The sequence below is a fragment of the Leptonychotes weddellii genome, chromosome 5, assembly GCF_054177405.1.
Source record: "Leptonychotes weddellii isolate Sample4059 chromosome 5, ASM5417740v2, whole genome shotgun sequence".
Classification (NCBI taxonomy): domain Eukaryota; kingdom Metazoa; phylum Chordata; class Mammalia; order Carnivora; family Phocidae; genus Leptonychotes; species Leptonychotes weddellii.
Window position 1 is genome coordinate 151,593,426 of NC_138373.1, and position 65,881 is coordinate 151,659,306.

General features: G+C 52.6%; 2 protein-coding genes, 2 long non-coding RNA genes and 1 pseudogene across 6 annotated transcripts in view; 3 read left to right on the plus strand and 2 right to left on the minus strand.

The window, feature by feature from the left end:
* SYNGR1 (synaptogyrin 1) overlaps positions 1 to 4,000 on the plus strand; it is a 27,306-nt gene extending 23,306 nt beyond the window's left edge. Inside the window, exon 4 of one of the 2 annotated variants that reach the window (XM_081822511.1) lies at positions 132 to 4,000. In XM_081822511.1, the coding sequence (XP_081678637.1) occupies positions 132 to 353 (222 nt within the window). In that variant the 3' untranslated portion in view covers positions 354 to 4,000. The remainder of the gene's footprint in view (positions 1 to 131) is intronic. The other variant, XM_081822512.1, reaches the window with a different exon arrangement.
* A 2,946-nt stretch (positions 4,001 to 6,946) lies between these two features.
* LOC115936812 (U1 spliceosomal RNA) lies at positions 6,947 to 7,087 on the plus strand (annotated as a pseudogene).
* A 14,381-nt stretch (positions 7,088 to 21,468) lies between these two features.
* Positions 21,469 to 28,382, minus strand: LOC145721915 (uncharacterized). 2 transcript variants are annotated; one of them, XR_014145939.1, is made up of 3 exons: positions 28,005 to 28,382; positions 25,604 to 26,311; positions 21,469 to 22,570 (listed from the first exon to the last, which is right to left on the minus strand). It is a non-coding gene; the product is annotated as an uncharacterized LOC145721915 (long non-coding RNA). The 2 variants fall into 2 exon arrangements; XR_014145938.1 differs by lacking the exon at positions 28,005 to 28,382 and adding an exon at positions 27,691 to 27,950.
* TAB1 (TGF-beta activated kinase 1 (MAP3K7) binding protein 1) lies at positions 27,867 to 59,962 on the plus strand. The gene is made up of 11 exons (XM_081822510.1): positions 27,867 to 27,991; positions 41,859 to 41,995; positions 42,363 to 42,516; positions 48,922 to 49,008; positions 49,532 to 49,670; positions 50,841 to 50,954; positions 51,538 to 51,649; positions 53,590 to 53,734; positions 55,294 to 55,516; positions 56,584 to 56,746; positions 58,280 to 59,962. The coding sequence occupies exons 1-11, from the start codon at positions 27,959 to 27,961 to the stop codon at positions 58,485 to 58,487; spliced, it is 1,515 nt and encodes a 504-aa protein (XP_081678636.1). The 5' UTR covers positions 27,867 to 27,958; the 3' UTR covers positions 58,488 to 59,962.
* LOC145721916 (uncharacterized) lies at positions 55,036 to 58,281 on the minus strand. The gene is made up of 2 exons (XR_014145940.1): positions 56,808 to 58,281; positions 55,036 to 55,902 (listed from the first exon to the last, which is right to left on the minus strand). It is a non-coding gene; the product is annotated as an uncharacterized LOC145721916 (long non-coding RNA).
* Positions 59,963 to 65,881: the final 5,919 nt, after the last annotated feature.

Below are 65,881 nucleotides of genomic sequence, written 5' to 3' on the forward strand. Positions count from 1 at the left end.
CTTTGAGGATATTTAACCCCTACTGCCTGTGTCCTGTGAACTAACTGCCACTAACCCACTGTTCTTGTCTGTCTCTCTCCTCTAACCATCCCCTCCCGCCTGTCCTTGTCCCCGCCGGCGCCCGTCCCCAGGCGGGCCAGGCCGTGCTGGCCTTCCAGCGGTACCAGATTGGCGCCGACTCGGCTCTCTTCTCCCAGGACTACATGGACCCCAGCCAGGACTCCAGCATGCCTTATGCCCCCTACGTGGAGCCCAGTGCCGGGCCAGACCCCGCCGGCCTGGGCGGTACCTACCAGCAGCCGGCCAACGCCTTTGACACCGAGCCCCAGGGCTACCAGTCTCAGGGCTACTGAGCTGCAGTGACCACCTGCCCCTCGCCTGTCCCCTGCCCCAGTCCCAGCTGCCCCCCCCTGCCCTTTGCCCTCCTGCCCACTCCCAGACCCCTGCTCCCTCCCAGGCTGCCCTGCCCAGCACCTCAGCAGACTCTGGGTTGTTCCCCTGAGGCCCAGGGCAGCTCAGGGTGGGATGGGGCGGTAGGGTGTTGGGTGGGGGCGCATCTCCACATGTGTGCAAGTCTGTCCAGCAGGGGCTGGGGGCGTTTGCATTCATGCATGGTGTCACTGAGCATTCATGGAGTGCCTACTGCATGTCTTGACACCGGTGGTGAGAGACCAGGGGTCCCGGGAAGGGCGAAGATGAGGGACAGAGGAGCCCCATTGGTCCCGGAGGTGGAAATCGGTGTGAAAGATAGACCTGGGTGATGCTGGGAAGGTTTGGCTCCAGGGTGGGTGGGAACACCTGCAGGACATCAGGGGCTGTCACCCAGCCCTACTACGAGCATGGGGGCTGTCTCCATTTTATGTTGAGGACACTGAGGCCTGGAGAGGTCAAGGTCCCTTGCCCAGGGTCACTCAGGCAGCCAGTGATAGAGTTGGGGCCAAGCCCCGGCCACCTGACCGGAGAGCCCCTGCTGTCCCCTGTCCTCCCTGCCTTCCCCGTCCCTGAGCCTGGGGCTCCACCGCTCAGTGCTGCCGTCACTCTGGGAGGCCTTGGGGACATCAGCCCATGATATAACCCTGATTCTGCTGCAAGCCAGGGGCCCGTTCTGCCTCCAGGCCCCTCTCCCCACATCCCCACCGGCCCCTCCCCCAGCCTCCAGTCAGGGTGGGAGGGCTAAGGGGGCTCGCCTCACTCGCTTGTTTCCCCATGTACTGCTCCATGCTGTGCGTGCCCCACCGGGAGCTCCAACACCCTCTTTGTGGCCTCCCAAAGGACTGACCATTGTCCCTGCCCAGGGCTGGGTGGACGAGGAGGCCCAGAACGGGGAGCGACCGGCCCAAGGTCACACTGAATAAGTGGCAGAGCTGGGCTTGCTGCCTGGGTTTCTTGGCCCCAGCCACCCAGCAGGTGCCCCGATTCCCTGCCCTGCCCTTGTGACCTCCCAGGAAACAGAACTGATCTGGGACACTGTGTCATCTTTCCCTCAGCCAGGGTTAGCCAGGGTCTCAGGGGCTGGAACAGCCAAGGGCATGGAGAGTCCTTCCACTGGCCTTCCAGAAGGTCTGATGAGAGGACAGTCTCTGTGGGAGTCAGAGGAGAGAGAGCAGGGGCTCTGGAGCCAGCAAGGCCAGCCTTCGAGCTGCTGCCATGGGACACACTGCTCCCAAGGTGAACGCTGAGGGCCCCTGGTGCGCGGTGGGCTGGGGGAGGCGGTGGGCCGTAGCAGAGACTGTAGCAGGTGTCTCCAAAGGCACAAGGAGGGTTGGGGGCAGGGAGGGACTCTTGCACAGGTGGACTCTTCACTGAACCTTAAAGGACGGGGAGGTCTTAAAGGAGAGAGAGAGAGGTGTGGGGAGACATGGGGCTCCGCGTCCACTGGCCAGTGACCTGGGGAGCAGGGCCAGGGGATCGTGGCTTGGCACCGTGCTGGATGTTCCCACCACCAGCACCCCATGCCCCCACAAGAACCCTCAGAGGCAGGTGATACTCACTTGCCCTTGGACTCAGCAGCTATCCTGTGCCAGAAGGCATGCAAGCTGGCCGTCCAGAGATGAGCACCAAGCCAACCTCTGTACCCAGGGTCCACCACCTCTGGCGGACTTGCCAAGGGATGCGGCGCCCCTAGGAGGGGCCAGGAGGACGGTCAGCAGTTAGCACGGCGGTGAGGGAAGGAGGAGTTTCCTAGGTTGAGAAGCAGCGTTGTTGTCCCCACTTAACAGAAGGGGAAACTGAGGCTCAGAGAGTGTAAACGACTTAGCAGTGGAGCATGGATCTGAACTTAAGCCTGTTCAAGTCCTCATAAGGGGCAGCAGAGACAGGAAAGAACCCCAGACAGCTGAGCAACAACTGGTCTTTGTGGACTTCAATTTTCCACATCTGGGGAAGGGGCTCTGTCTCTGGTACCCCCGCCCCCCCCCCCCAGTGGCTCAAGTGGGGATGGGATGGGGTTGTGGCATCTACCAGGCCAAGCAGCAGAGCCTGTACCAGACCAGGTTGGCAAAGCAGGTAAGGGTGTGGGTGATTGTGGGTGCGCTTCTGGCAAAGTGAAGCTCTGTGCCCATGCAGGAGGCTGAGAGAGGTCCTCCCCGCTCCCACTCCCCACCAAACACCTCCCCTGCCGATGGACACCAGGAGACCCCAGGGTCGCTGCCCATCCCTTCTCCCTGGGCACCGACCAGCTGCTTGTGATACTGAGCTGGAGGGCAGGCTACCACTTAAGCTTCGCCGATCCCCTGGATGTTTCTTATAGACGCTCCCTGCCACCCCAGACCAGGAAAGTTTACAGGACCCCTGCCAGGAGGGAGGGGCGCAGAATCTTCTCACTTTGCATTGCTCACTCGGCCTGGGGTACAGCCCAGACATGATCCCACCAACAGGCTGGGTGTTGGCAGGGCCCGCCAATGGTGGAGGTGAGAAACGGGAGGGGGAGAGGGCGGGATTCGGCTGGGACCCAGGGCTCCTGACTCCCCCTCTGGGAGGTTGGTAGGGATTCCCTGCTTCTTCCCACTGGCTGAGGACGGCGCCCTGGAGGCCCCAAACTTAGAGCCTGTACTCCTGGGCCAATGGTATCCTCTTTTCCCTCCCTGCTCCCTCCCTCTGCCTCTCCCTTGCTTCCAACCCTTTCTATGGAGAAGGCTGCCCCCTGCAGCCTGACCCTGCTGAGTTTGAGCTCCCTCCTTCCACCAAGCACAAGAGAGGGCCCAGGAAAACTGGGTGCCACCCAAGTTTAGAGCTGCAAGGACCCTTCGAGATGGTAGAGTCAGCCGGGAAGACAGTCACTTGTCCAAAGTTACGCACAGAGTCAGAGGTTGAGGACCTAGGTCTCCTGCTTCTGAGTTAACCCTCATCCTGCACAGTCATGGGCCGTCTGCCTGGGTCTGGCTTCTGGTACCTGGGAGTGTGACAGTCGAGGGACTAATTCCACGGGGACTGGCATCCGCTCCCCTACTCCAACCTCCCCTGTGATTTTTGATCTTCAAAGACTCTTGGGGGTCCCAGGCTTCCCCCATGTAAACAAGAGCCCCCACTTGTTACCCCTTGAGGGCCCCCCAACCTTGGCCCAAGACCCCTTTGATTCTCTAAGGAGGAGGAAGGGGGAGCACCCCTCCCAAGAGTTTGTGGGAGGATGGGCTGGTCCAGCCATCTCCCAGCGCTGCCCTTTGATGTGACACTCCCCATCCCCTGGTGCCCACAGCCCTTGTCTGGGTGTCCCGGCCCTCCCGCAGCGTAACTGCCTGTGTATAGTATAAATATATATATTTTCTATATATAAGATGTATAATATAAGGCTCCACAAATATATCTGTGTGTGTGCGTGCGTGCAGTGAATGGCGGTCCCCATCCTGGGCCCCCACTCTGGACTCCCCCACCACCTGGTTAAGTCTCAAGAGTGAATCCAGTGGCCCCGTGGCACCCTCCGTTATGACATCTGTCCATTTGTGGTGAACCAAGTGAAGGTGGTGACTTCTGGTGACATAGTAATAAAGTGAAGACAAACCCACCAGCTGACTGCGGCGTGTCACAATCTTTTTGTTCTTCCTGAGTGTGGCTTGGGATCACCCATTCCCTCTCTCCCCTGACCTGGCACGTACTTTATTTGTTCTTACTGTTCAATACAAGTCAGATCATTACAGTTGAAACCAGTGCCCCCCAGCTTTACATATGCAATTGCAGGCACACAGGCATACACACACACACACACACACACACACGCACGTCATTGTTCCCTATCCTGATTCCTTTCCCAATCTCCAGAGGCACCCAAGCCTCCATCCAGATCTACACATAGGCTTGCAGGTCACTATTTAAAGTTAATGGCCCTGAGCTGGCACAATATTTATCCAGACACTGAGCCGGGCCCTGGGAGTCCACACTGAGCAGGGTAGACAGCCCTTGTCCCCGCAGACGTAGTCTTCCAGCAGGAGGCATGGATGTGAAACCAACATGCAAACAAAAATGTAAGTTGTGACAAGTGCTGAGAGAATGTCAGAAGATGCCGTTTAGACCTGGGCTCAGATACAGGCCCTCTGAGCAGGTGACCCTTGGCCGGAGCTCACTCCGATGAGCAGGTGTTCAGTGGCAAGGGGGTGGGCTGCTGAGTGACCTGAAGAGAGGAACTGAAACGCGGAGGTCCCTGGCCCGGCAAGAGCTTGGGAGCGGCGGAAGGCGGGCGAGGCGGACACACGGGGGAGAGGAGGAGGAGGGACAGGCCACAGGGTACTCAGGGGTCCCACCGCCGAGGGCCTCCAGGCTTCCGTAGGAGGTCTGGTTCCTGCTGAGCGATGTGGAACCCACTGACGGGCGGATGACCTGTGGTCACCAGTCCTGTGGTCGGATGCCAGCCAAGAGGTTGCTGCCCGGCGTTCAGACTGGAAGGTCACCATGGACAAGGGGAGAATAGAGGAAATCTAGAAATATTTGAGGAAAGAGCAGATCGGTAAGTGACGGCTTAAGTAAGGAGGGCTGAGGTGGGTGTAAGAACCGCTCTCCCGCAAAAGCCGGAGCTCAGCTGATCCAGGGCTCCGGCCTCTGTATCAGCCTGTCAGTCACAGTGCTGGCCACGCCCACACCATGGCCGTCCACAAGTCCCGCCTTTGTCCCACCGCGGGGCCTCTGACTGGACAGAGGTGAGCACCTGATCCACGGAATGCCCCTTCATAGGCTGATGAGTCTCAGGGCCTAGGTGCCAAGGCAGCACTATAAAGCACCGCCCCCCCTCCATGACTAAGCCAATCAGACTGCTTCCCTCCACGATGGGGCGGGAGGATTGGTCAATCGGGAGTGGGAGGAGGCTGGAGGAGACCCCGGAAGAGGCACAGTTCCGAGAGGAAGTGCAGAGCGCGAGTTTCAGTGCTCCTGGGTTCAACCTCCTTCCTCTTGGTTTCAGGAGGCCTGAGGGCTGCAGCTGTTTGCAATCACAAGAGCTTGACTACCCCAGGAAGGCTGCCTCGCCTGTAACAACCCTTCCCTGCCAGGCATCAAGAAGACTAATGGAATTGTGAACCAACCAGACAGCAGACCGCATATGCGGAGTCACTGTTAACAAGACTTATAACATCATTATTATTATTACTTAATAGTCACGCCGCCCTCCATTTGCATTTTCTGTTTTTGTCATTATTATTCACCTATTTCCTCCACTCCGGAGTTACCAAAATACATGTCACATACCTTACCTAACAAAGGACTTCAAAACTTAAAATCTGAATCCAAAGAACTCGGATCTGCGGGGGGAGTGGGGTTTGGGGAGGGGTAACTACTCAGAAGAATGATCCTTGGCTGGAAAAGATGGCTCCCAGTTTGGGATGAGGAGGACATCACAGTGGTCATCTCTGATTCAAAGATAACCAGTCCTCCATGCTGTGATGTGGGTTTTAAAACGTGATAACAGGGGGCGCCTGGGTAGCTCAGTCGTTAAGCGTCTGCCTTCGGCTCAGGTCATGATCCCAGGGTCCTGGGATCAAGCCCCACATCGGGCTCCCTGCTCCGCGGGAAGTCTGCTTCTCCCTCTCCCACTCCCCCTGCTTGTGTTCCCTCTCTCGCTGTGTCTCTCTCTGTCAAATAAATAAATAAAATCTTAAAAAAAAAAACCAAAACGTGATAACATGATGGCCATTCCTCGGACTTGACAGAAATCAGTAAAAGCCTGAAAGGGCTTTAACAGAGTCAGAATAATTTGGGGAAATATGAAAATCCTCTCAAAGAAATACTAGTTTTTAAAATCAGAGCCCCTACATAATTTTGGGGGCCTGTTATTCAAAAACCAATAAAAAGGAGTGCGGGTGTGGCTCAGTTGGTTAAGCATCCAACTCTTGATCTCAATTCAGATCTTGATCTCAGGGTCTTTAGTTCAAGCCCGAGTTGGACTCCATGGTGGGTGTGGAGCCTACTTACACAGACACACACAGACGTAAAAAAAAAAAAAAAAAAAAAGTGCAGTTAAAGGTACTAAAATAAAAAATTTTTTCCTTTCGAAATATTTGATTACTTATAAAATGAAATAGGGGTTACACGAGTGACATCATAAACTTAAAATTGCAAAAAAAATTGTTATAATCCGTACAGAGTTGATTAATCTTGTGGAACAATTTGTCAAAATATTTAAGTCTTTGAAAAATCAATTTCACATATGCCTGAATTTAATTTTTTTTTTAAGATTTTATTTATTTATTTGAGACAGAGAGAATGAGAGAGAGAGAGAGAGAGCACATGAGAGGGGGGAGGGTCAGAGGGAGAAGCAGACTCCCTGCCGAGCAGGGAGCCCCATGCGGGACTCGATCCTGGGACTCCAGGATCATGACCTGAGCCGAAGGCAGCCGCTTAACCAACTGAGCCACCCAGGCGCCCATGCCTGAATTTAATTTTATATGTAAGTTTATACAGTGACATTTTAATATTTCTTCTAACATTTTCTGTACCTTGTGAAGTTGTACAAAAACTAAGAGTGATACTTACCTGGCAGGGGAGATACTAAGTGATCACCAAAGTAGTTCTTGCAGAGTGAGGCTCTTACATTGCACTTAGGAAATGTGAGAAACTCAACTGTGTAATTTCTAATAGTAGGGGCCTGCATTCATGTTCTCTTCTGGGGGAAAAAAAAACAAACTGAAAGCGACTTCATAATTTGTCTATAATTTTAATAAACTGTTTATGCACCTGATTGCCATATCCTTGATTACAAGAAAAATTAATTTTAAAATTGTCTTTCTCATTAATAATGAAACTTCACATGAAAATAGAATTATTTTCTATAAAATGTGACCTTTAAATTTGAGTTCTAGTCCTAAGCCTCTGAATAATTGCTTTGCAATGTTGCGGTGGTTTTCAAAATTTGCAGATTCCAAACTCTGAAGAATTGGCAACTCCCTGATATGCTTTATTGCAATGTCCATGTGTATGCTTTGGTTATGTAATAATTTACCGACAGTTTACTGCCCGAGTGCTGACAGTTCCTGTCCCAGCCTTAGGCTGCAGAGTTCCCGTTTGTGTAAATCTACTGGATGGGCTCTTCCATGGGGGGTCCCCTCTCTCACCCTGGCTTTGGTGGACTGTAGCCATATTCTGCTGCTGCCAATCCGGGCACAGATCCCAGACTGCCCAGCCATGTGGGTGCACACTGGGTGGCCAAGCCAACTGCTCAGCCCCCATACTGCCCACCACCCGCCATATTTACTGGCCAGGGCCAGCTCCCCACCACCTGGTGTATCTTTACATCATACTTCACTGTCCCATTGGACTTCCTTTATGAAACACAGGTTCAAGGAGAAAATTATTACGAATTTCAAGATGGTGAGAGCAGAGCATTAAGCGAAGAACTGGGTCCATTTTGAGCTGGGAGGCCTCTATAACTGCACAGGTCACCCGCCTATGAGTTGAGCCTTGCCCAGAATACCGATTTCAGCCCCCTCTCCACTGCTCCTTCATTCTATTCTGTTTGTTTGTTTTTTTAAGATTTTATTTATTTGGGGCGCCTGAGTGGCTCAGTTGGTTGAGCGACTGCCTTCGGCTCGGGTTATGATCCCGGGGTCCTGGGATCGAGTCCCGCATCGGGCTCCCTGCTCTGCGGGGAGCCTGCTTCTCCCTCTCCCACTCCCCCTGCTTGTGTTCCCTCTCTCATTGTGTCTCTCTCTGTCAAATAAATAAATAAAATCTTTGAAAAAAAAAAAGGATTTTATTTATTTATTTGAGAGAGAGAGCGCATGAACGGGATGGGGGGGAGGAGAAGCAGGCTCCCCACTGAGCAGGGAGCCCGACGTGGGACTCGATTCCAGAATCCTGGGATCAAGACCTCAGCCAAAGGTAGACTCTTAACCAACTGAGCCACTCAGGTGCCCCTCCTTCATCCTATTCTGAATTGGTTTTTTCTCCTTTTAGTCTCCTTGTCAATTAGATAGCAACACTTAATTGTGCGCCTGTCATATTGGCTATAATTATAATAAATTTGATCACCCAGTTCTAGTTCCTGACACAGAGCTGCTAAAATCCTTGGAATTTCTGAATGATAGGGTTAAGAGGTTCACCTTTTGTTGTTTATAACAAGCCCCTTACCGTCACACCTGCGCGCATATTAATGCGGTAACTTTTGGAAAACCCCTAAGGGGGTTTGCCAGAGAAACCAGCCCTGGGATTGAAGGGTTGGAAATTTCAGCCCCACCCCCTGACCTTTGGGTAGAGGAGAGGGGCTGGAGATTGAGTTCAATCACCAATAGCCAATGATTGGATCAAGCATGCCTCCATGATGGAGCCTCCAGAAAGATCATAACCAAAGGGATTCCAAGAGCTTCTAGATTGGTGAACACATCAAGGTGCTGGGAGGGTGATGCACCCAGAGAAGCTCTGAACCCACCCCCGCCCCCAGGTACTTTGCTCTATTCATCTCTTTCATCTGGCTGTTCCTGAGTTGTATCCTTTTATAAGAAATAGGTAATAGAAAGCAAAGCATTTTCCTGAGTTCTGTGAGCCATCCTAGCAAATTATTAACTTATTCAGGAGGGAGTCATGGGAACCCCTGATTTTTATAGCCAGCAGATCAGAAGTAGAGGAGGCTGGGACCTTCCATTAATATCTAAAGTGAAGGCAGTTTGGCGACTGAGCCCTTAACTTGTGGGATCTGACACTAACTCTAGGTAGAGAATGTCAGAACTGAACTGAACTACAGGACACCCAGCTGGTGTCAGAGAGTGGGTCAATGTGAGAAAAAACCCACACATTTGGTGTCAGAAGTGTTGGTGCTAGTGGTAGTAGAGAAGCAAAAAGTGTGTGTGTGTGTGTGTGTGTGTGTTGAGGGTCAGAGCTATGTTAAGCGCTTTGTTAGCATATCTATTTCACTTCTTTCAATGCCTGTGTTAGAGACAAGCTGAGCCCATTCTACAGATGAGGATCTGGGCCAGAGAAGTGGCACAGCCTAGGGTCTCACTGGGCAGAGCCTGAAGAACCATAGTTCATCCACCTTTGAAATCCATGCTCTTGGGGCGCCTGGGTGGCTCAGTCAGTTAAACATCCGACTCTTGATTTCGGCTCAGGTCATGATCTCAGGGTCGTGGGATTGAGCCCTACATCAGGCTCCGTACTTAGTGGGGGGAGGGGTCTGCTTGAGATTCTCTCTCTCTCTCTTTCTCTCTCCCTCTCCCTGTGCCTCCCCTCCACCCCTGCTCACTCTCTCTCTCTCAAATAAATAAATAAATCGTTCTTAAAAAAATCCATGTTCTTAGCCACTGCCTTTTGTTAAATTATTTTTATACCAGTATATGGTCATATTGGTAATTCACATATCCTTAAAGCCAGTTTTACACAAAAATTGCCCCCGCTCAGAATGTTTCTGGATCAGCAAAGACTTCGACTTTGGTCACCCATCCAGCCTCCTCTGTGCTTACCCATCTCTGGTGTCTTCCCAAGCCTGTCCTCATGATGTGTCCTAGAAATGCTATTTCAAACATTTGAGAGATCTCCGACAAAACCGAGAATCTTTTCCTCAAGCTTTTTCAAAACTCTGCAGGCTTTTCACAAATTACATCAGCTGGGTGGTGGCATCGGCCAAGCCCTTGCTGTGCACATGGCAGACTCCCAGGCTCACCCTTGGCTCTCTTCTCCATCCACACTCACTTCCTTGGTAAAACCATCTGGGCTTTCAAACCCACGGCTCAAAATATCCACTGTATACTGATCACTCCCAAGCATACACCCCCAGCTTGGGCCACTTGTATATCCAACTGCCTGCCTTTACACTGAGACATCCAGTCGACGTCTCCTGTTTATCATGCTCAAGGCCAGATTCCTGATGTTGCTCCCCATCTCCGTAAATGGCAACATCAGCTTCCATGTGCTCAGGGCAAAAATCCTTGGAGCCATCGTGGTTCCCCTTTCTCTCATATTTCATGTCTGATCCACAGGCAGATGCTATCAGCTCTTCCTCATTCTGACCACTTCTCTCCACTTCCACCATAACCATTCTGGTCCAAGCCATCCTCACCATTCTCCTGGGCCCCTGGACCACTGCAGAAGCTGCCCAGATGGTGTCCCTGCTTCCACCCTGGCCCCCTCCATTCTGTTCTCAAACCAGCAGCCTTGATGATAATTATCATAATTGCTGCTCCCAGTCTAAAGTGCTTAGAATGTGCCGGACACTGTTCGGAGTGCTTTCTTTATATTAACTTTATTTAATCCTCGCAATAACCATACAAAGTGATTACTGGTATTATCCCCATTTTACAGATTATGAAACTGAGGCGCAGAGAAATTAAATAACTTGTCCAAGGTCACCCAGCTAGAAAGTGGTGGAATTGGGATCTAAGGACCAAGGAATACTTATTCACTAAGCCTCTAAAATACAAGCCATTCAGGGTCCTCTTCTGCTCAAAACTCTCCAGAGAGCCTTCCTGGCTTTCTTAGCATAAAAGCCAGAGTCTTTACAATGGCCTACAAGGCCCCACATGATCTGCCTCTGCTACCCCTCCCATCCAATCAGCTGTCACTCCTCCCCTTGCTCTACCACATTGTTCCTCCTTGCTCCACCACACTGGCCTCCCCACTGTTCCTAGGATATATCTAGCATGTTCCTGCCTCAGGGCCTTTGCACGTGCTGTTTTCCTCTGCTTGGAATGCTCTTCCCCCTCCGAGTCTCTGCCTACATGACACCTTGTCAATGGGACCATCCTTGGTCAGGTCTTTAAAAAATTGCAGACCAGGGCGCCTGGGTGGCTCAGTTGGTTAAGCGACTGCCTTCGGCTCAGGTCATGATCCTGGAGTCCCAGGATCGAGTCCTGCATCGGGCTCCCTGCTCGGCAGGGAGTCTGCTTCTCCCTCTGACCCTCCTCCCTCTCATGCTCTCTGTCTCTCATTCTCTCTGTCTCAAATAAATAAATAAAATCTTTAAAAAAAAAAAAAAATTGCAGACCAGGGGCGCCTGGCCGGCTCAGTTGGTAGAGTGTGTGAGTCTTGATCTCAGTGTCATGAATTCCAGCCCCACGTTGGGTGTAGAGCTTACTTAAAAATAAAACAAAAATAAAAATTGCAGACCCCACCCCCGCTTTCTTTTCCTCCATAACACTTTTTACAACTTGACATATGTTTGTTTGTTTGTTTGTTTATTGTCTAGCTCTCACTGAATTTAAGTCTCAGGAGAGCAGAGATTTTGTCATTGCTCTATCCTAAATACAAGGTGCCTGGCATATAGTAGGTGCTTAATTGAGAGTTGTTGCCTAAATGAATTAATCTTCCCACCAAACCTCCTTCTTTTCCTGTGCTCACCATCCCATAGACAGGCACCTTCAGCCTCTGGTTCCCCTCCCTGGAGATAATATCTGAGCTTTGTCCCTCCCTTAAAAAATCAAAGCATCTGCCAGATCCTGTTGACTCAACTTCCTAAATATTTTTCAAACCATCCACTTCCCACCATCCCTTCTGCCACCTGCTGGGTTCTGCCCTTCCGTAACAGATGCCTGGAATGCATACAAGAATACACTGAGTTTTGCAGATTTTGAATTTTTCCGTGTCCTCTCCACCCCCACCCCTTTCAATTGATCCCCTTGTCCTCCCCAACCCAGGCCCAAATGTGCTCCTTTTCTAGTGTTCCTGTCTCAGTGAATCCTCCACCATCAACACAGCTGTCCATGCCTGGAACCTGGGGGTCCTCCTTAACACCCCTCTCTTCCACCTCCAACCCACTGCCAGTCTTTCTCTTTTTATCTAATTAGATGTTTTTGAAAACTGCCCATTTCCTTTCATCCTTGAGGCTACCACCCTACTGCTGGCCACCACCCCATCTCATCTGCGTTATCTCAGCAGCCCCCTAGTGCTGGACTCCCTGCCTGCCATCTGGCCTGGGCTAATCTTCCTAAAATACAAGTGTGATCACGGGACTCTCCCACTTAAACGAATCCCTACCCTTTCCCGTGCACAGACCCCCCTCCTTGACTTGTCCCAGCCTCCTGCCACTCTTGACTTCTGCCATTGCTCCCTCTCACTCTTGCTTTGATCACGCTATTCCTTTGGCCTAGGATGCCCTTTCTCCCTTCTCTGCCTGCCCAGGTCCTCTCCCCTCCTGGGCCCAGCTCCAAAGTCACCTCCCCTGACTCCACCCACCCCACCTCCACCACGTCCTACGCACTGGGTAACTACCATCTTCCCTTGGCGGCTCACGACCAGCCCTCCTGAGCAAGGTCACCTTGGCTGAGGGGATAACAGGCCAAAAAGAAGTTTGGGGGCCAAACAGTGAGGCCTGAGTAAGCACCTTCTGTGTGGTTGGAACCATTCCCAGAATCCCAAGGTCAAACAGCAGAAGCATATGGCATGAGGAGGGAGTAATGGTCTGGAGAAGAAGGGCAGAGAACCAGCATGCTTGGAGAGGATTCTGTGTTCCCATGCTAAAGGCTTTGAAAATGTTACTTCATTTAATCGTTGTCACATCTCTGGACGGTAGGGATTTCAAAAACAAAGAAACTGGTGCATAAGGTTTACAAAACTAATAAAGGCAGCATTCCAAAGCAGTGGGGGAAAGGAGATTAATCAATGAAAGGCTTTCATAGGAAATTGGCCATGTGTATGGAAACAACCAGATTGGATCCCTTCCACTGCATGGAACCCCAAATGGAATAAACATGACCGTAGTTAAGCGAATATTTACTTCAGTTTGGGGTCAGGTAGGTCTTTCTCAGCATAACACGGAAGACAGAGACCATAAAGGAAAATACTGAGAGATTTCATTAGTCAAAATGTAAATGTTTAGTATGTCAAAAAATAGAGTTAAAATGAAAATAGAAAACTGGGAAAACTATTTCCAACATGTTAAAAGAAATAGGTTCATGATCTAAACAGACAATTCACATAATAAGAAATAAAGTGTGCCAATACACATATCCAGAAAAGTTCCATTTGCTGAGTAATCATAGAAACACAAATTAAGTCGAATTGAGGTACCATTCGTAATCTACCAAATTATCAAATACTCGTTTGTTTTTTTTTTAAGATTTTTATTTATTTATTTATTTGAGAGAGAGGATGAGAGGAGAGAGAGAGCACATGAGAGGGGGGAGGGCCAGAGGGAGAAGCAGACTCCCCGCCGAGCAGGGAGCCCGATGCGGGACTCGATCCAGGGACTCCAGGATCATGACCTGAGCCGAAGGCAGTCGCCCAACCAACTGAGCCACCCAGGCGCCCCAAATACTCGTTTTAATAAGGTTATTCTGTCACGGGGTGCCACGGGAGAATGCATCTTAAAACTGCGGATCTAGTGATGTGAGAAACAAAGGCAGAAGGAAACGTAGATAAAATTAAATGTCTTTACAACCTGCAGCCCATTGACAGATACTTGAGATAGGCAGATTATAACATTCCTCCAGAAGCCTGCGTCTTCTTTAGCATATGAAAGTCCTCTTGGAACTTCCCTTATCTTTACTTCCCCCAGCCCCAAGGCGTATAACCAGACGCAGCTCACAATCCCGGGGCAACAAGGAGCAGCAGGCCGCAGACTACAGCTCTTTCTGCCCCCGGGTCCTGTCCCCGTGCTTTCATAAAACCACCTTTTTGCACGAAAGACATCTCAAGAGTTCCTTCTTGGCCTTCAGCTCCTGACCCCACCAACCTCACCAACACAACAATATTAAAAACAACTACATCACTAGAACCTGCCATTTTCAAGGTTATAGGGGCGCCTGGGTGGCTCAGTTGGTTAAATGTCCAGCTCTTCATTTTGGCTCAGGTTGTGATCCATCTCAGGGTCATGGGATCAAGCCCTGCGGGGAAGGATCTGTCCTCGGCAGGGAGTCTGCTTGGGATTCTTTCCCTCTGCCCCTCCCCGCCAAATAAATCAATACATCTTTAAAAATAAATAAAGGTTATAAACAGGGGGCCTGGCTGACTCAGTCAGCCGAGCATGGAACTCTTGATCTCAGGGTCGTGAGTTCGAGCCCCATGTTGGGTGTAGAGATGACTTAAGTAAACTTTAAAAAAAAGATATAAACAGATTTTGCGTTCTAAGGCAGGAGAGAGAGAATTTGTTTGCAGAGAAGACCTTCCCTTTGTTCTAGATTGTTCTGGAAAGATCACCTCCATGGACCCTCTTGGTCAGGCAGCTGTGAGGTAAGAGCGGCTGTCGCTCTTGGGGAACCCCCGAGTCAGCTTCTTTAGACTAAGACATTAAGGATTCTGTTGAGTTACGTAAACTGGGTCTGTTAGTTAAAGGACTTTTTTTTTTTAATCTGGATTTTCCACTCTATGCCGGGAAAATCATGTGTGTGCGCACGCGCACAGTCCCACCACCTGCAAACAGGAGGATGGATGAGCAAGGCAGGCCTAACCTTTCCTGAACCACTGGTCTGGGCTGTCGGTCTGCAGGCGGTGCGGCCAGCCTGACCTGGGGATATGCAGTCATATGTTGTGATGGTCTGGCCTGACCAGGCGCCATGACGAGGGTGGGGGTTGCCTCCGAAGAAAATGAGTATCCCCACCATGGAAGATTCGGGAGCAGAAGCTGAAGCAGGATGTCTCCTCCCCCTGGAGTGGGAGGCTGTGGAGGTCTATGCTCCGGGCAGTAGAGACTCAGTCAAGGGCTTCCACGCTTGTGGAGTCCCTGCACTGAGGGAGAAGAAAAGAGATACACCAGGGTGGCCCCAGGGGAGACTCGGGGACTGCAGACTTTGGCGGCAGTGACCTCTAGTTTAAATCGGCCTTCTGTTCCCAAACCTACTGGAAAGGGTCGTCAGGCTGGTGGCCGCTGTGTTTTAAGGAATTCTGGGACGGTACAGAGCCCAGGGAAGCCATCCTGGGAGCTGAAGCCTGGAGAGGGACCCAGATGGCAGGAGGTGACCCATTTCTGGGGAGTAGGGCAGTGATCCAGAGGAAGGGAGGTGGCTGAGGTGACAAGCCAGGTCAGAGGAGGGAGAGGAAGTGTTGCTTGGAAGTCGCTGGGCAGTCAAACCTGTGAAAGCTCAGTCTCTAGAACAGCCGCTCAAGGCCATTTCCACTGGAGTGTTAAAGAGCAGAGTGGCCCCAGCGGATGAAGAATTTGAGGACCCCTAGCTGCAGGTAGGAGGCAGGAGAACAGGCCCTTTTCATGCTGGGCGACTGGAAATTGCCTCTCCAACCGCCAGCCAAAGCTTACCAGTTTACAGACTCTGACCCAACGAAACCGCGTCTACGACTTTACCCTCAGGTCAAAGGAAGCTGACTGTACAACAGGAATCCGGGAGGCTGGCAGGGAGCAAAAACACTGCACCTGTATTTTCAGAGACTGATGGATGAGATTGAGCACTTCCGAACGCGGGCAGCCACCTGTGGCCGAATCCGCAGTACCCAGGGCTTTGACCATAGAGTCACAGAGCCATGGAGCTCTTGAAGGCTCATTGCCAGTTCAAGGTTAGGCAGTCTTGCTACTAATTGCATTAATAAGAAGCAGCATATCTATAATTATAGCCATTTTTTTGGCACTTCATAATAGGCTTTATTTTTTAGAGCAGGTTTAGGTTTACATAAAAATGGAGCAAGAACTAGGGTTCGCATATACTTCCTGTCTCCAGGCCCCCAGAGTTTACCCTATTATTAACACCCTGCCTTAATAGTTTACCATTGATGAAGCAATAACGACCCGTTATTGTTGACTAAAGGCCGCCATAATGATGTAGGAAAGATGTTGGGGTTTGGAGCCTATGGACCAGAGAGAATTCTTGAGACGTCTTTGGTGCAAAAAGGTGGTTTTATTCTGCCCACAGGAATAGGACCCGTGGGCAGAAAGAGCTGTACCGGGGTCCTGAGGAGTAGCCGATTATTTGCTTTCAAGTTGGGAGGAGGCTAGGGATAGCCTAAGTCTCCAAGGAATTTGGAAGCAAGGTTTCCAGGACCCTGAGGGAGCTAGCTATTATTAGGGAAAGGTCATTTATTACCGTCTAATAAAACCTTAGTCATGAGACCCTTCAGATGTATATCGGTGGGCCATAGGCTTGCAAAACGATTGCCAACATGTATCTTGGGGGGTTTAGAGATAAAGGAAGTTTCCAAAGGAATTTTTATATGTTAAAGTAGGCTTACAGGATCCTGGGGGTCGGGCTAAGATTGCCTTTTGCCCTTAGCAAAGTATTAACGTTGGGGCAGCTGAGTTCCTAGAGGAAGGTCACTCTGCCTGTTTGAAGGGCTTGTCAGTGGGCTGTAGGGAGTCAGGAAATTTAATTTTTCTTTTGCCTTTTTTCCCCACATCAGTTAACATCAGACTTCGCTCTTTATGTTGCACACTGTATGGGTTTTGACCAAGGCACAATGTGGTACATCCACCATTCCAGTATCATACAGAAAATGTACTCTGCCCTACACATCCCCTCCCCTTCACCTGTTCATCCCTCCCTTTGTCTTCCTGAACCCCTGAAACCACTGATTTGTTTCACTCTCTCTAGTTTTGCCTTTTCCAGAATGTCGTATAGTTGAAATCGTACAGTATGCAGTCTTGTCTCCTGACTTCCGTACTTAGCAGTAATGCATGTACATTTCCTCCATGTCTTTTCGTGGCTTGATAGCTCGTTTCCTTGTATCTATGATAATATCCCATTGTGTGGGCATGTACCAGAGTTGCCTACTTACCTGTCGGAGGACATCTTGGTTGCTTCAGTTTGGGCAATTATAAATAGAGCTTCCATAAATGCCTGTGTGCAGGTTTTTGTGTGGATGTCATTTTCAACTCATTTGGATAAATACTAAGGTGAGCAACTGCTGGGCCATACGGTAAGACTATGTTTAGCTTTGTAAGAAGCCACCAAACTTCGGTGTCTGTACTAATTTGCATTCCCAGCAGCAATGAAGGAAAATTCCTGTTGCTCAACATCCTCATGGGGTATTTGGTGTTGTCAGTGTTTTTAGCTCTTCTAATAAGTGCATAGTAGTATCTCATTGTTTTTCAATTTGCCATTCCATAATGACACAGGATGCAGAGCGTCTTTTCATATGCTTATTTGCCATTTCTGCTCCAGGTTTAACTATAAGCTTAGGTGATGCTTTCTGCGGGAAGGCTACTTTCCCCCATTGTATCAGATAGCCTTGCTGTGTAAGGCGTGATTTCAAAACTCAGTAGGTTAAAACAATGTCCACACATCTGTCAGTATTCTGGGGTTTAGCTGATTGCAGTGTGGTGGGACTGGGGCTGTTCTGCGTCTCACTGTGGGCAACCAGCTCTGCTGGGATGGCTCTGCTCCACATGCCTCACACCTTTGGATCACTGTAGCACAAATTAAAAAATATATTTTGATAAATATGTTTCCATATAATTGGTTTCCTTTGTAAACATTGGTATATTATTCTATGCATTTTTTAAACAGATTATTTATTTGAGAGCGAGCATGAGTCGGTGGGGGGGGGGCAGGGGCAGAGGGAGAGGGAGAAGCAGACTCCTTGCTGAGCAGGGAACCCTACCCAGGGCTCCATCCTAGGACCCTGAAGTCATGACCCAAGCCAAAGGCAGACGCTTAACCAACCCAGGTGCCTCTCTCTGCATTTTTAAATATTATTTTGAGAGGGGGCTTCTCCAGGTGGTCAGAGGCATTCTTAAAACAGAAGGTTAAGAAATTCTGGTCTAAGGCGCACTACGCAACCTTGAGTATACTGAGAAAGGGGAAGGAACAGACAGAGGCATCACACAAGGGGAACTGGTTAATTAAACTTGGTTGTATCTTTACAAAAGGATATCATGAGGGAAAGAAAAACTTTATTGTAGAAGAATAATAAAATAAAACATTCAAAGTATAATATTCAGTGGAAAAAGGAGGTTATAAAATATGTACAGTGATACCTAATTTTTGTAATAAGAAAAGCATGAAATATACATGTGTTAATATATACATATGAAAGTCTCAGAGGATATTTACCTAGCTGTTCTTTGTTTTTTTTAAGATTTATTTGTCAGAGAGAGAGAGAGTGAGCACAAGCAGGGGGAGCTGCAGAGGCAGAGGGAGAAGCAGCCGCCCCGCTGAGCAGGGAGCCCCAGTGCAGGGCTCGATCCCAGGACCCTGGCATCATGACCTGAGCTAAAGGCAGACGCTTAACTGACGGGAGGCACCCAGGCGTCCCACCAAATTGTTAATAGTAGTTATATCTAAGTGGTCTTGGGATAATGGTGATTTAATATTTTTTCTCTGCTCTTGTTTTTTCATTTTCTGCATTAAATATGATTATTTTTATTTTTTAAGGACTTTATTTATTTGAGAGAGAGAGAGCGAGAGTGCACAAGTAGGGGGAGGGGCAGAGGGAAAAGCAGGCTCCCCACTGAGCAGGGGGCCCCCAACGCGGGGGGCTTGATCCCAGGACCCATCCCAGGACCCAATGCAGGGCTCGATCCCAGGACCCTGGGATCATGAACTGATCCAAAGGCAGAGGCTGAACCGACTGAGCCAGCCAGGTGCCCCTAAATTTGTATTATTTTTATAAGATATAAACCACATTAAAAAGCTCTTTTTAATTTTCTTAATCAGTCTTCTTGAAGTATAATTTACACACAATAAAACTCACTACTTTTAGGTGTACAATTCGGTAAGTTTTGACAAAAATATACAGTCGTGTAACCACGGCTGTCACCAAGTCATAGGACACTCCCAACACCAAAAAAATGAATAAATAAAATAAATAAAATGAAGGAGAAGGAGAAGAAGAAGAAGAAGAGGAAGAATAATTCCCTTGGGCCTTTTACCTCTTCCCACCTCTAGGAACCACTGATCTCCTTTTGGTCACTATAGTTTTGCCTAAGAGTTACTTATTAAAGAAAATAAACAATTGATCAGATGCTTAGAGAAGTTAGATAAGTTGCCCAATGTTGTTGCCTCCTCCAAGAGGCCTTCTTTTTTTTAAATTTATTTATTTATTTATTTGAGAGAGAGAATGAGCGAGAGAGCACGAGAGCGGGGAGGGTAGAGGGAGAAGCTGACTCCCTGCTGAGCAGGGAGCCCGATGCGGGACTCGATCCAGGACCCGGGACTCCAGGATCATGACCTGAGCTGAAGGCAGTCGCTTAACCAACTGAGCCACCCAGGCGCCCCTCTAAGAAGCCTTCTTGGATTTCTGCCTCTCTATCCTCTTTCCTCCCCACCCCTCCCCACCTCACCCAGTGTGTCAGTCCTTGTATGCTGAACCTATGATGTGTTCAATAATCACTGATTCACACTTGTCTTCCGTAAGTGTACAAATGCTTCTTAAGGGCAGGGACTCCACCCTACTCACCTCTCAGACTTGTACAACAGCAATAAGGCCAAGGAGCCCTCACTGGGTGCTGGGTGTATGCTAAACCCTTTACTTACAGCAATTCTATCTTCCTAGCAATCCTGCAGCAGTGGGTTAAGTGTCTGCCATCGGCTTGGATCATGTTCCTGGGGGGCTGGGATCCAGCCCCCAGTCAGGCTCCCTGCTCAGTGGGGAGTCTGCTTCTCCCTCCCCTCTGCCCCTCCCCACCACTTCTGTGCTCTCTGTCTTTCTCTCAAATAAATAAATAAAATCTTTTAAAAAAAAATCCCGTGAAAGTGATGGTAAAATTCTTTCATTTAACCGATGAAGCAAAGGAAGCTCAGAGAGGTTAAGCAACTCATCTAAGGCCACACAGTAAGTGGCAGAGCTGGAACCTGAACCAGGTCCCTGTGTGTCCAGAATTTGTGCACTCAATCACACTGCATATACTACCGTCTATAATGGTCAGACCCACAGGAGGTAGGAGGTAAGAAGTATCCGTTGAATGAATGGCTGAATGGGGTGACATACAGTTATAGCAGGGCTCCAGCAGAGATTCAGACACTGATCTTTTTTCCACAGCCCTCTGGGTGCTCAGGAAAGACACCTTTTGCCTTCTTTGTCAGCTCTTGACCATCTTCCAGCAAACTCCCCCTTCTCTGGGCTCCTGAAGCCTCGGGTAGGCAGCGGGGGCCTAGAGGAACCAGTAAAGGGGAGCTATGCAGGCCAGTTCCCACGGGGCACAGCACTCCCTTTAACCAGTGACTTTAGCTGGACCACTTTCCAGCTGCCCAGCTGACCCTTTCCTGGGACCATACTATCTGCTGTCTGAGAATCTTCTCACCCAACCCTCCCCCAAGAGTCAGGCCTGCCTTCCCTGGCTCCCCCTCCTTTTCCCCTCAAATCCTATCTTGCTGTCTGCTTCTCAGAGGACCCGAACTAACCGGGGGTAACGGTGACACATCCCAGGAGCGTGGTCATGAAGGCCCTGCACACAAAGGAATATGTATAAGTGCTGAGAGGAGCGCCTGGCACTTGGTAATTGCTCAGTGGAAGTTCACTCATTCACAGGCATTTACTCATGCCTGCTGTGTGCCCTGACGGCTGGGGTTGCGGAGATGAGTAAGACCTAGCCTCTGCTTTCAAAGAGGTCACAGCCTCTTGGAAGAGGTAAGCCGAAAACAGCCAAGAAATCAAGCGCACAATGTAGGGGTGGGGGGTGAGCATTCTGGAAATGATCTCAGGGGAGTAACTCAGGAGAAGCAAAAAGCTGCAAGCATGAGGATGCTCCGGTCTCTTTCCACCACGCACGATCTGTCCTGCATCCGGGAGTCACGGGAGTCCCTCAAATCCCAATGTGACTGCACCCTCCCCCAGCTGTCTGGCACCTGGAGGCCACCCGGACTCCTACTGAGGTTCACGCCCCGCCGCTGGGCCGGCCCCTGCCCCCTGCCCCAGTTTTGGCTCACCCTCACCAACACTCGGGCCAGATGGACCATCGCACCAGGCTTTATCTGGGCCACCTTCTTTCTCTACCGGCTCTTTGCTCCTGACAGGACCCCTGCCTGGAACACCCTTCCCTTCAGTGTCATGTGACCACCTCCTCCACATCTTTCAGGCATCAGGGGTCACTTCTTCCAGGAAGCCCTCCCTGATTTCCTAAGTCTGAGGTAAGTGGCCCTCGTCTGGGTCCCCTAGTCCCATCCTGGCACTTGTCACACTGCTCTGCTAGATCCTGGTTTCTCATCTGTTTCATCTGACTGTGAGCTGAGGACAGGGACCATGTTTGCACTTTTAAATTTTTTATTATGAAAGATCTCAAACATATACAGAAAAAGGACACAGCAGCACCAAGAAACCCTGTAAGCCCATCAGCCCAGGTTACACAGATTTTGTCCCACTGGCCCCAGCTCTCCCGTTTTCTTTTTTCTATTTGCTAAAATAAAGCAAATAATTCCCCTCCCCCTCTATACTTCATTGTGCTTCTCTAAGAAATTCAATAAATAGTTTTTAAACCCATAAATGACTGTTTGTTGCAGAGCTATCTGTAACAGCCCCCCAGTGGAAACAAGCTTATTAGCGAACATCTGGAAACGAGAGTGTATCCAGTCAAAGGACTAGGACACCTCCATTAAGATGATCAATATGAAGACCACGCAGCCACATGGCAAAACACTTGCACCAGGAAAAATCCAGAAAGGCAAAGAGCCGGGTGCCAGGTGGTTTCTGCGCTCTCCTTTGGCAGCCAGGGTTCACCGGCCTGGGGTCCCAGCCAGAACGGAGAAGGTGAAAAGGAAGGTGGGCGTGCAGATGGTGGGATACCCTTCAAAACACTCTTCAGCGTCCTTAGCGTCATCTTTCCAAGCTGCGATCTGCGAACCAGGGTCCCGGCAGCCACCGAGAAGCCGCACGAGGGACCGATGGAGCTGCCTGGAGCGCAAAAAGAGAAAGCCTCGCTGCAGACCCTATGACACGGGGCCTCTGCGACCTTCCGTGCCCAGCCCTCTCGGCCTCCGTGCTGCGCGGCTGGGTTTTCCTCTGCATTCTGGGGTTTGGAAGAGTCATGGTGCAGGGGCACTGAATGATCTGATGTTCTGGGCCATGTATACACTGCACAGCGCACTGGGACCCTGGTCCCTGCAGGTCAGCCCTTCCACCTGGGCTCTGGTGAGAGGGCCTGGAGCTCTCTCTGGCTGTTTAAGTGGTTATCAAGGTCAGTAGCTGTGGTATCTTTGCTCCTCCTCTGGCTTGTCGGATTGACTGCAAAGCCCCAGTGTGAACCACAAGGCTGTCCTGCGGAAAGCAGGATCCACGTCACAACCTGGTGCCCCGGCACTCTGTCCCCAGAGGAGAAGGGGAACTGTCCATAGCAGATTTCCCTGTCTCACTGATGTGGAGAACAAAGGCAAAAGGAATATAGAAAAAATTAAATTTCCTTTGCAGCCCATTGACAAGTACTTGGGACAGACAGAGTGACCTTCTTGAGCTGCCTCCCTGTAAATACTTTGCTGGAGGCAAAAGGCCACCTTAGCTGGACATTAGCCCAATCTCCAGGATCCTGTAAAAATCCCTTTGGAAACTTCCTTTCTTTCAACAACCCCCCCGCCCCAAGATAGACATTACCAATCATCCTCCAAGCATATGGCTCCCTGATATACATCTGAAGGGTCTCATGACTAAGGTTTTACTAGACGGTAGTAAATGACCTTTTTTAAACAACGGCTAGCCCCTCAAGGTCCTGAAAACCTTGCTTCCAAATTCCTTAGAGATTTACGCTATCCCTAACCCCCTCCTCCCAACTTGAAAGTCTATAATGGGCCACTCCTCATGACCCCAGTGCGGCTCTTTCTGCCCCCAGGTCCTGTCCCCAGGCTTTCATAAAACCACGTTTTTTGCACCAAAGATGTCTCAAGAATTCTTTCTTGGCCATCGGCTCCAGACCCCTCCAATACAGCAACATTCCAAAACTACATCACCTGGAAAACCAGACCAGAGGAATTTTGGAAGGAGGACCCACCACAGTGGATTATTTAGGTGGTCAGGTGTGGAAAGAGGAGTTGGGGTGGGGAGCGGAAGCCCCAAGTCATAGTCCCAGCTCCCCTCTAGTCACTTGGGGACCTGGGGACAGATGGCCTGTCCCCCAGCTGCCTCGTCTACCAACGTTCTACCAACGTATCTATTCAGCTCTGCCTCTTCAACCAATTAGGTGCCACACACATTTGCTGAGCTGTTTCTCTGGAGCCTGTGAGGAGACCAAGAGCTGAACTGCCACAGTTCCTACCCTCAGGAAGGCCTCTGCAAACAACAAATATAACTTTATTTATTTAGATTAAGATTTTATTTATTTATTTGACGGAGAGAGAGACAGCGAGAGAGGGAACACAAGCAGGGGGAGTGGGAGAGGGAGAAGCAGGCTCTCTGCTGAGCAGGGAGCCCGACGTGGAACTCGATCCCAGGACCCTGGGATCATGACCCGAGCCGAAGGCAGACGCTTAACGACTGAGCCCCCCAGGCGCCCCTTTTTAAATTTTTAAAAAAGGTTTTATTTATTTATTTGAGAGAGAGGGAGAAAGCACAAGCAGGGGGAGGGGCGGAGGGAGAGGGAGAAGCAGGCTGGGCGATGTAGGGCTCAATCCCAGGACCCTGGGATCATGACCTGAGCTGAAGGCAGATGCTTAATGACTGAGCCACCCAGGTGCCCCTATAAGTGTGATTTTATTTTTTTATTTATTTTATTTTATTTATTTATTTTTTTATACGTGTGATTTTAAACTGACTGAGGGAGCAATTCTTGGGATGTGAATAAAAAAAAAAAACAAAACACACAAAAAAACAGTTTCCGGGAAGGACTTTGATTTGATAGGAATCATGAAGAGTTCACCAGGTAGTCAAGTGGGAAAGGAGCTGCAAAGATGGGGGAAGGGAACCACGAGGTTGTCTGGGGGCCTTCAAGCAGTTAGCCCAGGCTGGGCAGTGAAGGGTGTTGGAGGGTCTGCTGACCTCGCAGGGCTGCCAGCAAAGGCCTTGGAGTCTATCACCAGGGTGTTTTTATCTACAAGAGCGGAAGACTTGTGACCACAAATGCGTGTGCATGGCGGGCAGCTCTTCCATTCTCCGTGGATAGCAACGGGGTGCCCTGTAATTCACTCCATTCTAACGGCACCCGGAGGTAGCACCAGACCCCCCAGGTTAAGGGCTGAATCCCATGAGACTGCTCCCTATTTCGGAAGTCTGTCGTATGTGGTGGGTCCCCAGGCCACCCCCACTTCTGTCTGATTTGACTACAAATCAGGGATCCTCATGACGCCCTCCTCAGGGTCCATGATTTTTTTGTATAAACAGCTCACAGAACTCAGGGAAAGAGTTACTTTGCTGATTTATTTAAAAAGGCTATTATAAAAGATACAAATGAACTGCCAGATGAATAGGTACATAGGGGGAAATCTGGAAGGGTCCACAGAGCGCAGGAGCTTCTGGGCCCATGGAGTTTGGGGTGTGCCACCATCCCAGCCTGTGGATGCATTCAGCACCCCAGAAGCTCTCCAAACCCCTTTGTTCAGGGTTTTGTGGAGGTTCCGTTACACAGGCATGATAGATTAAATCATTGGCAATTGGTGATTGACTCAATCCGACACCCCCTCCTCTCCGCCCCGCCAAGAAAGTGGGGGCGGGAGTGGCTGAAAGTTCTAACCCTCTAATCCCATGACTGGATCCTCTGGCAACCCGTCCCACCTGAAGTTACCTAGGGCCTTCCAGCCACCAGTCATCTCATAAACTCCAGGATGGCTGAAGGGGCTTTCGGTGAATAACAAAAGATGCCCCTATCACTTCCATAACTCGGAAAATTCCAAAGCCCTGCCAGAAGCTATGAGGATGACCAAATATTATATCAAAGGATGCTGGTGGAACCCCTATCATTCAAGGATTTGGAAGCCAAGGACCAGAGATGAAGACCAGATGTATATTTCTCATCATATCACAACATCACAGAGTCACTGGACCTGGATTCGAATCCAAACATCTACCTGTTGGGTGACTCGCTGAACTGGAGTTTCCTGTTTTATAAAATTAAGGATGATTGTAATACCAGGTTGGAGTGAGAAATACTATGATGAAAAAGCATCTGGCAAGTGTCTGGCATACAGAGGCACTCAGGGTACGTTTATTATCTTTAAAAAAAAATGAAACTGTGGGGCACCTGGGTGGCTCAGTCGTTAAGTGTCTGCCTTCGGCTCAGGTCATGATCCCGGGGTCCTGGGATCGAGCCCCGCATCGGGCTCCCTGCTCCATGGGAAGCCTGCTTCTCCCTCTCCCACTCCCCCTGCTTGTGTTCCCTCTCTCACCATGTCTCTGTCAAATAAATAAAATCTTTTTAAAAAAATGAAATTGTAATTTGAATGTAACAAACATCAGCACTTACCACAGGGCAGGTCTTTCCACGGCATCTCATTTAATCCTTGCAGTCTGCCAAGTAGATTGTCACCCCCATTTTACAGAGGACACTGAGGCTCAGGTGGCTTGTTCAAGGTCACAGAGGTGAAAGTATATGGGGTTGGGATTAGAATGGAGTGGGTTGGGCTCCAAATCTTGAATCCTTCCAGACTCTTCTTCCTCAAAAAACTGTCTGGCCCCTCCCAGTCCCCTTTGTGGCACTGACTCTTCATAAACTCCTAGTATCCAAGTCTCCATCCTTCTTTAGTGACGGAAACTATAGCTGGGCACACTGGAGCTTAGTCCAAAGCCTGCATTTCCTTACCTCCCTACAGCTAAATGTGGCCATAGGGCTAGTTAATAGCCAATGAGATGTAAGGAGAAACATCAGGTGGAACTTCTGGAAGTCTCCTTAAAAGGAAAGATTGCTTGCAAGTAAATGTTTAATAAAAAAAAAAAAAAAAGAGGAAGAGAAGTGCCATCTTCTTCCCCTCCTCCTTCCTTCCTGCTGGCTGAACTCAGACAAAATAACTGGAGTTCAAGCAGTCATCCTGGGCCACATGGAGCTATGCTGGCAGGACAAGATGGTGAGTTACCATCCTAGACCTAGATGGCCTCCATTCCCTCTTCCAAATCGTCAGCTCTTCTCTGGTAAGTCTTTTCTTCAGCATTTAAACAAGCTCAAGTTTCTCCCAACCTAAAAGAAAACACACTTAATTTCATGTTCCCTTCCCTCTCTCTTCCTCTGCACAGCCCACCAGCCGGGAATAACTGCCGATTCTCAAGGTCTCCATGTCCCCATATCCCAACCGTTCCTCAACTCACTGCATCTGGGTTTCTGTGCTACCTTCCTACCTGAACTGCCTGGGCCAAGGACCTCTGGATAGCTAAACCTAGTGGACTTTGTTCAGTAATCTTCTACCTAGAGCTGAAACTTGCCATTGCCTTCCTCACCCTGGGTTCTTTTTTTTTTTTTTTTAATATTTTATTTATTTATTTGACAGAGAAAGACGTAGCGAGAGCAGGAACACAAGCAGAGGGAGTGGGAAAGGGAGAAGCAGGCTTCCCCGCAGAGCAGAGAGCCCGATGTGGGACTCGATCCCAGGACCCTGGGATCATGACCTGAGCCGAAGGCAGTCGCTTAACCTACTGAGCCACCCTGGGTTCTATGTGCCTCTGCTCCCCGGCCTCTCCAGCCCCTCCTGCTCCTTCACTGGGTTCTTCTCTCGTCCGCTCCATCTCAGGACTGATCTTTTTCTTGCATGTGTTAAAAGCACCTAAACTCAACATGTCCAAGCTGAACTCAAGGTCATTCATTCCCTTCTCCCTCCCCCCAAGATTTTCTAGCTGTTCTTTCCAGAAATCTAGGAGAAGCTTTGACAAATCTCTTTCCACCATCAATCCCAACCAATCCATGAATCAAGCTCTGACAATTTCATCTCCTAAATAAAATCCATCGACTTGGCAGTGGCAGCAGACTCAAACTACTATCATCTCTTGCCTTGAGCTAACACAACAGTCCCTTAATTGATCTTCACTCCAATACTCCTAAACATCTGTTTTGGACATAGAAGTCAAAGGCATCTTTTACCAGTGGGATCATGTCGCTGGCTTGCTCAGAAGTCAACAACTTTCCTTTGTCCACCACATGAATTGCTCAACTCCAGCCTGGAGCAAGCAAGGTCAGAACTCAGCCCACAGCCCTTTATCTCACTTCCCCTCCACCTCTGTTCCAGCCTTCTGTGACACGCATGCTGCTTGAACCCACACTCACGCTCCCTTTTCTCGTGCCTGGGCACTAGCTGTCCCCCTCGGCCTGGCGTGCCCTCCACTCCCATGCCACATCCATAAATTTCTCTTCCTAGCATTTAGCCCATCTCGAAATGATTTATGTATGTAAACGATGTCCTCCCCAATTAAAACATGAGCTTTCTGAGGGTGTCTTGCTTGCTGCTTCACCCCATAGGGCCAGGCATGGCCACCCAATGAATATTTATCGAGTGAATGAATAATTCACCGGACCCCACGCCCAAAGTGTCCATAAAGAACGCAAATCCGGTGTCTTAGGAGCCCCACCTGAAAAGCATCCTGGAGAAAATGCGCAAATAAAATGGGCGAGAGGCAATCATATAGGGAGGCCCTCCCTTTTCCTCCCACCACAGAAAACTGCGGAAGACAGCGCCTGCGCAACACTCCTCTACGGCCCCATCCCACTTTGGCCGTGGGGTGGCGCTGTACGCGCGCTCCCTGGCGCCTGAACCTCCCGGCCGGCTTCAGACCGCTCTAGCCGCCCTTCTCGCCTGCTCTGCTGGGAGCGGGCGCACCCGCGGGGGGTCCCTCCAAGATGGCGGCGCAGAGGAGGAGCCTGCTGCAGAGTGTGAGGAACCGACCCGCTCTCCGGGCTGGGGGTTGGGAGCCCAAGGGGGGCCTGTCGGGTGCAGGCGCGGCTCCCTCTCCGCCGTTGGGCCGCCTCCTTCTCCCTGGCGAGGTGTGGCCGCCGCCCTCCCCTCTCCCGGGCCGGCCCCCCTCACTCCCGAGGCCGGGGGCGCGTGCGACCGCGCGAGGTCCGCGCGTGCGCGCTGCCGCCCGGTCGTCGGGGACTGGGATTCGCGGTCCAGCGACCCCGAGCGTCAAGGGCGCGTCGAGAGTGGGGAGCGTCCTGGAGCCGGAAGGGAACGTGGCGCGCTGCGGCGGAGCTAGCCGGGGTGGTGAGGCCACCCCGGGCAGCGAGCGGCCGTGGCATAATAACAGTTACAGCCACGGCAGCCGCTTGTGGACCGCTTGTCATCTCCCAGGTTTTCTGCCAGTTGCCTTACGTTGTAAGCTTAATTTATCTAACAGCCCCGGGAGGTAGGGTCTACAATTATTCCTGTTGGACGGGTGAGAAACGGAGGCACAGAGGGGTGGTCATTTGCCCGAGGCCACACAGCTAGTAAGTGGCAGAGTCAGGATTAAAGTCAGGCAGTCTGATTCCAGAAACCCTGTTAACCTCTTGGCGCTACGGGAAGGCGTGACCGGAGTGGCGGCCCGGGTTCTCGTCCTGGCTCTAACGCACTGTGCCTCCGTTTCCTTGACTCTTAAGGGGAGAGCAGGCAGTAGGAGGATTGTCCTGAGACTCACTCTTACCCCCTAGTCTGGACCCCCATGGGTTTGTCGCTGGTGTCTTACAGCCTCTGCATCCTCCTGACACACGTGCACATGGATGCGCACACATCTTGGCGCCATGAGCCTGTTCTGACCTGCCAGTGTAGGGTGTGGGACCCCTGGGTCCTCCCCAGATGGGGCAGTCTGTTGTGCTTGCCTGTGCACTTGTCTGCCTCCTGTACTTGTGATCTACAATGAACAGTATCGCCAGCACTTACCACCATTAGGTGCCAGGCACTCAATAAATATTTGTAAAAAAGCATTTGTAGACATGTCCAGGGCTTGGCCTTGGCCTTAAAGATACAGCAGACACTGGCCCTCCTGCCCTCGAGGGCCTTAAAGCATCAGAATTGGAGGCAGGGATGACCGTCAGTGCTGTATACTGATGACAAGCTTCGTGTAGACTTTCTTCTGAAATTGCTCTTCCACGACAGCAATTCCCAGGTTTCCCCAGTGGGGATTGCTCTCTTCCCCTCCACACCTTTAGCTGCCCTTTTATTTTACTAATGCTCTGCAGGTCAGCCTCGTCATCGAGTTAGGTAGGGCCGGCCCTTTGCTTTGTAAGCTTCCAAAGGGCAGGGCCCCTGTATAAATTTACTCATTGTAAAAATTCCAGAAATACAGGCTGGACTGTAGTGAATGCTGGAAGTGGTAACTGCTGTGGGCCGACTCGGCTTGCTGAGGGGAGTGGCTTCCAGCGTCCGTCTCTTCTGGATGTGATGGAGCCCAGGGGACTCGGGTTAGACAGAAGCTTTGCTAGCTCCAGAATGTGGTCCTGGGTGGAAATGGAATCTTTTCAAGACAGGACAATTAGCTTTAGGTGCATAGCATCATGACGAAAGGCAAGGGGATGGCAGTGATGTCCACACAAGGCCCCTCCCACCCTAAGGATGACCAGACGTCTCTGCCCACAGGGTGTCTGAGTGTCCAGGCAGCGTGTGTAGCTCACTGGCCTGCTCTCCACTGTGCTGAGTCTGGTAAGAGCAGCTCAAATATCAGCATTGAGCAGATGGCCATGAGGGTCCCTAGTCTGTGGTTGCAGGGCCTGGGGATACAAAGATAAAGAGGGTGGGTGCGCACCCTCACTGCATTTGCAGCGTGGGGGAAGGAGCCATCAACCACTAACAATGCATAAGGCACTCTGTCGTCAGTGTTGAGGGGTCGTGGGTGGCCTCATTTGACTGGGACAGTGGAGGCTTGCAGGAGGGATGGGGATTTGCTGACAACGTGGTGCTAGGAGGGTGTGCTGGGGCCAGATGGCAGAGCACTGAGGAGTTTCACCTTTGGTCCCTAGCCAGCATGGTACCTTAAAAGGTCTTTTGAAGAAAAGAAGAGCTTTTGAAGGTAGCTTGATGTGTTCAAGGGAACTTGGGCCCTTCGCAGCCTAACAAAAAGTACAAGTCCCATATGGACTTGGGCAAGTCACTTAACATCCCTGAACCTTGGTTCCCAACAGAAAGGACTCCCAGGAGTGTTGTTAGGATTAAATAAACTAACGCATTACTGTCCTAGCCCAGCCTGGTCACGGTCCAGCCATGAAGTTCCACGTTCAGTTCTGAGCATTCAGGTGTCACTGAGCACTTGCTATGTGGCAGATGCTGTGTAGGTACATGGGACACTTTCCTCATGAAGCCTCTGTTCTAATAAGGGAGACAGTCACAATGAGTAAATACAGATTGTAAACAATATAATATCTGTAGCATCAGTTGGTGCTGTGAGGAAGAATAGTCTGGATTCATAGAATGGTGGACGGGCTGTTTTAGAGTGGTAGGGGACGACCTCTCAACATTTGATGGGATGAAGTAGGGGGTTTGGGAGGGAGTATTCTGCTTGAGGGAATAGGGATGCAAAGGCTTTTGTGTTTGGGGAGCACCAAGGAGGCCAGCGTGGCTGGAGTAGAGTGCATTGGGGGGAGTGGGGGTAGCCAAGGTTCAAGGGACCTTTGTGGACCCTGGTGTGGACTTTGGATTCTACTCTGTGTGCTGTGAAACTCAGTGGTTTTTAGGAAGGGCTGTATTTTGGAGGAAGAGCTGATAGGATTTGCTGGTGGATCAGATGTGGGGTGCGTGACTGAGGAAGAAGAGTCAAGAAGGACTGCAAGGTTTTCAGTTGGAACAACAGCAGTGCCCTTTACTGAGATTAGGATCTCTGGAAGAGGAACACATTTGGGGCTGAGAGAATCAAGAGTTTGGTGTTGCCTATGCTATTCTGTACTTAATTATAAAAAGAAAATCAACTTGAAATTAATTTTTTAACTTAGAAATCTTGAGCAACTACATCTACAAGATCACAGGTGCTGGCTCTGTATTTTTTCTAATATATGTAGTAAATGCCCCCATTAAAATAAAAACATCCATGAGGCCATCACGTACAACCATCTCCTCCGCTGTCAGAATGTGGCCCAGCTGCTTCAGCCACAGTAAGTGCTCCACAATTATTAGTAGCCCCTTTAAGAATGTATTAGGACTATATTTGTGATGAAAACATAGAGAGCCTTTGATGAAAACCCTGCTGGGAGAGGTGGGGGCCAGGGGTTGAGCTGGTCCCAGAGGAGTGGGGAAGGAAAAGGGGGTCATTCAGAAGGACAGAGATGGCAGGAGGCACTGGGTATTTTAAGCTTTTTGGAGAGAAAGAACAGCTGCCCCCCCACCCCCACCCTGAGCCATCTTCCTGGGGGCATTATTCTCTCATTCTGAGCTTCCTTTTTGCCTCCAAGGAATTCGGGTGCTTTCAGCACAAAAACACTCAGCCTTTTCATACTATAATTTGATATTCAAGCTGTGGCCTGAACTTGGAACCATGCTTTGTCCACTTTTGCTGCCCAGGAGTTTGAGATGAATCTCTGTGGGGACTGTTACAGACTGTTATTCTGTGACATGGTCACATATGTGTATGAGGTTGCTAAAGGGTATGGGCATACGGAGGTTGTAACACCGGTCACCACTTCGGTTGCAACTGGATCGCTATCCATACTTTTCATACCAAAATATGAATTTTGGGAGCTCCCTCACACAATCAAGTCAAAATTAGGCTTTTTTTTTTTTTTTTTTTAAGATTTTATTTATTTCAGAGAGTGAATGAGAGAGAGAGCGAAGCAGGGGAGAGAGGCAGATGGAGAGGTAGAAGAAAGCTTCCCGCGGAGCAGGGAGCCCCATACGGGGCTCGATCCCAGGACCCTGAGATCATGACCCGAGCCGAAGAAGGCAGACACTCAACCGACTCGGCCACCCAGGCGCCCCAAAATTCGGCATTTTGAAGCAGCCTTCTTGCTTACCCTATTTTGTGTTCAATTTCTGAGAAATAATTTGGAACTCATCAGAGAAGGTGGTGCAGGCTCACTGTGGCGTGTATTTATGCAGCTCTGTGACGTGGCTATGTGAGCGCGAGGCGCCCCCTTCTCGGCTCCGGGTGCGGGTGCTGAGGTGCCCATCGCCACTGCTGCTGGCAGGCCTGGCATTTGTGGGCGTGGGAGGAAGTATGCATCAGTGCGTGCAGGGGTGAGGAAGGGGGTGGTTTGTGTGAATAGGAAATACATGACCTTTCTGAAAATTGTTCCAGAAATGTGGAGGAAGGAAGCAAGAGACTTGGCAGTGGGGTGGAATCAGCGGGGGAGGGTTGGTGTGGCTAATCCCCAATGGAGGGGAGAGAGCTGGGGCAGCAGGATGGCTGCTCACCCAGCCACAGCAGCGTCAGAGCGATTTCGGGGCCATTGCTGACGTCAGGGAAGACCGAGGACTCTCCCACTCCCGCCTGGGCAGAACCTCCTGGAATTCTCTGGCCACTTGCCACTGAACGTCTGAGGTGCTGTGGGGACTGCATTCTAAGCAGGGACTCCCACTGAAGGAGCACTCATAACTATATGAGAAATTGTCCATGTATCTTTGGATCCAAGACACCATTAATTATAAGGACCCGTCATTATTTTATATGCTACTAAGAAAGAAAACACTTTGCTAATTAACGTGTAACACATCAGCTTCAGATATTAAAAGATTGAGAATACACGTCTTGGAATCAGCAAAATAAGTAGCTAATTAACAGTACTAGGCTATAAGAGAACAACAACACAACAACAACAAAACAGGGACCCCTGGCTGGCTCAGTCAGAAGAGCGTGTGACTCTTGATTTCAGGGTCGTGAGTTTAAGCCCCACGTTGGGTGTAGAGATTGCTTAAATGAATAAACTTAACAAAAACCAAGAACCCAATACCAAACTATAGCATGAAAGTTGCCAAAACACCAGATGGTTTTTTGTCATGAACCACTAGGTTCACGACAGTATGTCTCGTGAACCACTAGGATGGATTTCTCAGGGAAGGGGCCCTGCAGCCTTGGGTGGTTATTTTCCCAGAGTGTGGGACACGTACAGTGAGAGGGTTTGGTGTATGCTGGCATAAAACTCATTGTTATATATCACACAGGTTATTTGCTTTTCAGCTCTCTTTCAAACTCTGATGAGATCAAGAGAGAATGTCCTGGTATGTCCTTAACACCTTTCTGATTCTTGCTAGTCTCCTCCCTGTTTTTGTTTTTGTTTTTAAGATTTTTTTTTTTTTAAGATTTTATTTATTTATTTGAGAGAGGGAGAATGAGAGACAGATAGCAAGAGAGGGAAGAGGGTCAGAGGGAGAAGCAGACCCCTTGCTGAGCAGGGAGCCGGATGTGGGACTCGATCCTGGGACTCCAGGATCATGACCTGAGCTGAAGGCAGTCGCTTAACCAACTGAGCCACCCAGGCGCCCAAGATTTTATTTTTAAGTAATCTCTACCCCCAGTGTGGAGCTTGAACTCACAACCCTGAGATCAAGAGTCACATACATGCTCCACCCACTGAGCCAGCCAGGTGTCCTAACGCCGCTGTTTCTTGGTTTGTTTTTTTTAAACAGAGAGAACAGGGCCCTGGCTCAGAGTCTAATGCAGGCAGTAGGTTCAGCTAGAATTTAATAATCTTGTTTTCATTTTTTATTATCTTCAAGATACAGCAAGTGATACTGGTTTTCTACTTATAATACCAAAAATGTTTACATTCAAAATGAAGTTGTTTGAGTAAAAGAAAATGTGGCAGTGTAAAGAAAAAATATGAAGGGGGTAATTCCTTGAAGATAGTGAACAGCTGGTTGAGGTTTGGGAAACATGGGCCTCTGGCGCTGGTTGGATCTGAGCAGGGCCTTTGGAGGTGGACAGGATTCGGAAAGACAAGGAAAGGGGAGGGAGGCCTTGTCTCACCATGGATACTTTTTAATATGATTTTGGGTAATTTTTTCTTATTTCTCCTTTATCTTAAGAGCCAGTCAAGTCCAATTGGCTAGGGACTTTAAGTTTAAAGAGTGTCAGTGTGAAATAAGTAGGACTTTGCTCAGCAAGTTTAATGTATATAAATAGTTGGTTTAAAGTGTGTGCCTGTTTCTGTGGCTGCACCTGTGGGGTCAGTAGCCTCCTTACTTGAGGTCCCCAAAATACATTTGGCCTTTCAAGTAGAGCAAACCTTTGGTAGAGGTGTTACTTCCCCCCTGTGCTGGTGTGGACTCCTCCTGCCAGAAGTAGGTTAGCTTCCCACGCTTGTTTGTTCTGGTCACAGTTTTTTAGAAACCATTTGGAACACTGTAGAGAAGGCCTTAGCTGTACAAGACAGACAGCTGAGTGAGATTGTTAATCTTCAAAGGGTAAGATTCAAAATTATGTCAACAGGCTGGAAGGCTGAGATGAAAGCATTAAGATATAATCCAGCTAATGTAAATTTAGGTTTAAAGAAATCCTCTATGGGAGTGTGGTTGGGGGAGACTGACTGGAGAGAACCTCAGAGGACAAAGACTTTGTGATTTTAGTTGACAGCAAGCGGGGATTTTCATGTGGAGGCTGGATGCCGATCTTTTCTTTAAGTGTATAAAGACTCTTGGTTTTTGTGTCTTGATTTTTCTATCCTACCACCCTACCGATTTCTTTTATTTGAGTTATTTTTAACATTAATTCTTGAGGTTTACTATCCTGTCAACTGCAAATAGAGATAATTGTACTTCTCCAATTCTTAAGCTCAGCTTCTTTTTTCTCTTACCTAATTGTGTGGGTTGACATCTCTAGTTCAATGTTCGGTAATGGAGAAGGTGGGCATCCTTGCTGTGTTTCTGATCTTAATGAGAATGCCTCTGGTGTTTCCCCACTAAGATGCTGGCATTAGTGCCGACTGAAGTACATATAATGGCATGTTAACTATCCATCGACTGCTGTTTTCTTGAGTGTTATTATTGGCAATGGACAAAGACTGTCCTTAAATAAACAGCACTGGAGTCCATACCCATTGATCTGAAAACCAGTTGCTAGTTAATCGAATATTATACAGTTGACCCTTGAACAACATGGGTTTGAACTGTGCAGATTTACTTATATGCAGATTTTTTTCTGTGAATACAGTACTGTATCGTGTATGTTGTTTTCTTCAGAATTTTCTCTTTTTTTTAAGATTTATTTATTCAAGAGAGAGGGAGCGAGTGCGTGAGAAGGTGTATGGAGGGAGGGGCAGGGGGAGAGCAGAAAGAGAATTTTGAGCAGACTCCACACTGAGCATGGAGCCCAACACAGGGCTTGATCCCAGGACCCTGACATCATGATCTGAGCCGAAACCAAGAGTCGGATGCTTAACCGACTGTGCCACCCAGGGGCCCCATTCCTTATGATTTTCTTTCTTTTTTTTTTTTTTTAAGATTTTATTTATTTATTTGACAGAGAGAAACACAGCGAGAGAGGGAACACAAACGGGGAGTGGGAGAGGGAGAAGCAGGCCTCCTGCTGAGCAGGGAGCCCGATGCGGGGCTCGATCCCAGGACCCCGGGATCATGACCTGAGCCGAAGGCAGACGCTTAACGACTGAGCCACCCAGGCGCCCCTCCTTATGATTTTCTTAATATTTTCCTTTTTCTAGCTAACTTTATCGTAAGAATTCGTTATATAATACATATGACATACAAAACATGTCAATTAATTGTTTATGTTATTGGTAAGGCTTCCAGTCACCAGTAGCCTATTTCAATAGTTAAGTTTTTGGGGAGTCAGAAGTTGCATGTGGACTTTAGACTGTGCAGGAGGTTGGTGCCCCAACCCCAGCGTTGTTCAAGAGTCAACTATATTTCCAAAATATTGCTAGCTCAACATTATGAAAATCAGATTTCAAAAAGAGCACTTAACATTGTAGAGGTGGCCAGGCACTAGTCATAAATATGGAAGAACAAGATGGTTGTAAGTAGATTGACCACTGTCATATAGTTTTTCGGATTTGGGAGGGCTTGCTCTTCCCACATGAGCTGAGTGTGGCTGCGGCGGTCCGGGCAGCATCAGCCCACTCCTGGTAGCAATGTCATGGGCGCCATCGGGAAATGCCCTCAGATGAGTTGTCCCTGTGCCCTGAAATGCGGACGCGGCCAGTTCCTCGGTCATCTGTTCCAGTTTGTTCCTTCCTTCCTTGTAAAAGACTCTTTCCTTAGTGTTTTTTGTAGCCTATCTCAATGTCAAGTGGGCCCGTAAGTTGCTTGGGTAATATTTATTTTTTGCTGGAAAGTATGAATTTGTTGGAAGGATTCGAGTCCCTGGAAGCCTGTCCCTGTCCCTTGTGGGAGGTGGGCAATGGCAGAGGAAGCACCCCGGTTGCAGCGCAGTGCAGGTTTTGCATCCAGGACGACACATTTGTATTGTTCATCTTCTGTCCGAGGACAAGTTCAGTCCGTCTTAATCTCATCTTTAATCACAGACAGTGATTAAGTTAATCACTTTCTATACTTTAGAAAGTGTAAACATCTGTTGCTGTGCTTTATTTTGAAAGATTTATTTATTCATTTGACAGAGAGAGAGCACACAAGCAGGGGGAGCAGTAGAGGGAGAGGGAGAAGCAGGCTCTCCACTGAGCAGGGAGCCCGATGCGGGGCTCGATCCCAGGACCCTTAACCGCGTAACCGACTGAGCCACCCAGGTGCCCCTTCTGCCGTGCTTTAGAATAGCTGTGATACTTTGGGGTGCTGAATATTGGTCTCTTGACCCATCTTTTCAGGAGGAGGACGTGGGACACACCTGACTAGGGAGATGCTGTTCATTGAAAAATAATTAATTCCTTGGCAGTGAACTCTTTTCAGTGGCATGGAAAGCCTTACCCTGTTCCCACCCAGGTACACATGTATGAACACCGTAGCAAGCCACTTTCCTCTCTGGTCACTGCAGAGGCCACGCTGGCCTTCTTGGACCTCCTTAAACCTCACACACTTACTTTTCCACTTCAGGGTCTTTGCAGATGCTGTTTCCTCTGCCTAGAAGGCTCCTTTCCCACTTTTCTGAAATGGTCACTGCTCCATAATCATTTGGGTCTGGCTCAGAGGTCGCCTCTTCTGACCATTTCATCTAAAAGAGCCCTCACCATCACTGTCTGTCCCCTTACCCTAATTATATATATTATATGGCACATATCCCTGTCTGAAATAGCTTTATTTATAGTATTACATGTTTGAGGTTTCTCTTTGACTAGAAAGGAGGCTTCAAACAAGGACCCTCAGTCATTTTCTGCACTGTGGCTCCAGCACCTAGAATGCCAGCCTTTTGTAAATGCCCAGTAAATGTTTATTGAATACGTGTTTGTATTAGTTGAATGTACTCTAATTGCATAATGTCATGTGAATTCCAAGACTTAATTAAGGTAGTTCGCATTTATATTAAGAGAGACATTGGGGCGCCTGGGTGGCTCAGTTGGTTAAGCGACTGCCTTCGGCTCAGGTCGTGATCCTGGAGTTCCGGGATCGGGTCCCGCATCGGGCTCCCTGCTCAGCGGGGAGCCTGCTTCTCCCTCTGACCCTCCCGCCTCTCATGTGCTCTCTCTCTCTCATTCTGTCTCAAATAAATAAAATCTTTAAAAAAAAAAAAAAAAAGAAAGAGACATTTATACTGCTTTCAAATGAGACAGGTCAGGATTCCAGCTAGAGGGGCGCCTGGGTGGCTCAGTCCGTTGAGTGTCTGCCTTCAGCTCAGGTCATGATCCCAGGGTCCTGGTATCAAACCCTACATCGGGCTCCTTGCTTAGCGGGGAGCCTGCTTCTCCCTCTCCCTCTGCCTGCTGCTCGTGTGCTCTCTCTCTCTCTCTCGCTCACTCTCTCAAATAAATAAATAAAATCTTTTTTTTTTTTTTAAGATTTTATTTATTTATTTGACAGACACAGTGAGAGAGGAAACACATGCCCTACATACCTGGTGTCCTCAGAAGCTGAGCAGAATTTCAGCTCTTGTTGCTGTTTCTTTTCCACGGCTAGGTTTCGGTCATATTTTCTGTTTTCGAAGGCTACTAATAGGCATTAGTGGTTTTTCAGACCTTGTGGTGACATCTTGTGAATAAGTCTTATAAAGAAGTAAGTAAGATTAGGGGCACCTGGGTGGCTCAGTCATTAACCGTCTGCCGTCGGCTCAGGTCATGATCCCAGGGTCCTGGGATTGGGCCCCACATCGGGCTCTCTGCTCGGTGCGAAGCCTGCTTCTCCCTCTCCCAGTCCCCCTGCTTGTGTTCCCTCTCTCGCTGTCTCTCTCTCTGTCAGATAAATAAATAAAATCTTAAAAAAAAAAAAAAAGACGTAAGTAAGATTAAAGACACACCATGTTGATGAATTGCAAGATTCAGCATGGTGAAGATGTCAGATCTCAAATTGATCTGTAAACAGTTCCAGTCAAAATCCCAGCAAGATTTTCTTGTAGATATAGACAAGCTAATTTTAAAATTTATAGAGAAAGCAAAGGAACTAGGATGACTGAAATAATTTTGAAAAAGAATGAAGTTAGAGGCAACCCACTACCCAATTGTATAATATAGATTATAAATAAAATGTAGATTTGATAATAGAGATTTTAAATATAGATTTATCAAGCTATGGTAATCAAGAGCATGGAATTGGTGGAGGGATGGACACATGGATCCATGGAACAGAGTGGAGGACAGAGATAGACCGACACAAGGACGGCCAGTTAATTTTTTTTTGAAAGAGGTGCAGAGATAATTTAATGGAGAAAGGGCAGTCTTTTCAACAAATGGTGTTGGAACAATTGGATATCCATATGTGAAACAAAAAAAAACCTTAGACCTAAACTTCCTGCCTTATACAGAGATTAACCCCAAATAGATCACAGGTCTGAATGTGAAACTGTGAAACTATCAGAAGAAAAACTTAGGTCTCTGTGGCTGGGGCCAGGCAGACAGTTATCAGAACACGAAAGCATGCACCATGAGAAAAAAAGCTGATAAAATGGATTTCGTCAAAACTAAAAACTCTTGGCCTGCAAAAGATACCAGTAAGCAAATAAAATAACAAGCTACAGGGGCACCTGGGTGGCTCAGTCGGTTAAGCTCTGACTCTTGGTTTCAGCTCAGGTCATGATCTCATGGGTTGTGGGATCGAGCCCTGAGTCGGGCTCCCCACTCAGTGGGGAGTCTGCTTAAAAGATTCTCTCCCTCTGCCCCTCCCCTGCTTGTTCTCTCTCTCTCTCTGAGTAAATAAATCTTGCAAAAAAAAAAAAAAAGGGAAGAAACAACAAGGTACGGGCTGGGAAAAAAAATATTTGCAAATCACATGTCCAACAAAGGGCTTTATCCAAAAACATAAAGAGCTCTCAGAACTCGACAGGTGAAAAAACAACCCAATTAAAAAATGGACATAAGAAAAAAAAATGGGCATAAGACTTAAAACAGACACTTCACCAAAGATGTGGCGATGGCAAAGAAGCACATGAAAAGATGCTTAACACCATTATTAGCCACCAGGGAAATGCAGATCAAAGCCCTGATGAGCTAGCACTACCCACTTCCTGGAATGTCTCCATTTAACAAAGGAGACCCTACAGTGGTGAGGATGTGGAGCCCCTGGAACTCTCCTTGTGCATTTATTGGCGGGAGTGCAAATGGTACACCACTTTGGGAAACAGTTGGCCATTTCTTACAAAATTAGACAGCCATCTCATCCCTCCTCTAGAGATGTGAAAGGTCATGTTCACACAAAAACCTGCCCATGACTGTTCATACCGGCTCTCCATAATTGCCCCAAACTAGAAATAGCCCAGATGCCCTTGAGTGGATGAGCGGATGGGCTTCTGCATCCATCTGATGGAAAACTCTGTGATGAGGGGACAAACTTGCTGTCACAGCAACTTGTGGTGGGTAGCTTTGAGGCATGGTGCTGAGTGAGAGGAGCCCGTCTCAAAGGGTTATGCCCTTCGAGACCTGGAGCGGAGTGGTGGGTGCCAGGGGCTGGGGAGGGGGAGTTAGTGTTCAATGGGGACGGAGTTTCAGTTTTACAAGATGGAAAGAGCCATGGGGATGGATGGTGAGGCTGGCTGCACAACACTGAATATTTAGTACCCCTGAACTATACCCTTAAAAACGGTTAAGATGGTGAATTTTGCTATGTGTGTTTTATCACAATAAAAAGAAAAAAAGTCATGTACTGCCTAATTTCACCGAAGATATTTTTTTTTTTTTAAGATTTTATTTATTTATTTGACAGAGAGACAGCGAGAGAGGGAACACAAGCAGGGGGAGTGGGAGAGGGAGAAACAGACTCACCACTGAGCAGGGAGCCCGACGCGGGGCTCGATCCCAGGACCCTGGGATCATGACCTGAGCTGAAGGCAGACGCTTTACGACTGAGCCACCCAGGTGCCCCTCACCAGAGATGTTACTGAGAAGACAACGTAGTGGCCTAGCACAGGGCTAGGGGAGGGTGTGGGTGACACAAGGGGTGACACAAGGGTCACAAGCTAACCACAGGCCTTTTACATACCTGACTGCAAAAGCCCATCGAAGTGGTTTTCACAGCCTTCTTTGAAGGCTCTGCTACCTTGTGAGCAATCGCACACAATAGCCATGCCTGTTTAATATTTCAGTGCAGCATCCGATGCAAACTTTGTCCTCCTTGCAGGTGACTTTTGATTCTCCCAGTTGTTTCGGTTTCCTGTAGTTCAGCCCGGTGGTCCTGGGAATGCCCCTGTGAACTGGGCTGACACTTGGGTAGGGGCGGCTCTGGGGAGGCTCTCAGTGAGAAGCAGTGGATTGCACCTGGGCCCTGTGTCAGAGTTGTTTCTGGGGCTTAAAAAATGCAGACGCTCAGAATGAACTGCGAGGAGATTTAGGCAGTTCAGAATCTGTGTTTGGGCCAGGCCTGGACAGCTGTGTGTGTGCGCCTGCGCGTGTGTAAGGTTCTAAGCTCCATGGTGATGATGCTGAGCAGTCTGGTTTGAGATCCATGGGGTAGAATGGCAGTCAGACACAGGCAGGCCGGAGTGAGGGAGCCGGGTGTAGTAGGAGTGCATGGGAGGGCTGTCAGTCAAGCCCCGGCTGGGGGTGGGGTGGTCTTCCTGAAGGAAGACTTCCTGGAGGCGGTGACTGCTGAGCCAGAGTCCCGAAGGCATGGAGAATTGCTAGACAAGGATAAGGAGTCTGTTCACGCAGAGGGAAAAGAGTGCGGTGCTGGGGGCCTTGTACTGGTGGAGAAGGATGTGGCACGGAGCAGATGGAAGAGGTCACCGGAGCAGAGCAGGGAGCAGGGGCAGAGGCCCCAGCGGCATGCGGCATGACGGAGGCTTGCTCGCAAAGGCCGTTTCTCCAGTGCCATCCGGGCCGCCTGAATCAGTCACCTGGAGGATCTGCTGTTGCTGGTATCCGGGGCCCCACCAGAATCGGCCACTCTGGGGGCTGGGCCTGGAGACCTCCAGTTAGAACCAGTGCCCGAGGGGCTGGCGTAAGAGCCACAGCGGCGAGAGGTGGGGAGCTACCAAAGAGCTTTCTACCAAGAGTTTGCTGCACCCGTGTGTCTCATGTTTTGTAACCCAGCTCATGCTTGGAAACCACTGCTGGGCCTTGAATTTGGGAGCTCTAGGCTTTTCTACGTTTCCTGGAGAAAGACATTGTGGACTACCCATAAAAACATGCAGACCCTTCTGTAGGTGTTTGTTCGTACAAGCATTGTTTTCCAGGAGGAAGTGGAACCTTGTCCACGGGGCTCTGGGGCTACTAGTTTTTGTTGGGGAAGAAGGCGAGGGCTCTGTCCTGGGGGAGAAGGTGACGCTTCGCGGTCTCCTGGTGTCCTTCTCAGGAACAGCAACCAAGCTGGACAGATGACCTGCCGCTCTGCCACCTCTCTGGCGTTGGTTCGGCCTCCAACCGCAGCTACTCTGCCGAAGGCAAGGGCACCGAAAGCCACCCACCGGAGGACAGCTGGCTCAAGTTCAGGTGAGCATGCGGGCAGTGTCCCCCTGGGCACGGGAAGCAGGTTTGTGGGCAAGAAAAAGCCACAGTTTTGCACCTCTCTCAAATGGGGCTCGCCACTGAGATGTGGGAGGTGGCACCTGCTGCTGTCCCTTGCACATCTGGCCCTCACACCCACCCAGGGCCTGCTACCGTGGGGGCGGGAAGTGTCCCAGAAGGCCGTGCCCGCGGGGAAGGAAGGTCAATGTGGGGAGACTCAGGTGGGCAGCTGAAGCCCCCACTGCTGTGTCTTTGGTCTCCCACAATCCTGGCCCTCGTCCCCTCCCCTTGGGAACTGGTGGCACTCGTCTGTAAGCCCCCAGTCTCAAGCTGCTCCCCCCCTCTCTGGCAGGAGTGAGAACAACTGCTTCCTGTATGGGGTCTTCAATGGCTATGATGGCAACCGAGTGACCAGCTTCGTGGCCCAGCGGCTGTCTGCCGAGCTCCTGCTGGGCCAGCTCAGCGCCGAGCACACCGAGGCGGACGTGCGGCGTGTGCTGCTGCAGGTAGGGATGCTCGGCCTGGCTGAGCGGGTCCCCCGGGAGCTCAGCCTGGCAACTGCAAAGTGCTAGGTTAGCTAGGCTTGGTCTGAAGATGCTGCCGGCTCCTCCTGCAGAGGAACCCGCTCTGGGAGCCTTTCCCGGTGGCAGGGTGTGAGGAGCGTAATGGCTGTGGGGCCTAGAATTTAAAGTGGTAAGGGCCCCGGGCAGTGAGGAAGTTTAGGAGCTCTTTACTGCCCTGTAACTTAAGGAGCAAGGATCTTATTTTTATTTTATTTTATTTATTTAAAGATTTTATTATTTATTTTTAAAGATTTTATTTATTTGATAGAGAGGGCACAGAGGGAGAGGGAGAAACAGACACCCTGCTGAGCAGAGAGTCCAGTGCGGGACTCAATCCCAGGACCCTGAGATCATGACCTGAGCCAAGGGCAGATGTTTAACTGATTGAGCCACCCAGGCGCCCCAAAAGATTTGATTTTATTTATTTATTTATTTATTTATTTATTTATTTATTTATTTATTTATTTTTTAAAGATTTTATTTATTTATTTGACAGAGAGAGACACACAACGAGAGAGGGAACACAAGCAAGGGGAGTGGGAGAAGGAGAAGCAGGCTTCCCACTGAGCAGGGAGCCCGATGGTGGGGCTCGATCCCAGGACCCTGGGATCATGACCCGAGCTGAAGGCAGACGCCCAACGACTGAGCCACCCAGGCGCCCCGATTTTATTTTTTTTTAAAGTAACCTCTACACCCAACGTGGGGCGTGAGGCTCGAACTTACAACCCCATGATCAAGAGTCACATGCTCTTCTGACTGAGCCAGGTGACGTCCTAAGGAGCAAAGATTTTAAAAGCCCACAGTGGCATTCAGCAATGCCAGAGGCCTGTGATCGAGGTGAAAGTTCATGGAGGTCCTGTTGGAGAGCCCAGTGCTATGTTATGTGGACAGTAACAGGAGATCCTGGATCTGAGGATCTGAGTCATGGCGTCAGGAGGCCTTGCTGGCGGTAGGTTGCACTTAGAAAGACTGCTGCCCCACAGAGGTGTTCCAGGTGGGTGTACGGGCCATAAGTCAGTACAGTACCACACTTGTAACAGTGCAGTGAGTCGTGCCCACCGATGGAGGAAGTGGCCCAGTGAATTCAGCTGGCCAGCAGCTAAGAGGTTTGTCCCCTCACAGGCCCAAAGAATGGCAGTTTCCAGCCTTTGGTTTGGGAGCATAATTTGCAATTCAAAACAGTGCATTTTGCAAGCACTGCAGGGGCACAGTGCCCCTTCTGGAGCTCAGGCCCTTGTGGTCACAGCTCCCCCAAGACTGGAAGGGATAGTAGACCAGAGGGGCCCATTAGGCCAGGGAAGAAGGAGTATGGAACAGTGGAGCGGAGGGTCGGAGAGCTGGTGGAGTTGTCCTCGGAGTGGAGGGTTGTGCTTGAGAGCCCCAAATGGGTGGTGACTGGGATTCAGGCAAGGGAATCCACCTGGAGGTTAGAGACAGCCCCTGGTGTGCTAGTGTTTGCGTGTGCTCGAGTGCGGGTGACCTTCGCCACCCTGGTGCCCTCCAAACTGGAACAGCCCCGATGGGTCGGCCTTGCCTGTGAAAGTCACCCCACTGCCATTGGCCTGACCAAACCGCCAGCCTGTGAGCAGCTGCCCGTGAGTCGGTAAAAATATGGACGAGAGGCTTGTCGTGGGCAGCCGTGCATGGTGCAGCCATTTGTCCTGAGCAGGACGAGCCGACCCCGCCTTGCCACAGTCGGTGGGGGTGCTGCCATCCATGAGGCGCACGGACCCCCTTCGTGACCCAGCTCGCTGGGGCCTCAGGCAGTGGTGGCTCTGTCACCGCTTCCCCAAGGTCCGTGGGCAGGTGGCTGAGGAGCGCGGAAGCCGCATCCTCCTGCAGTTGGGAAAGACCTGCCCTGCTGAGTTTAGCCCGTTCCCCAAGGGACCCTTTCCGCTGTGGCAAATTGCCCTCCGTAGCGGTGTCGAGCCACTGCCGGGAGCCGTCCCTGATCTCTGATATCATGAGGAAAGTGAGTAGGGCAGCCCCAGTCCGTGAGGGCCTCCGTTGCTAACAGCCCATGAAGGAGCCAGAATCCGAGGTTCTGAGGGCGTGCAGCCGTCTGGGCCGGAAGCGCACAGGCAGCCGGGAGGGGCCGTGGTTAGTCCGTCGTCCCCAGGACGCCCAGGCCACCTGGAAGAAGGAGCCGAGGGAACAAGGGAGCGGGCTTGATGAGTTGACCTTTGAGCCAGCGGGCTTGCTTTCTTTTTTTTTTTTTTACGATTTTATTTCTTTATTTGACCAAGAGAGCGAGAGACAGAGAGCGAGCGAGCACAAGCAGGGGGAGCGGCAGAGGGAGAGGGGGAAGCAGGCTCCTGCTGAGCAGGGAGCCCGACGTGGGGCTCGATCCCAGGACCCCGGGATCATGACCTGAGCCGAAGGCAGACGTTGAACTGACTGAGCCACCCGGGTGCCCCGAGCCAGCAGGCTTTCAAGCTCGAGCTCGCTGTGGAGCTTCTCCCTGCTTTGCTGGTGCCTGGATCAAGAATGGAGGAGAGTGTGGTGTGTGTTGCCTCCGAAGTGTGAGGAGACACAGGGCGTGGCGGGCTTGCCCTAGTGTGGTGGGAGGCTGAATAGTTCACAGTTGGTGTTTAACCTCGACTAGAATTTCCCAGCCTTTACAGGACCAATTAAGGCCCTTGAATTTTATGTGGGGCAATAGCCCCACCTCTGTGTTGCAGGTGGATCCCATCCCATGGAGGCTGAACGCCTTCTATATCTTGCCTGTTACGCCTTATCATTTAAAGGGTGCCCCTCACTGATGTGGGGAAGGGTTCCCAGGAAGCGTCCACAAGAGCAGTAAAATGTCTTTATGTCTTTATGTGTCCCAGTGGGTAATTAGAGAAGTATACGGATGGTTGTCTCCTGGAGGAGGGACAGGCCCTAGGGGACGGCTGGGTCCCTGGGGCAGGGGCTTGGGCAGCTGCCCCTCTCAGGTCAGGGCCCGGGATCCAGGTCCTGCTGTTGGGGCTGGGGCATGCCAGGAGGTGACAGCATCCACAGCACCTAAGCAAAGACCTCTAACTTGGGTCCTGGCCGTCTTGAGAGCAAGTCATGAAGGGTCCTTGATCTCCGGAGCTACCCAGAGAGGCCTATGGGTCATCTCAGGAGGGTTGCAGGCCACCCCTCCGTGGGTACCCAGAAGGGGCACAGAAGCCTCCGTATCCCCTAGGGCCCCTCCACTGGGTTCCTGGCTCTAGGGGCAAACAAGATTTGGGCTTAAATCTGAGTCAGGAGAGGCGGAGCATCTTCCTCCTTAACTCCGAGGGCTCCCGAGGCTTAGGGGATCTCTTCCTCAGAGCCCACCGCCTTTTTGATTTTGTCTGTCTCCTGCCTTTGTGGCCTGACACCTTTGGAGGCCCTGTGGCGCCAAGTCCGGGGGTCCTCTAGGGTGTCTCTAATAAAATGGGTCCTTAGTACCTTGGGTGGTTTGTTTTGCTTTTTTAACCAATTATGAATTTTAGAGTTGTTGGCCAGGCTAACCCAAACTGACCCATCTCAGCCGCTGCAAAGAGCAGCTCGGAGCCAGTTCAAAGTCCCGTAAGAGTCAGTCAGCACCCTTCTCCCCACTTTGAACAAATGTTTCTAGAAGATCTTGCATTGCCAGCCTGGTATAGTTACCGGTCTCCATTTCCGGGCCACGCTGGTCATCATTGGACGTTGTGGTGCGATGGAAGGTAGCCAGGAACACCTGGGATGGAGGTTGTCTCCTTCCCGACTCGTGCCGCCGCCTCCGGCTCTGGGGTGGCCCGGTATACGTCCGGGGAGGCGGCTCCTCTGGTGCAGCGCTCACCAGTGTGTCCGGGAAGGCCCTGCGGCCCCGGGAACGTAGCAGCAACAGCTGGGCCTGTTACACCACGGCGCTCAGGAAGGCCCGGGCCGTTTCAGCAGGGCTTTCCAAGAGCCTAGTAGTTTTGCAGCGTCTGGGGACTGGGGAGGAGCTGGTAGCATGTGCTCAGGGGCCCTGCTTTTAGTGAGGGTTCGTTCTGCTGTAGCACGCCGGGGTAGGACTCCCAGCATCCCCTGGGGTCGGGGAATGATTTGTGACAGCAGGGAACACAGCAACAGAGAAGGCGCTGACCCGGGGTGCCTGATGCCCCTGGTGGAGTTGTCTGTGCCACCAGTTAGGGCTGGCCGCCCAAGCTCAGCGGCCGGCCCCGACCACCGACACAGCGGCCCCAGCAGCCAGCCTCCTTTTCCGGCACTAATCGAGGGGAACTCTCCTTGGCTCCCGGGGGCCATGTAGCCTGCGCCCCTGCGGGGAAAGAGGCAGAACCCTACTGTCCTAGTTAGCTCACTGGGGCTCGACTTTCACCTGCGATTATAACCAGTCACCTCCAGACCAGACACCCAGTGGGGTCTCATTCAGAGACGAATGGGAAACATCCGCCTCAGATCGGGGCTTGCTGGCCGGTCTCTGCAGGGGAGCCTGACCTTTCACAGCACGAACAGTTTAGGGTGGGCATTTGTAGCAGCACTCGGCGTAGTGCCAGGCGACACCGCGGACGGCCAGCAAGCAGTGGTCCCTTCCCGGAGAACCGGATCAGTCTGGGGGAGGAAGTTAGCAAGCCATTCACAGCTCCCAGGCATCGTGTAGGACAGACTGCCCCCACCCCCAATCCCATCCTTGTCACCGGTTGTGCTGGGAAGCCAGAGCAGGTATATTGTATAAAGATGATGTCATGAGGTTGGCAGGTGGCTCCCTCAGCCTCCAGGCACCCCCTCTGGGGACGGGAGACCCACAGGACTGTTCTGACCGAAGGTGCAATCCCACATGCCACAGATTTATTCTTACTTACAGATCCCAGAAGCAAGAGGGCGCCATTGAGCGGGGGTGGGTGGGTGGACAGTCCTCCCTCCCAGGTCAGGAGCCAGCACGAGATAAAGAGCAGGGTGGCAAGCACCTGTTACTAACAAGGTGGTTGGGGTGGAGGTCACTACTTTTCATAGCCTTAACTCTACGTGGTTATTTTAAAAGGTGCCCCAGGAACTGCGAAGCAGGAATTTTTGGTGGGACTCCTGAGCTCAGGCCATTATCTAAGTGTCCAGACTCTGGTTAGGAGCAGGGTTGTCACCCTGTCAGACATGTAGGCAGCCACTCAAAGGCAAAGTTGTTTTTCTCAAAAGTTGTTCCCGTCACACAGGGGCTCTCCACATCCCCAGAGTCCAGGACCAGGCAGCCAGCTGCAGTCCTTCCCCATGAGTGGCAGGGTGGGCTCTGGAGGGATCCTCCTGGGGAGAGGGGCGTCAGGGATGTACCTTGGACAAAGGGGTGTGGTGGGAGAGGGCTGAGCTCTGGTAGGAACGGTAATTTAGGATGATCCCTTTCATCCAGGTGAAGCTTAGGTTCTCAGCCTCTTGGGGCTGCAAGCAGCCCTGGGCCTTGCCTCCTCACTTCGGGTTTGCTGGGACTCACTGGCCAGTTCTGCTTTCTGCTTGCTGATGTTCTGGAGGTTTTCCTCCTGGTATCTCTTTTTGGAAGCACGTCCAGAGGCACTTAGTTTTCATTGAGAAGGATGGACTCCTATTCCTCGAAAACAGTGTTCCCGGCCGTTTTCCAGCCTCAGCACCTGGGCCAGAGGGCCTTCATGGCCTCCGGGCCCCACGCCAGTGATTCTCGGCTGGTTCCCCCACCCCTCTACCCCCTGAAAGGCAGCAGTGTGACCGGCTGACGGGCAATTGACCGGCAGGATGTAGTGATGATACAAGGTGTCATTGCCCTTGGCTTCCGCTGAACCAGGTGCTGGGTGCGCAGGGTGGATTATCTCAGTCTCCCCCCAGAGCAGCGCTGGTCTCCTTCGTGGATGAGATGGAGACTGCCCGGCAGACAAGTGGCAGAGCTGGGATTCACCCCAGGTGGCCTGATTCCAAGCTTTGCTCGGAACCTCTCCGCAGGCTCCTGCCTCTCTGGTCTCTGCAGTGCTACCTAGAAGGCTCCAGCCCCATGGGGCTGACGTCTCTGTCCAGCACGGCTCTGTGGGAACCACAGGCCTTGCAGTACCACGTGTGAAGCCCCTACCACGTGATGACCTGCAGTTCGTACAGAATTTGTCACTATTTTTTTTAAGATTTTATTTATTTGAGAGAGAGAGAGAGAGATAGCAAGAGAGAGCAGAGTAGGAGGGAGGGGCAGAGAGAGAAGCAGGCTCCCCGCTGAGCAGGGAGATGTGGGGCTCGATCCTGGGACCCTGGAATCATGACCTGAGCCAAAGGCAGATGCTCAACCACCTGAGCCACCCAGGCACCCCCAGAATTTGTCACTATTAATAGACATTTCAGTATCTGGTGACAATGGTATTTTGAACTGGCCTTTTCCCTGACACCCCTCCCTGTCCTCTGTGCCTCCAGGCCTTCGATGTGGTGGAAAGGAGCTTCCTGGAGTCCATCGACGACGCGTTGGCTGAGAAGGCGAGCCTCCAGTCCCAGCTGCCAGAGGTAATCTCCCTAGCCTGCTCCCGCAGGGAAGCACCCCAGGGCCCAGCTTTGCGAGGAGCAGGGACTTACCTGCCATGTCACTCCCCAGCCATTGACGTGACTGGGCCAGAGAGGCAGGAATTAGGGGGACAGTTCCTGACTGAGGGACTGGGCAACAGTGCGTTTGCAGAGCCCCCCACCCCCCCGCCGAGGGGCCTCCCTGGCCCACTGTGGGCAGCTTCACTTGGGCTCGGCATGGGGGTGGGCAGTGAAGGATGTGAGAAAAGGCCCTTCCAGCTCAGTCCTCGACCTGAACCTGTCCATAGCCCTCATCACCCACCCGCCCACATCAGCCACCGGCACTTCCAGAACCAACAGGACGAGTAAGGTCATGTCTGGCCTTCCTGCGAGAAGCCTGCCCTTGAGCTGCAGTGCGGCTTCATCCTGGCCAGGCCCTCGGATCCTTGCCTTTTAAGGGAGGGACAGCTGGTGAGATGGTCTCCGAGGACCCAGCCTGCTCTGACCCCCTGATGATGGCCTGTAGGGTGTCCCTCAGCACCAGCTGCCTCCTCAGTATCAGAAGATTCTCGAAAGACTCAAGGTACTGGAGAGGGAGATTTCGGGAGGAGCCATGGCTGTCGTGGCGGTCCTGCTCAACAACAAGCTCTACGTCGCCAATGTCGGTGAGCCGCCTACCTGTCCCAGGGCGGGGAGTGCTGGGCGAGAGATCAGCCTCAAGGTCTGTGTGCTCTTTGGGCAGTCTGCTTCCCAGACATGTAAGCCCTCCAGCCCGTGTCTCCTGAGGCCCCGGGGTCCGTTTCCCTATTTCTGCACAGGAATGCCCCAGTCCCAGTGCGGGGAGTTAGCGGTACCGGCTAGGAGGCAGGCCTCCCGGCTGTGGTCCCCACTCTGCCCCAACTGGCTATGGGCGAGTTGTGTCCCCTCTCTGGGTCACCTCAGTGGCTTCCTCTTCTGGAAGAGGTTGCCTGGCTGTGGAAGACCCACTCGGCATCCCAGGAGGGGTGGCGAGATGGGCTGGGTGAGGGGCCATAAGGATATTTGGATTTGTGGGCAAAGAAGAGGCCATCTGGGAACCCAAGGTCTTACCCACAGGGTGCAGATTACTGTAGGAGTGGTGTAGAGACCTCACTGATAATGTCCCTCTTTTCCTTAAGATTTCATTGTGGACAGAACTCAAAAATGTGAAAAGATAGGGTGAAAAGCAGGGAGTGAACACCCGTGTGCCCATCCCCCAGCCCCAACAGTCACCTCCTCGAGACCAGTCTCATTTCTTCTCCAGCCCTTTGTGCCCGTGAACCCCAGACATCATGTCATGTTATCTCTTTGTAAATAGTTTAGTACGTCTCTCTAGAGAAAGGGTCTCCTAGTAAAATCATAATTATCCTAGGATGACACTGGGAAAGTTTAACCTAATTCCTTAATATCATCAGCATGCCCTGACTGGTGACTCACCCCAGTGGTCTAAGCGTCTTTTCTTTCTTTTTTTTTTTTTTTAAAGATTTTATTTATTTATTTGACAGAGACAGCGAGAGAGGGAACACAAGCAGGGGGAGTGGGAGAGGGAGAAGCAGGCTTCCCGCGAAGAAGGGAGCCCGATGTGGGGCTTGATCCCAGGACCCTGGGATCATGACCTGAGCCAAAGGCAGACGCTTAACGACTGCGCCACCCAGGCGTCCCCTAAGCCTATTTTCTTTGCTCGTTTCAAGGATTTCCCTGTGTGAGATGCCTGCCTCCTCTCTCTCTCTCTCTCTCTCTCTCCGCTCAACACGTCTGTTCCTCCCCGTATCCTCCCCTTATGCAGACTTGGCTCAGCTTCTCAAATTCTCCTGCAGGTACAAATCGTGCCCTTTTATGCAAATCCACGGTGGACGGGCTGCAGGTGACCCAGCTGAACGTGGACCACACCACAGAGAACGAGGACGAGCTCTTCCGCCTCTCTCAGCTGGGTGAGTCAGGGTGGGGCCGACCCCCATGGCTCACCCTCTGTCCTCTTCTGGGGGCCGTGTAGGGAGAGGAGTGAAGTGCTCAGGCTGTGACCTTGGGCCTGGGACCAGCCTGCCTGGGGTTGGATCTCAGCTCTGCCCCTTACTAGCTGGTGCTGTTCAGAATTTTGGAAGTTTTTGTGCCTCAGTTTCCCCATCTGTAATGAGGATCGTAGTAACACCTGCCGCAGGGCATCGTGAGGGTTAAGAGTCCTTATATGTAAAGTGCTTCTAAGAGTACCGAGCATGCAGTAGGTACTATGATTGCTAGAGACTAAGAGGCCAGAGAAGTCCCAAGGTCGCAGCCACCACGGCATAGCCGTTCCCTCCCTGCCCAGGGCCCTGAGGGAGGGGGCGTTCTGATGGGGCTGGGCACTGAGGACGCTGGGGCGCTCCGTGTGAGCTGCTCCCTAGGGTGCCCTGATGTGACTTCGTTTTCCGTTCAGGGGGTCTTCTTTGCCTTGTTTTGGGGGCTATGTCTGTATGCGGTTCTTTTCGTTCTTCATGATGAACAGGATCTGGGATTGTCCTGTTCTCCCTCTGGCAGGTTTGGATGCAGGAAAGATCAAGCAAGTGGGGATCATCTGTGGGCAGGAGAGCACCAGACGCATCGGGGATTACAAGGTCAAATATGGCTACACTGACGTCGACCTACTCAGGTAGGCAGCCGGTCTAGCTGCCCCCTGTTTGTAAGGCCAAGAGGGTCTGGGCAGAAGCAGATTTTAGGCTCTAGGGACAAAAAGATGCAGTTGAGGTAGTTGAGAGCCCGAGACTTTCCTTCCTCCAGAGAGGTTGGTGTGTGGCCCTAGACCCAACAGGCCGGGAGCGGGCGTTCCACAGAGCTGGGCTGGCAAGGGGTCAGGCTCTGGAGCTGAGTCAAAGCCAAGGGCAGCAGCCAGTGCCACAGGGCCTGATAGGCGTGACCAGCGTTGGCACGAGCCGCCAGGTGTGGATAGGGACGGCCCACAGGCCTGCTGATCCGTGCTGCCTGTGGCTGGGCCCGGGGCAGAGGTGCAGGACGAAGTGGACACGGCCCTCCGAGGACACTTCCCTTCCAGGTGCCACCCAGGGCTCAGGGCAGCAAATGGGCAGCAGTGATGATTGTGGGCCATTATTGTACCAAGCCCGTGCCCAGCTCTTTACACACAGTCTTACTTAGTCCTCACTCGGGCCCTGTGAGGTGGGTGCTGTTGTTGCCCCAAAGGTATGTTCATCTGAGGAAACAGATGCAGGGACATCAGGGAGCCTGCCTGGTCACAGGGCTAGCAGGGGCTGAGGCAGGACTTGAACCCAGGCATCCTGAATCCAGAGCAACGTCCTTAATATTGATTGGGAAAATAGACATGTGGGGGGAGGGGGGTGTGCGTGTGGGTGTGTGTGCAGTGTGGGTGTGGTGTGGTGTGTGTGTATGTTTGTGGTGTGGAGGGGTGTGGCATGTATGTGTGGGTGTGGTGTGGTGGGTGTGTGTGGTGGGGGGGGTTGTGGTATGTGTGTGGGGGTGTGGTTTGGGTGTATGGGGTGTTGGGGGGGACCGGGAGGTGTGGCCGTCACAACCAGAGAGAGCTATGGGGGGTCATACCAGAGTCCACAGCATCAGAGCCAGACTCCTCATGGCCTAGAAAGCATGGTTACAACTCCTCACTCTCACAAGATTTAGGTCGTTGAGTTTGGAAACTTTTGTCTCTAATTTGTGGGGTTCTGTTTGCTTAATTGGAAAGTACACATGTGGTTCAAAACAATTCAAATAGTGCCAAGGATACACAGTGAAAAGTAAGTTTTCCTTCCACCCCGAGCCTGGACTCCTTCCCCAGAAGCTGCTGGTCTCTCCCGCATCCTGCCCCGGAGCTCCTGTGCGCATGTGTGGGGGGGGTGTTTGCGGGGGGAAGCCCCCTTCCCAAAACGCCTGCCGGGGCTGGCCTACCCTTTCCAGCGCCCTGCACCCCCCTCGATTCCCAGTGGATGCTGTCCTCCCCGCTGTGCGGCGCAGGGCAGGCTGGCAGCCCTCTCTGAAACTGCTCCCGGGGGCCCGGAGCGGGCCTGCAGCGGCGCTCGCTGGCCCCTACTCATGGGCTCCCAGGATATTTCCAGACTCTGCTCTTCCAAGCGCTGTTGCCAGGAACGTCTTAGACTTGCCTCCGCGTGCGCGCCTGTTGGCGCTTTGTGACGTCTGGCTCTGCTAGCCCCTCGGTGAAGGGTCCCCGTGCCCCCGGGGAGTGGCCGTGGGGTATGCGTGGGTACTCATTCTGGAGGAGCCCAGGAGAAGTGGGCTTCTAAAAGTGATCCCCACCCTCGTGCTGTCCTTCCTGCCACCGCACGGGGGCTGTGGACAGGGGATGGGGCCCGGGGCCAGCATCAGGCTCCCGACCCTCACCGTCCTGACCCCAGCGGCCCCACTGGCTCTCCGGGCCCTCAGAGCTTTACGTTGGGAGCCACCCTCAGAAGACAGGTCTGTTTTTCTGGTCTTCTCTTTCCTCTGTTTCTTTTCCTCTTGTCACATGTGCATTTTACTTTACATCCTGGGTGGATTCTTGCCTTCAGCAGAAGAAATGTCCCCTGGGACCCTTCCAAGCACAGCTCTCCCCACACTCTCTTCCCACAGTGCCGCCAAGTCCAAGCCGATTATCGCGGAGCCCGAGATCCACGGTGCGCAGCCCCTGGATGGGGTGACTGGCTTCCTGGTGCTGATGTCGGAGGGGCTCTACAAGGCTCTGGAGGCGGCCCACGGGCCCGGGCAGGCCAACCAGGTGAGCCCGGCCCGGGCAGAGCGCCGCCAGCCAACCTGCAGCGCGACATGCTCCCCTGGGGACCCAGCCAGCCCTCCTGCTCGCTCCACGGTGCTCAGGGACCCAGAGCTCCGGTTCTCAAATGCCCTCACCAGACAGCTTCTGTGCGTTCAAAGCTGGGGGAAGAAAATGTCCAGCGCTCCGAGAACACTCATCCCACCCAAAAGCTGTGCTTGTTCTGGGCTTGAAGCAGGCTCTGTACCCAGGGCCCCAGGAAGTGAATTTCCAGGGGCACATTGCTCTGGAGTGTGTCTGAGAAGGGCCCTGGTCCAAGGAGGGCCCAGAGGGTATGGCCTAAGCCTCAGCCTCCCTCCGCCTCCCCTCTGAGCTGCACTTGCTCACAGCTTGCTCCTCCTCTCTGACAAAGGAGGTGATAACATCTACCTTTGTGGGATTGTGGTGAGGACAAGGTGTGATAGCTTGGGTCCCCTGCCAGTGGGAGCCGCTTAATTTTCCTATGCTGAGAGCACACGTGTCAGACAATTGTCCCTAACGCTGTGGCTTCGAGACAGTCACCTCAAGGATGATTTTGAAGGGAAGCTGCCTTTTCCTGACCTTGGATAGTGAATTCAGGTTGTGTGTCTCCTTCCATTTGTGCTTCCTGTAGGAAAGTAACTTTTTCTGCTTTGTCCTCTTTTTAATTAAAAATTAGGAAGAAAATGTCTCATGTGCCTGACTCCTGATAACCCATGTTCAAGGTTTTTCATCCATTTTGTCTTATCGTTCCTGCCAGTAGCCGTGTAACCCAAGAGGCAGGGGCTCACTGCCACGTCAAGTTAGGGAACTTGGGGCTCATGGAGTTCAGGGGGCTTGCCTGAGGTTCTGAGGTGACGGCCGGTCAGTGATGGACCTGAGCCCACCCCAGAAGGGCTCGGGTCATCTCCTGTGACCTGCCCCAGCTCTCCTACCTCCAAGAGACTCAGGCCAGCCATCATGTGGAGGATTTTGTGTTTGTGTTTGTGAACTTACTGTCAGTGTGATTTTTTTTTTTTTCTTTTCCTTGTTTTTGGTCTTTGCCAAAGAATTATCCAGTGGCTTTTGCTGGGTTCTAGAGTAAACTGGATAGTGGACTTCTCTGAGGCCTGTCTTCATTCTGTATTCCCTATTTCTAACAAAAATGGTGTAATGTAGCCTACAGTAAGTTTATTCCAGGAAAGGAAACTTGATAATAACAGCAATTCGTACGAGGCTTTTTCATGGTCTCCAGAGTGACCTCCCATCCACTGTGCAATTTAATCCTCCTAATAACCCAGCAAGGTGGATATTATCCCCCATTTTATTGGTGTGGAAGCCAACAATTGGAGAGATCACAAGGTCACACCTTTTCTAATGAGAAAGTTCCAGAAGAATTATCCTGAATACCTTGAAAAGCTTAGATTACAGGCTTGGCTGGTGAAGACTTCCTTCACCTGCTTGGCTGATGCCCCCCAAGCATCTGGATTCAGCTCTGAAGTCATGGGCCGCAGTCCTGGGCTCCCCCTCCCTGTTCCTCACCAGGTTTTGCTCCCCCTTCCCCCCAGGAGATCGCCGCCATGATCGACACCGAGTTCGCCAAGCAGACTTCCCTGGATGCCGTGGCCCAGGCCGTGGTGGACCGGGTGAAGCGCATCCACGGGGACACCTTTGCCAGCGGTGGCGAGCGTGCCAAGTTCTGCCCGAGGCACGAGGATATGACCCTGCTGGTGAGGAACTTTGGCTACCCGCTGGGCGAGATGAGCCAGCCCACACCGTCCCCGGCCCCAGGTATGTGCGCAGTGTAGACGAGGAGCCACCTGAGGAGGCCGGCTGGGATCGGGGTTGGGGTGGGCCTTGCTGCCTGGAGTGGACGTGGAGCCAGAGGCCTGGCTTGGAACCGTTCCATCTGGTCTCTCTGACTTTTAAGCTTTCTGATCTGAGTTTGTTGTTGTTTTTTTTTTTCCTTTTGCCTGTGAAATGAGGATCCTAGCACCTGCCCGGTAGACCTCCTAAAGGCCTGAGTGCGTGAACAAGCGCTTTGCCAAGCCACAAGGCCACATAATAGGGATGGTAGCCGCCACTGCTTGGGTGTCTGCTGGGTCCACGGAGTTCCCTCAGGCCTCCTGAAAACCCTAGGCGCAGGTGGCACCCTCTTTTACTGAGGAGCTGAGGCTCTGGAAGGAAGAGAGGGAGGCGAGGTTACACATGTGGACAGAGGGTCCCCCGAAGCCTGGCTCTGTCCCTGGGCCTTGTCGGGGGTGAGGCTGAGACGCTTTATTTTCTGCCTTTGTAATTCTGTGATCAGGTTGCTCAGGAAGAGAGGTGCTGGTCCTTTTCTGTTTCTCTCCCAGGACTGCTCAGTGTCGAGACCATCAATTCCTAGGGGCTGTGTTTCCTTTTCTTTTTTCAGACAAGCAGGACTTAGCACACAAGCAATGGATTTGTTTCCCCACGGACACCAGGGTCACCCGATTTTCTCTAACTTGTTTTTGCAACCAGATTTTTGCTGGGCCAACCTCAGCTTACCCCTGGGCTGAGAGCACCGTGGGAAGCCTGGCAGTAACCCTTTCCTAGAGGCAGCTCAGCGCATGCTCTCCTCCTGCTTTAAGTACCACTGGTGCTTTGTTGCTGAGATGAGCCCCCCTCCCCCAGCTGCCACCTGGAAGAGTCTGCCCTGAGACAGACACCCCTTCAGTGTCCCAAGGGGCAGTGTTGGGAGCCAGGCCTGGCCGCTGCCCACCTACTCGGCCCCTCAGACACTGCCCCCAGCAGGCCCCACGGCAGCCCTGTTCCCAGCACCCCAGGGATCCGCCCTCAGCCACTCCCTGCGGCCCACTGCTCTCTTCCTCCCCAAGCTGCAGGAGGACGTGTGTACCCCGTCTCCGTGCCGTACTCCAGCGCCCAGAGCACCAGCAAGACCAGCGTGACCCTCTCCCTCGTCATGCCCTCCCAGGGCCAGCTGCTCAATGGGGCCCACAGCGCCTCCACCCTGGACGAAGCCACTCCCACCCTCACCAAGTAAGCCCTCACCCCGCCCCCAGCCTCCCGCAGGCCTGCCTCCTGGGACAGCCCTCAGTACCTGGACAGCAGTGGCCACGGGCCGAGTCCTGGGGTTGAGTGATGTTGGGTGAGGTGCGCTGGGGTCCTGTGCCTCTCACATCCCCCAGCTCCATTCCCTGGGGGTCCTCCCCAGACCCAGAGGCAGGAGGAGGCAGCCCTGCAGGTTCCAGCAGCTCACTGAGCCCAGACCTGGGAGGGGTGGAGGTTCGGAGGCAGAGTGGGCGAGGCAGGCTGGGAGGAGATAGGCCTCTAATGCAGACAGCCTGCTGTTCGCGCTTTCCCGTGGGTCCCACAGATTCGTTCTCTTTTAATGGGAAGGTTCTCCTGTTCTTTTCTCTTTTCCCATCTTCTCCCCATCTCGGAGCCTCCCCGGTGGCATCCATGCTTGGGGGACATTGTTTGGCCTGTGCTGGCTCGTCACAGCCGGTGCTCTGACTAAAGCGTCCCATTTTAGCTTTACAGTGAGTCGTCTAGTTTAAGGCAGGGGGGAGGGGCGGAGGCAGCAGGAGGCCCAGAGCCTAGGGGTGAGCCGACTGGCCCCCCTCCTCACTGCAGACCTGCCTCACAGGTCTGTGTCCCTCCAGCCCCTTCCCTTCTGTGGAATGTCCATCCCCTCAACCCCACCACACCAGGCGGGGATCTGGTTTCCACATTCCAGCCCTGCGCAGAATAATAGGGATGCCACACCCAGCCCACTCAGAGGATGTGGCCAATTGGAAGGGCCGCCCAGGAGGGAGTGGTGCTGTCAGCCTCTGCCTCCCAGGGGGCCTTCCTGCTCCCTGCCCCCATTGCCACCAGAGCTGCTGCTGCTGGGGGCCAGAGGGGCCTGCCAGGCAGCCGAGCGGTGGGCATCCCGAGTGCAGGGCTGCCCGGAGGAAACCACCAGCAGTGTCCACAGAGGCAGAGCGGGACAGCAGGGGTCCCAGGCCAGGCGGGAGAACCAGCCATCCTGCCGCACCTCTGCTCCTGGGGCCCCTAAACGGCCCTTCCCTTCGGCCTGTGTCTGGGTGCTAGGTGGGCCCTGCTGTGGGTGGGCCAGGGCTGGGCGCTGGGCAATGCTAGGTGTGGGGCAGCCGGCTAGCAGGTACTGCCCGGCTGTGAGGTGCTTTGTGACAGAGCCGGGTGCCCAGGGAGCTCTGACAACAGGGGGCCTGTCCCACCCAGCCAGTTTTCGGGGAGAAGAGCACTTGCCTGCCTGTGGTCAGTGGGATTTGGAGAGGCTGGAGTGGACCGCCTCTAGCTCAGCACTGCTCTGAGGGAGATGGATGTTCTGTGTCCGATACCGTAGCCGCTGGGATGCGTGGTGATCAAGCCCTTGAACCGAGTGATCCGTTCTGTTAAATTCCAGTTAACTTAAGGAGCCATATAGAGCTAGAGCTTGGAAAATACGTTTGAGTTTTCATCTGCCCTTGAGAACATCCGACCGGGCTGGCTCTCGTGGCCTGAGGGGCCTCTCTGTCCCTGACTGACTGTGCCCTGTGGTCCCCACAGCCAGAGCCCGACCCTGACGCTGCAGTCCACCACCACGCACACGCACAGCAGCAGTTCCAGCTCGGACGGAGGCCTCTTCCGCTCCCGGCCCGCGCACTCCCTCCCGCCTGGTGAGGGCGGCCGTGTGGAGCCTTACGTGGACTTTGCTGAGTTTTACCGCCTCTGGAGCGTGGACCATGGCGAGCAGAGTGTGATGACAGCACCATAGCCCCAGCTGGGGGATGTGGCCCGAGCAGGACCAAGCCTGGGGACAAGGGGGCCCAGAGCTCCGGGGCCGGATGGGCCCTTTCCTGTGGTCTGCCTTTGCTGTGCGGGCCCAGGGAGTGCCCAGTCCTCAGCCTGCACCACGCTCGCATCCCGCCGTCCTCGGTGCTGCAGAGAACGTTCTCTGGGAGAGCAGCCCTGCACACCGGCCCTGGCCCCCGGCACCGGCAACGGGGGGCTGGAGGCCCCTCCCCAGGCAGACTCAGCCAGGACCGTTGCTGTTTCTCAGACAGACGGCTCAGGGCAGAAGCCGTGCTGGCGGGGGGGCGAGGAGGGCGCCTGCCGTGTGGGGCACAGCGCGAGGTGTTCTGCGGCCCAGCATGCCATGGGTCCGGCAGCCGCCGCTTTCTCTGCCCCTGCAGCCCTGGGTGGGGGTTCCCCCCTTCCTTCCTCAGCCTCCAGAGTGGAGCCCCAGGGGGCACCTGCACCTTCGAAGCCTGCGCCCATCCCTGGGCCTCCCCAGGTTGTTGCCAGTGGTCAGTGTTCAGGAAGGCCAAGGGAGGTGTGGGGAGCCTGGGTGGCTACACGGGCAGGTCAAGTGAAAAGGACCGAGGGGAGACTGGTCCAAGGCGAGCACTGGTCCTGGAGCCCACCGGAGGGGTAGGCTGGGTGTGGCTGGACCTCCCCGGTCACGGGGGTGCAGGAGAGGTGAGGACGTGGCCGCTCTTGTCAGGCTCCTCCAGGAGCGGGGAAGCCCCGGATCGGGGGGAGCTGGTGCTGCGTTGTTTTCCCTTCACCACCACAGGCTGGGGAGCCACTACAAGGAGTCGTCTTTACCCCTGACGATGAGTCTGCCGGCTTTAAGGAAAAAACAGGTCAAGAGTCGGGGCGGGGGGCGCATTTGAAAGAACAGTGGGAAGGAGGTTCTTGGATACCAGGTGCCCTGGGTGACCAGGGGCTTCAGAGACACGCCCCACTCTTGCAGACATTTGGGGACGGGACCGGGCCAGCCCAGGCCCCGAGAGCACGCCTTCTCTGCCTTTGGAGGGCAGAGACTGGCAGGGCCATTCCTGCGGGCCCAGGACGAGGCAGGCCCAGGGCACTCACACATGCTGGCTCCCCCCGTCAGTGGTGCAGCGGAAGTTAGGAGGCCGCCCTGGATCCCTCCCCAGCTCCCCAGCCCCCAGGCTTCTGCCCCGCGACGCCCCAGGGACTGGCTGCCATGTGCGGCCTCGGGGGCGCCCGGCCTCTGGACAGTCGGAGGCCAGCTCCAAGGCCCCGGGCGCTGTGCGGGGCAGGACCGCATCTCCCGCCCTGCGTTTCGAGGCCAGCTCCGTTCCGCAGGGGAGCAGACTGAAAGTCTGTCGCGAGGGCTTGCGGACAGAATTCTCTGCCAAGAATGGCTGTGATGCTGTTTGGTCTCTAGAAATAGAACCCCTTTTTTACCGCAATAAAGAAAGAGTAATAGGTGGTCTTACACATCGGGTGTTAAGAGTGCTGTTACTCGGGTCTCGGGTACGTCGCAGCGGCCTGGGGGGCTGGATGCCTCCTCCGGTCCCGCTCAGCAGCCGGCGGCACCAGCCTTCTGACGGGACCTGCGTCCCGGCGGGACAGTGCTGGGTGTCCGGCACCCCCCCCGCCCCCAGTCCCCCCACATCTGGAGAGGGGACCGTTCTGCCGCAGACCACGTCCTCCGGGCCCTGTGAGCAGCGGCGGGGCCGTGGGCAGCTCTTGCTTTTCCTGACAGGGCGCCCAGGTCTCAGTGTGTGAGCAGCGCTGTGGCCGACAGCTCCGGGTCACCGGGACGGCGCCCTCCCCCGTCACCAGATAGTGGACATTCAGGCAGTTCCTTTGCTTTATTTCGGTTTTGTTTGGGTGGAGGACTTTCTATAAATACCAGTCCACAAATACTGGCCTCTTCCTGCTCTACAGAACTAACAAGGGCGTCTGCTTGGAACTAACAAAGCACAGCTCAGTGTTTGGGTGGTGGCGTCTGAGGCTCCCAGATGCCCCTGCCCCTCTGCTCGGAAGGGGCTCGAGGCACAGGGCCCCACCTGCAGAATTGTGGAACTCGCCTCAGCTGTCCCCCAAGAGGCCCTTGGGAGCACTGCTGGCCCGAGACCTGGAGTCCTGGTGTCCGCCCAGCACCCTGAGAGGGAGGCGGTGGGTGCACCGTCTCTCAGGTGAGTGACTGAGGCGCAGACAAGTGCGCGTGCTCCCTGTCACAAATGGCCCCGTCCAGCCCCCAGCACCCCGCCAGGCCTCCCCTAGCACCTGCTTTGCCCCAGGCGTGGGGGGGCAGGGCCCTGCCCAGCTGGCTTTGTGTCAACGCAGCTCCACTTGGGCCGGCCTCCTGGGGCCGAGAGGGGCACCGGTTTGGCTTCCTGGTTCCTTTTGGCAGATTAAGCTGTGAGGCAGAGAGAGCTAGTTGAGGAGTCTGTCTTAGGATCTCAGAAATGGCAAGAGTCAGGTCAAGAAGAGAACAGGGCAGCCAGGCATGGCTGCAAAACCCGCAAGCCCGCCCGCCTCGTATGAGGCGGGCGGGCTGCCGACGCGCACGCTGGGCCGAGCCACCCCCCAACCGCCTCATGGGGAGAGCACTCAGTTTCCCTGAGAAGCCCGCCCACCACGTGCTGCCTGTGTCCACTTGTCCCTCGAAGACATCTGGTCCCCTCACAGGATGGGATTCAGTCACCGCCTTGATCGACGACCTGGCCTGGGTCAGACTGGATGAGGCAGGCCTTCGTGAGCCGCTGTTACTCCGGGGCCACAGGCGGCGGGGCAGGCCGCAGGGACATCCGGCAGCACCAGGAGCCCCATGGACGCTCTTGGGCCAGCTTCACGAGGATTTGTTCTCTTGTGTGTCCAGCCTTTATCTGGTCCTCCAATTCTCACAAACTGACCCTGCAGCTGAGCACCAGCAGTGAGACCTGTCAGGGGCCACTGAGGCCACTGGAACGTCCTAGGGAAAGGCACCTGATCGGGCTCTTTACACGGCTGCCTCCTTCCTGTCGTTCAGGCCTCCGCACAAATGCTACATCCTGACGCAGGCCTGCCCTGGTCCCACCCCAGCCACATCCCACCCCGTCTCCCTGTGGAATCTGCTTCACAGAAGCTGCCTGACATTTTTTCTTGTTTATCTGTGTTGCCTCTCTCACCCACTAAGATGACCCCTCTGTGAGGGGGGGGGACTTTGTCTTCCTTACTCCATCCGGTCCCAGCCCCAAGGTCAGTGGCAGCCACATAGTAGCCCTCACATACATGTTAAATGAAAGTGATGAGCTGTGTGACCTTGGACAAGTTCCTTGACCACGCTGAGCCTCTGTTTCTTCATCTCTAAAGCGAGGAAACAACCAACTTGTTGGTAAGATTGCCAGACAGGCCTGAGTCGCCATACCTCTGAGAGGTAAGAATGCCCTACAATGTGGAAATGGACAAGATTTCCTCCCCTCTCCCCCCATGCCCCCCACGGACTCTAAAGTCCTGTATAATGAAGGTTCCCCCCCGGGGCCTCCCATGGAGCAGGTGTATTGGCAGCTTCCCCTAGGAACCCAGACATGGGAGTGGGTGTGTGCTTCTTGCCTCGTCTCAGCCAAAGCCCAGAGGGAGGGGATCCGCCGGGCTCCTCGACGTTTCTTCCAACAAGGGCATCTTTCATGATTTTTCCTTCTGGGCCCCCTATTTTGAAACCAAACAAGGACACAGATCACTGCCAATCCAGACAGGCTCAGCATGAGCATGCGCTTTGTTCCCACAGAGAGGTGATGTCAGCCCTGAGCAAAGATGGGCACTTGACATTTCCACGAGCCTGGGCGGCCTCCCCCAGGACAGACACAGTGTCTGGCAGCTGGCCTCGAGGAATATGGACAGCAGTTCACAGACTCCATTCCTGCATTCGAGACCCCCAGAGAGGTCAGAGGACCCCAGACTGTGTGGATCAGTTGTTTGGTCCAGCACCTTCTTGCTTTCGTTCTCTCAGGTCACACGGTGGGCTAGGGCAGGGACAGGGACAGGCCACTCCCTCAAGGCCAGAGCCCCAGACTGTCTCCACACCCTCCATGATCAAGCTCCTATGCTTGCTACCTCAGCAAAGCCATCCTGTGGTCCAGACAGGGCTGAGCTCAAGAACCTTCCATAGCTCCAGCCTCCTGCTCCCAGCACCTGCTGTGCTGGTCACTCGTGAGCTTGCTCCGTCCTCTCCCCCAGCCCTGAGACCTCCCCTGAGCCCCCTCCACCCTAGACTCTCCTCCAGGCACCTCAGTGGCCGGGGGCTAGTCTAAGAAGCGTCTAAGAATAGTGTCAGGAACTTGGGCGGATAGATGAATTGCCTAGAGAAGAGCTGGAACTTTTCTGCAGGAAATACCATTACCTTATAGAAAACTACTACCCTAGCACCCCCAGAGTTTGGGGGTTTCTAAGCAATTAGATGTCTCCATTTATTTTGAATATCGAGGTGAATTCTGCAGTCAAATTCATAATATCAAATGGTTTTCTTTAGTACAAAAGCAACTTTTTTTTTTTTCCAGAAATAGCATTTAAAATGACTTATTATCAAGTCATTTTAAGAAGTGCACCACGTCAGCTGCACGGATCTATAGAGCCCGGCACACCCCGGGGAACCCAGCCGCGGCCAGGCTGAAGGGCTCAGGTGGCCCTCTTAAGACTCGCCCATTGCTGAGGGCCAGGTGGGGACTTGCGAGGCCTTCATTCCCTAGAGGGGCCCTTGTGGGCTGCCCCCCACACCCAGAGCCACCAGGCAGGATTTGTGTCTGAAGGTCTCCTGGGTCCTATCATTAGCCCCCCCTGTACAGATGTGGAGATAAAATACAGACAGGTTAGGGAGTCTGGGCAGAGATCTGGGGAGACAGATGTCTGCTCAAGCTCAGAAAGAACTTTCCAACGGCGTCCGAGGTGGATGTCGTCTTGCTGGCTGCCTGTGGGAGGTGAGGAACTTCCCGTCAGCACGGGTGTGTGAGGGGAGGCTACGCCCGCCTGGCACCGGGGGACTGGGGGAGGACTGAGCCGCAGGCCCCAGCCTGGCTGCACATCAGGGCCATGGGGCCACGAAGACCAGTGCTTATTACAAGGACAGATTCCTTGGCCCCGCCCTCGCCTCCCAAATCAGAACCTCCTGAGGGAGGCCCGTGAGTTTGGGATCTGACAAGACTGGAGGTTCTTGACCGGGGAGGCTGGGCTGGCCACCTTCTGCCATCCTGCCTCCTCCATGTGGCCTTTCATGGTTTGGGGCTTCTGGAAGTCCCGCCTCTGTGTGCCCCTGGGTGACCTTGGACGAGGACCGGAAACTCTTTGATCCCAGTCTCTTCTCCAAATACAGCTCAGCTTTTTGTAAAAACAAGACCATGACAATTACCGTTTAACGAGTTCTCACTACGTGCCGGGCATATGCCTGACATGCAGTATCTCCTGTCACAGTTACGGACTCAGCAAGGAGCGGATCCCAGAGGCCCCGCCCAAGAGAGAAGGAAACCCAGACTTGGGACAAGCAAGCTGCCCAAGATCACACAGGAGCGGGGATCTGAGCCCAGGACTTTCTGTCGGCACCATGATGCTTCCTCATGATTTTCAAAGGCCCTTCCCGGGCTTTGACGGGGATGTGTCCATGCCACTTTAACCTGATGGAACATCCTGACGCCCCCCAGTGTAGGAGGGAAGCTCTCGTGCCAAGGGCCCTCTGCGATCTGAGATCGTGCTGGGCTTGGGTGAAGGGCCTGTGGGTGGCAGGGAGGGGGGCTGGAGGGGCCATGGGGTTCAGGCTGTCCTTTCTCCAGAGGCCCGAGGGGAGACAGTGCACTTTAGTGGGCAGCGTCAGGCTGGGCTGACAGGGCAGGTGGGAGGGGCCTGGGAGGGGAGTCAGGCCATGCAGTAATAGCAGAGGTGGGTTTCCAGTCCCTTCGGAGAAGACAGACCCCTCGGGCTGAGCCCCAGCAGGACCTGGGAAGTGATGCACACACCGGAAGCTTCTATGACTTTGAGGAAGGAGTATGAAGATGACGGGCATTTCAGGCACCAGGAAGAAGCTCTGGGGCCCCAACCCCCAAAGGACCCCAGCCCCCAACCCGCACCATCCTAGAGCCAGATCAGCTTTCCCCACCCTCCGGTGAATGGGCCAGACCCCTTGAGGCACATCGTTGCCAATGCTTCCCTTGCTGCCCGGGAGGCCGGTTCCCCAGGGTGAGAACTATTCATTCTTCAGGGCCTGACTAGGATCAGCTCCCTCTCCAGGCATGCCTTCCCCCGCTCACCCTCTCCCCGGCATCCCTGCCCAGGGGCCGCGGGGAACCTGGGGCTGAGGTACGGACCCATGGGCACTGGTCTCGGGGTCCCAGCAATCTGCGCAGGGCTGTTTGTGACACTGGAGGGAGCTGGACCCAGCTGTCCTGAGGGAAGGAGCAGGACCCACTCGGAGTGGCCAGGAGCTCAAGCAGGTGGGTGACCCCGGGCTGGGGCAAAGACACATTGTGACTTCAGTGGGTCTCTTCTCCTCCCAAAAAGTATTAGACATTGTACTTTACAACTGCAGTGGTATCAAGACACATGGATTATTATATAGTAAAACATTTTCTTTGAACCCAAAGTTAATTTTTCTCTTCTGATTGGAAAGAAAGTATACAATTTCCGCGGGCCCCTAAAAGGATGGTGGGCCTGAAGCGCTGTCTACCGTGAAATGAAATCAGCACAGAGCCACATGGGGCCAGCAGGGCTCAGCCACGTTGCCCTCAGTGGGGTGGCCTGCGACTGAGTCCCTGTCCCAGCCTTGCGGAGCTTCTGAGCGCCTCTGGGGGCAAAGACCCAGGACAAGGATCAGAGAAGGGCCCAAGAGCAGGTAAAGGAGACATGGAGACCAAAGCGGACGATGTCCCCTCACACTCCCTGCTCCTCATCTCCCCGCCTCGCCCCAGTCTCCATCTCCTTCCCCGTGTGTCTGTCCCTTTCTTCTCCAGCTACTAAGTGGGCTGGGCAGCGGCTGCATGCACCATGTTGGGGGGCTGTGGCGGGGGCGGGGAGGGGGAGAGAAAGAAGGTGACCAGAAGTGACGCAGCTGACACTCCTGCCCTGGAGGGGCTCATAGTCTCTGGGCACGACCAGGCAGCCTTGAGCTGCGGCCAGAGTGAGTCCTGAGACCCGGGCTGAGCGGGGACCTTCCTGGAGCTGGCTTCCAGGAAGCTTCTCCAAAGTGGGGGCTGGAATCTTTCCAAAGGATGCGGGGTTCTTGGGACGGCCAGGCTAGTCTTGGCCCGACAGCTTGTCTAAGGATGGCAGATTGAACACCCTCGCTAAATCTCCCCCCTCCCCACACCCCAGGAAGACTACAGAGAGGGTGTCCTATTCCTTTTGTGCTAAGGTATAGACAAGGGTGAGGCAGGCTGAACAAAGACC

Coding starts and splice junctions, on each gene's coding strand:
- TAB1 (XM_081822510.1), top strand. CDS start 27,959: ATGGCGGCGCAGAGGAGGAGCCTGCTGCAGAGT. Junction 49,009..49,531: donor TCCAGTCCCAGCTGCCAGAG/GTAATCTCCCTA, acceptor GATGGCCTGTAG/GGTGTCCCTCAGCACCAGCT. Junction 56,747..58,279: donor GCCACTCCCACCCTCACCAA/GTAAGCCCTCAC, acceptor TGGTCCCCACAG/CCAGAGCCCGACCCTGACGC.